General features: G+C 44.7%; 1 protein-coding gene across 4 annotated transcripts; it reads right to left on the bottom strand.

The window, feature by feature from the left end:
- Window positions 1-17082: 17082 nt before the first annotated feature.
- TTC13 (tetratricopeptide repeat domain 13) lies at window positions 17083-69020 on the bottom strand. 4 transcript variants are annotated; one of them, XM_032491835.1, is made up of 18 exons: window positions 68965-69020; window positions 50382-50498; window positions 49058-49168; window positions 43473-43555; window positions 41518-41659; window positions 41027-41201; window positions 39142-39298; window positions 35772-35902; window positions 34932-35064; window positions 34159-34251; window positions 31553-31636; window positions 30642-30726; window positions 25211-25320; window positions 22758-22893; window positions 21719-21798; window positions 19573-19651; window positions 19348-19427; window positions 17083-17841 (listed from the first exon to the last, which is right to left on the bottom strand). In XM_032491835.1, the coding sequence occupies exons 3-18, from the start codon at window positions 49100-49102 to the stop codon at window positions 17727-17729; spliced, it is 1728 nt and encodes a 575-aa protein (XP_032347726.1). In that variant the 5' UTR covers window positions 49103-49168; window positions 50382-50498; window positions 68965-69020; the 3' UTR covers window positions 17083-17726. The 4 variants fall into 4 exon arrangements, with proteins under 4 accessions (XP_032347726.1, XP_032347725.1, XP_032347728.1 ...); XM_032491834.1 differs by lacking the exon at window positions 68965-69020 and adding an exon at window positions 57325-58597; XM_032491837.1 differs by lacking the exon at window positions 68965-69020 and adding an exon at window positions 50603-50634.
- Between the last annotated feature and the right edge of the window lie 3069 nt (window positions 69021-72089).

Raw genomic sequence — 72089 nt, 5'->3', positions numbered from 1 at the left:
TTTGTCAAACGAATTATGAATGAATAAATGAAGAACGAATGAACATTATTACAGAGCTCACATTATTATCCCCTCTTTACGGGTGAGAATACTGAGTCATAAGGAAAAAACTCATCACCCCTCATAGTTGGGGATGGAGCTGAGATTCACAGGGGTTCCTTTGCTCTTTGTTAAATCTCTAACCTTAGATAAATGTGTCTATGGTTAATTACTGGATTGTTAATAATAAACTGGGTTTATGGCTGCAGTTTATTAAAGCTTCTAAATTACTCATTAGTGAAACAGCACTAATTTTTTCAGCATAATAACTGAATACCCAAGATGATGACCAGTGTTTCCATTACACGTCTGACATCTTGGCTAACAGTTGCAGCCCTGAAACTCATCTCCCTAGGTCAGCCCCTCTTTTTAAAAACCTATTGACAGACACACAAAGAGCAAGGCCATCCCCTAGGGCTGAAGGTCGCCCTGGGGTCAATTCTGGGAGACCAGAGGCTGACAAGATTTAACGGCTTTGGGGAAAAGCCGAGCAGCAATGAAGTAGGGTGCCCCTGGCCACCACGGAGGTGCTAACAACCTGGCGAAGCCTCTTCATTTTTGAGCTGGGGACAACTGTACCAAGCTTCTTGGGTAGCATGTCAAATGAGAGAGGATGACACATGAAAGGTCCTCTGTCCCCCATGCTAGTGAAGCCAGCCCTCTGACCTGGAGTCCACCTGGCTGGCGTGTGCTGTACCTGTCGTGGTTCCCGGGAGGTAGGTCCCCCTGGTGGTCATGTGTGGTATTTCAGGACTTGGGTCTTAGCTGAAGACAAGGGCATGCTCCCTCCTCTTCCTGTCAGGGCTCCCCCTCCAGTGCCTACATCACAGCGGACTGTCAAGTAGGCTCTTAGTACAAAGGTCTAGTGAATGAGTTCATTGTCCCAAACAAATCATTTTTGAGCCCACCCTCCCCAGGACGACCCCGCCAGGTCATGAGAGACCACAGGGCAAGCATTCTAGTCCTGCTCCTAAGAGCCAAGTCTAACATTTTGCAAGCTGGTTATTGAAGGTGGCGGTGAAAATCCAGGCACGGTGGCAAACGTGACAGTTTGGAGAAGGGGAGTCTTTCGGGTGACATGGCAGGCAGTTTCCTGGTAGATGAAGCCGGCCGTCCTTACAGACGCTTTCGGCATGGATGCAGGCAGGCTCCCTGAGGACGATGATTCATTCCTGCATCTGTTACTGGTTATTCCAGATGCTGCCCTGAGAGAGGACTGTTCTCTGCTTTCCTCCCACACCCAGAAAGAACAGGCATGGAAGAGAGCCCGCCTGGTGATTTTAGGAGACCGGCTCCCTGTTTCATTGGAGGGCACTGTCCATGACCAAGACAAAAAAGGGAGGAGGCAAGAAAGAAGAGACCAGGAGGTGTTTTATGAACCTACTGTTGGAAGGAAATGTGCTGAGAATGTTTTGAGGAGTTGGGTCATTTTTCCAGTTGGAGGGAGACTTTTCACTGAGACAACCATGGTCTGTTACCAGGTCCAGGCAGGTGCGAAGCACTCCTGGTGCTCACAGGGACAGAACCATCTTCCCTGGGAAAATCCCACGTGATCCACGAGAGGCTCAAAACTGGGTCCTTTCCTCTGTCAACGTCAGACTTTGCATAGCAAAGACAATCGGCTTAGCTGCTCTGTGAAAAATGCTGAAAGGCTTCTTGAAAACAGCAAGAAGAATCTACCTGTCTGAAGTTTTACACTTAGAAAAGCCTCTGAGATTTTTAGTCCTCTGTAAGACTACAAAGAAGTCTAGAAGCAATTGTTCACTTCTTTTCTCTTCACCTGAAATTCCCACCTCACTATCTCCAAATGTAGAAAACCCATCCTTAAGACCTAGCACCAGTGAAGTTCTCATGATCATCCACACCCAAAAGAAGGTAGGTAGGCACAAAAGAGACAATTTGCTCCTTTATAATTAATCTCAGATAGATTTTGGTATCCTGGGAAGAGCAATGCTGACATTTTTGGCATTATACCTGTGTGTTGTAGACCGTGTGTCAGAGTCACATGGTGAAGCTCTCGTCCCCAGTGCAATGATATCTGGGGGTTGCCTGGGTCCTGATAAGAAGCTATAAGAGAGCTTGGCTCTCTCACTGCTCCCATGAGGAGGTGGCCAGCTGCAAAGCAGGAAAGAGGCAGACACCGGATCTTCTGGCATCTCAATCGGGCTTCCCAGAACTGTCAGAGATAAATGTTTGTTGTCTAGGCTGCCCAGTGTACGGTGTTGTTGTGATAGCAGCCTGAACTAAGACAATGTGGAAGTGGCTTCACATTCATCTAAGATCTTTGATTTAATGAGAGTGTATAAATATAGCTAGAGAAAGGACAATGGAGATAAAATATGGCTGTTGGAGAGGAGAGAGAAAATATGTGGCAATGATTTATTGATTGAGATGTAAAGGAAATTCCACTCTCTTTCTCTCTCTTCTAAACTATCTGTTCTTGACTTCTAAACACTCTCAGATGTGGAATGCATTTTTCTTCCTTCTGTTCTTCTCTTCATGCTGCCCTGACATTTGTTAAATGGGCTATTGGCTCTTGGCTCTTGGCTTGTAGATGTCACCACCTTGAGACCTGTAGCTGGTCATCCCAGCTCTCTGTAGGAGTTTAGTGGAATCCACTGGAGCTCTCTTCTTGACAGGAGACAAGAGTTGCTTTCCCCCTTTCATCATTAGCCAGAGCTCGAGGACTTGGTGAAAACTTCATGCAATTTAAAAAAAACTGACTTTCAGGGATCATTTCACTCTACTGCCCCTGCTTGGATTTGATCTATGTCCTTGAATCTTTTTAACCTGAAATATTATCAAAATACCAAGATGCTATGAAGAACGGTGAGAAATGTGGACAAATGAAAACAGTTGTCTGTTAAGTTCCTGGGATTGTATTTTATTTTTTAATCTCTGTGAAAATAGTGTTTGAGTAATAGATACATTACAATTGTCAAGCACTGTGAGTCATTGGCATTTCCAGAGAGGGAGAGGCTGCTGAACACTGGAAATAGGAAATATGTGTGGTGGTGTCACTGAACCTGACCCCTGTCTAACCTGCAAGACAGGACATCTCTTCTGATGTCTCCTGCCCTTGAGTAAATGAGTCACTGGCCGGTGCCCAAGGGGAGCCCTTAATAAATGCCTTTCAGATGGATGAGAGAGGTGGGTGGAAGAGGGAAGCTCACCAGGAATATGGTCTCCATCATGTTGTGTCCAGCTCACAACTTCATCCTGAAGGTCTAACCAAGAAACAAGTTGTATTGAATTTTTAATGATCTTTGCAATGTCTCTTTGTTCTTTCCCACTGTCCCCACCACACTCCAGTCCCATCACCCATGCTGGCATGCCTGGTCTTCCCAACTCCAAGCCACTCCCTTCAAATTGCCTTGTATGTTGCCAGCCTCCTCCTCCTTCACAAACCCTCTGGTTGGATGTCTCCCTTTTTGTTACTGCTTAAGCCTAAACTCTCTCTGGCCTTCCCTGGCCTCCCTCCCTCCTAGCACATCACCAGAGCCACCAGGCCCATCCTCGCTTGTAGCTCTGTGCCCAGCAGTCTGTTTGGCTAGAAAGCCTTTCTTCCTCATGCCCACCCATCCAAATTCTACCTATTCTCGAAAGTTTGATTTAAATGCCATCTCGCTGACCTTCGCTGCAGCCCCTCTTGCTGTACTGGGGTGGCTGTCGCATCCATGCCCACCACACAGTAGACAGCAGATGGTAGGCACCGAGATAGTCAAAGGTCTCCAGCAACAGCTAAGTGACTGTGTGGAGGCCATAGTGGTTACACCTGCAGGCAAACTGTCCCCTAGGAGCCTCCCTGCCCACCGCCCCTCCTGTCCCTTCTCCCTGCTGGTCCAGCACTCACATGCTGTTACCCTCCACAAAGCCAGTGTGAACTCCCGTGGTGGCTAGAAGAATCACTGGGTTAAAACCCCCAGAGTTCTGATTGAGCTGTTTTGAAACATCACAAAACATAGATCAGAGAAGTCAAGAAAGCTACATCTCAGAAATATTAGTTATGTTCATATATTGTTACCAAACCAAACTTGGTTCCACTTGCCCATGGGCAATAAAGCCTATCTACTGCCCCCGTGTGGTGGTGAAGGAAAGTGCAGCGTTTATTGCAGGTGCCTGGCAAGGAGTCCAGGCAGCTGGTGCTTTGAAAGACCTGAACTCCCTGAAGGCTTTCAGGGAAAGGTTTTTAAAGACAGAGTGAGGGAGGGGGGTTGTGGGGTGTGTGATCAGCTAGGGGACGTTCTGATTGGTTGGTGGTGAGGTCATCAGAGTCAACATCATCAACCTTCTGGTTCCAACCGGTCTGGAGTCTCTGTGCTTGTGGGCAGCACACGGTTAACTTCTTCCACCTGGCGGGGGTTTCAGTGTCTGCAACGCAGCTCAAAGGACATGACTCAGAATATTGTCTACAGCCCTTGAGGAGGAACTAAAGGTCCTTGAATTTGTTTAAGCGCTAAACTATTATTACTTTGTCTTGTTTGACTATTTTCCTTTCTTTCTGCATTTTCTCACTTCTCTGATTAAATGCACTCTTTGGAACTCGGGGAAGCCTATGAGGCTAAAGTACTTGTACAGACAAGAGACAAGCAGAGGACCTGGGGGGCTGGGGGGTGGGTCTGTTCCAGGAAGACCCCATAAGGTCCTGCTCAGTTACATTATCAATAACCGACAGCACAAGCCCTGCCCTGTGCTCTAAACCAGAGTCAAAAACGCAAAAGCCAAGCTTTCCGTGTATTGTCTATTTGGGGACAACGTCCAGGAATCTTCTGAAGCTGTTTAATAGAAACTTTCATCTAAGAAGCTCTGAGTGTTGGAGGCACATTAGCCCCTAGGTCCTGACAGCTCCCCTGTTAAGAAACACACAGACAAAGCACATCAAGCTCATAGATGTACAGAACAGGTTGGTGGTGGTTAGAGGTGGGATGGGAGAGGGGAGGAAGGAGTGAACAAAATGGTTGAAGACAGTCAAAAGCTACAAACGTCCAGTTTGAAGATAAAGAAGTCCTGAGGATGTAATGTACAGCCTGGTGACTGTAAAATACTGTATTGCTCATGGCCAACGGGCACATGAAAAAAAAGCTCAATACCACAAATTATCAGAGAAATGCAAATCAAAACTACAAGGAGGTATCTGCTCACACCAGTCAGAATGGCCATCACTCAAAATTCTACAAACAATAAATGCTGGAGAGGGTGTGGAGAAAAGGGAGCCCTCCTACACTGTTGGAGGGAATACAGTTTGGTGCAGCCACTATGGAGAACAGTGTGGAGATTCCTCAAAACACTAAAAATAGACTTACCATATGATCCAGTAATCCCACTCCTGGGCACATATCCAGAGGGAAGTCTAATTCAAAATGACACATGCACCCCAATGTTCATAGCAGCACTATTTACAGTAGCCAAGACATGGAAACAACCTAAATGTCCATTGACAGATGACTGGATAAAGACAATGTAGTAATATTTATACAATGGAATACTATTCAGCCATAAAAAAGAATGAAATAATGCCATTTGCAGCAACATGGATGTCCCTGGAGAATGTCATTCTAAGTGAAGGTAGCCAGAAAGAGAAAGAAAAATACCATAAGATACCATTTATATCTGGAATCTTTAAGAAAAGATACAAATGAACTTGTTTACAAAATGGAAAACAAACTTATGGTTACCACCAGGTAAGGGGGCAGGGGAGGGATAAATTAGGAGTTTGGGAGTAATAGGTACACATTACTATGTATAAAATAGATAAACAACAAGGTCCTACTGTATAGCTCAGGGAACTATATTCAATATCTTGTAGTAACTTATAATAAAAAAATATGAAAAGGAATGTATGTATGTATATGTTTGGCTGAAACATGCTGTCCACAAGAAACTGACACAATGTTACAAACTGATTATACTTCAATTTTAAAAAACTTAAAAAATACTGTGAATATTTGAAAATGCTTAAAGGTCCTCATCACAAGCAAAAAAAAAAAAGAAAAGTTTTTGTGGCTCTAAATGATGGCAGATGGAACGAGACTAATTGTGATGATCATTTTGCAATGTTTATAGAGCGTCAGTCATTACATTGCACACCTGGAACTAACAGGTCAATTATACGTTAATTTAAAATACTGTAATAAAAATGTTTGAAGAGGGAAAGTACATTTCCTTCAGCTGGCGGTTGGGGAAACTAGTGTCTTCAGAGGGAAATGATTTGCTCAAGCTCAGGGAACGTGGCGTCAGAGATGGGGTCTCACGCTGGTGGGAGAGATGCGCGTTCATCCGTCATCCAGCATGTGCCAGCCTCGGTGCTCGTCCCCGGGAAGCAGTGATGAGTACGAACCTGCCCTCAGCCAGCTTGTCATCTGACGGGCGAGGCGGAGAATGACAGCCAGCCCACAAGGTAACCAAGAGGGATCTCAGGGTTGGCTGAGTCCTCTCCGTGCCTGGGAGTCCTGCTCACAGCACCCTGTCAAGGACGGAGTTTAGCCACGAGGACAGGGAAGCCCAAAGTGTCCCCACTGGTGGGTGCAGAGCAGGGGTCTGAACCCACTGCCGTTTCCCCCGACGCCCTCCCGTTCACCCTGCCCCCAGCGCCCCCTCCCTTGCAGGGCCCGCCCCACAGGCAGCCCAGGCCCGGGTCTGGGCGAGGGCGCCCGCTTTTTCTCGAGGGTTCTGCTGGATGCCTCTGGAGTCTCTCCTTGCCCGTTCATGCAGGAGAGCGGCTGGCGGGTGGCACAGCCGAGGGCGGGGAATGGTAATGGGGACATGAAGACAGACTTTACGGCCTCGGAGGACTGCAGGACCAAACCTTCACTCCAGAGAATAAGCCAGCTTAGCAGGGTTATGAAGCACCAGCAGGCCCTCCGGCGTTCCCTGCGGGCCCCCTGGTGGAGGAGGTCACAGGCTGGGAAGGGACCGTGTGTCTTCACGGAGGCAGAGTGTGGGCGCTGGAGCCGGGCTGCCCGCAGCCCGGTCCTGGCACCGCTGTTCACGCGACGTGATGAGGACAAATCCCTGTGTATGTGAAGTACGTTAAAGAGAGCCCCGCACAAGCCAGAATCACTTTGCTGCCCAGCCGTGTCCCAGAACTGAGGCTTCTAAAAGGACATTTAGAAAACAGAGTGGTTATAATGGAAAAGAATCTGAAAAAAATATATATGTGTGTATATAAATATATATATATGTATGTATAACTGGGTCACTATGCTGTACACCTGAAACTAACATGACATTGTAAATCAACTATACTTCAATTTTTAAAAAATTAAATCAATCGATCAATTAATTATTTTAAAAAAGAGTGTCTGACACAGAGTAAGCTCTCAAAGCTATTAGGATCTCAAAATTAAATTCCGCCACAAGAACGGAGTGGGATATGACTGGTTAGCAGGTGTCCACAAGGGACGCGGTGTGGAGAGATCCCCACTCTCGGGGACCAGAGAGAACGCTCTGGGAGTGTGATAGTGGGAGGGGGGAGACCAGGCCTAGGAGGAGGGCTGCCCATCGCCATGGGGAGGCAGTGGGGAACAGACCATGAGTGCCTGGAGGAACGACGTTTGGGAAGGAGACGTGGAGCGCGGAGGCTCCAGTGTTCCAAGGCGGGACCCTGGCTTGCCCAGAAGAGATGCTACTGTCCGGGCTCCTGTGGTCTCAGAACCGTGGGGCAGGGAAACAGCACGCAGAGGGGCCCTCAGACAGCCTGTCCTGTCCTCACCCTGACTGCGAATGTCCTTACTTAGCTCAGGAGGCTGAGAAGGGAGGAAGCCCTCTGTGGCTTAGCTGGGAGCCCCTCTGATGACCAGGGGGCTGGGCCCAGAGACAGATGCAAGCGATGGACCTGGCAGCCTGATGTGGGGAGGGGTGTGGGGCGTGCAGGGTCATTCTAGGAGGACTGGGTGTTCGCACGTGGTGAGGGACCAGAGCTACCCCTCTGTCCCCACGAATAAAGATTCTTGGTTGACCCAACTTTAGTCAGACTCCTGCACCTCTCCCAGGGCCATCTGTGCACTTCCTTGTAAAATCCACTTTCAGCAAGAACCCTGCTAAGTCAGTTTCACCTGCACCCCACCCTTGATACCTGCTCACCCTCATCATATGATCAAGTTTGTCACCTGCCCCCACCCCCCGCCACCCAAGGCCCTTTGACTACCCTGGCCTGTCTTCAGCAAGAACCCTGTTAAGTCTGTTTGCCCAGATCCCCTGTTTCACTGATGTCTCCTCTTAATAACTTTCCGTCCACTGGCCCCCACTCTGCTCCTTGGCTCTCCACTCCCATTTGCCCATGTTGTACTTGCAATTGAGCCCTGGTCTATGCTGAGGTCTCTTTTCCTCTGTTGCAACAGTCCTGAATAAAATCTGTCTTTACCACTTTAGCTGCTGTCCAGCTCTGGTTTTTCCTGGACACGGGCTGGGTTCTCACCCTCTGCCCAGGATCCTTCTCTGCCTCTGGTAAAGCCCTGGGGCGGCTAAGCTAACACCACGCTCCCTTTAGCATTCAAATGTCTGTGGACTATTTCCCAGCCCTTTCATCTCTTAAACGGGGACTGGATTCCTCTTCATTCCATGAATTACTTCACTCCTTTTTCTCACCCCTTGTCATCTTCACCTGCCCTCTGTCCCTATAAGCCAAAGGCCTCCCCTCCACACCCCTGGCTGTTGTATCCTGTCCCCTAATTGCCAAGCCTCAGGGTTTCCTCTCACTTCCCTACGCCCCCTGCTGATTGAGACACTGCAAAGCTTTCGTCCACAAAAGTCACATCTATGTCGTAAGTTTCTTGAACTTGGGTACAGAGAATCTTTACTGGATATAGTTCTTGCTAGAAAACAGGTCCACTGTTTAATATTAAGTGCTATCAAAAGGAAAGAAGCAAGTTTATCCATTTGCTGGGTGTCAACAGAGACTTAACTTGCATTTACAGGGATGCACGCTGTAATCAGAGTTGACGAGCGTAGGCGCGGGACCCAGAGTACAAGTGGAATTTTCCCTTTCAGAGCCTGCGGCTGGGGTAATTTTCCCGACTAATTTGAAACAGAGAACTGTTCCTGTAAATTGCAGTAATCCGAGCCCATATGCAGAGAGGCAGAAGACTTCAGGGCTTGTTGTTGTCGTTTAAGCTCATTTTAGCAACAAATGTTAAATCTTCATTTCCTGGCAAGGGGTCTCTGCAGAGGAGGACTGGAGCCCGGGAAGGGCAAGGCAGCGTTTGGTGGCCACGCCAGTGGTATGGCCAGCAGATGTCCTTACCCCGTGGTTCACGAGTCCTCACATTCAAACCTTCCGTGGTTTGCTCTTTTGTTAACTCAGCATCTCCTGCTTCTCCATGATTTTCAACCAGCTGTTTGCTTCCTAGCCGGGGACTCTGATGTCTCACCAAGGCTCAGTAAAGAAGGTGAGGGAAAGATCTTCACGTGTCTCATGAGGGCCTGGCTGGACCACACAGCTCAGCCTGCTTTCCTGGGTTCCTTTTAAAAGGAGAAATTCCCCTGCAGCTCTTAGGACCTCATCAAATATCTGCCAGCTGACCCCTGGCAAGAACTATGCCCCGTTCTACAAATATGGAATCTCTCTATTACCCAAAGTGAGCAAATCAGGGGATGCCTTTCCCCCAACCCTCAAAACTAGCTTATTTATGATGCCCCAGTACCAAATTGATGAGCATCCAGTGAGACCAGAAGTGTCTGTCAGGCGTGGATGGAACCCCTTATCTGGAGAGAAACAGATGCCCTTTGCTCCGCTGCAGTCTCACTGGGCTTCACCCCAAGCATTTTCAAAGCAGCATTTCCGACGTCGGTGTCCCAGGGCCCCTCTCACCCCTCAGTCACAGCTCTTCTCTCTCTTGGTCGTGATGACTGATTTCCTCCAGAGACAACTGTTAAAGTTGGTAGAGACACATGTTCTGGATCGAACGGCCAAGGTTCAAATCCCAGCTCCACAGCTGCTGGCTATGTGATCTTAGGTGACTTTCGTGAGTTTTTCCCTCTTCCATTTTTCCCCATAGGTACTATTTTATTTCCCCCTCTGCATGTCTCACACAAGAACCAAATGAGCTAATACAAGTAAGTGTAAATGCTCAACAACTCTGAGCTATTATTATAATGATTTCTTAATTTTTTTTATTGAAGTATAGTTGATTTACAATGTTAGTTTCAGGTGTACAGCAAAGCGATTCAGTTATTCCTACACATACATATATATTTTCTTTTCAGGTTCTTTTCCATTATAGGCTATTACAAGAAATTGAATACCGTTCCCCGTGCTGTGCAGTAGGTCCTTGTTGTTTGTCTCTTTTACGCACAGTAGTGTGTGTCTGTTGATTTCTTATCTGTTTCCTTCCCTCAGCTGTCAGTGGGCAGAGACTGTGTCTTTTTCGCTTCTGTTCCCCAGCATTTAGCTCAGTGCTGAGCACTTACGGTGGGCTCTCAGCAAACATCTGTTGGTTGGTTGGATGGGATGAAAGAAGGAATGAGGGTACCACGAGCTTTTGTAAGCAGAGTCCTGTGTCCTTCCTTGCTCCTTTTTCTTGAGTTGGAGCAAGACTATGAATGGAAGCCCACCTATCATATGTCTAAATATTTGGAAGTCGTAAATCCACTGTCAGATAGACTGTGTCCTCCTATCTGAGTGCATTTCACAACAACAACAAAAGGATAAATACGTGTAAGGCTACAGCTTTCATATATTCCAAAATGGGCGAAAACCAAAGATAGCCAAACTGATTCATTACATGTGTCTGGGTGTTTTCCAGACGCCGTGAGGTCTGCCTGAGTAATAAACATGATCCGCAAATCATATTAATTCTATGAAATTATCCTTCTTGCCTTCATTTCAGCAAAATCACTAATGTTGTCATATCCAGGATTTTCAATTAATTTGTTCTCAATGAGTTAAAGGATTAAAAAAATAAGATGCAATTGTGTAAGTCAACAGATACAAAATTTGAATGTATTTTCATAAAATATAAATTGAATGTCAAAATGTTTTAAACTTTGCTTCCTAAGCTTTTCCTTCTAAAATGTTCGATGTGGTCTAATAACATTAAAAGCAATATACAAATTGTAATCGAGAAATATCAAACTTAAAGTCAAACTTCTTTAAATAGAGCTGACTTTTTCACTGAGTTTTAAAATGTCATTTCAAATTTAAATATAAGAATTATTTGCGATTGTAGCCTTCCATGTCCATCCAGTTGCCAATGTAAAGAACTGGTACCCTCCTCCTTGTGTTTGGTGCCGAGCTGACAGGCCAGAGCAGTCAGCATGCGTGACGGTCACGGCGAACATGCCACACTAGTCATGAGAACGTCTGGAACCAGGACACGTGGCAGGCAAAAGGAGGCTCGGCGCCACTGGCAGAAGACACCTCATCTAAGAACCCATTGCATCCACACTGCGTGAGGACAGGAATTTGACAAGACCATTTTTCTCTTTTATCTAAGGTCCTTTGATTGCCCCTGCAAACTGTAGAAGAAATGCAGCAGGGTGCAATCTCACTACTTTCTGGTCTCATCATGTGCCACCAGAGTGTTGGGAAGCCGGGGGCTGCCCAGGCTGAACCGGCCCGGGTCTCACCAGGCAAGCTGGCGCTAGGCTCCTGTGCGCCGGCACACCAATATCAGGGCATTGGGTAGTTGACCCAAAGATGGGGAGGAAGGAGATACAGCAAGGGAAATTAGAGGGCCCAAGCAACATGGGGAATAGATGCATGAGGAGTATTTTATTAAAGATGTTCTTGATCCTGAATTAATTGCAGAAGTCAAGATTTTACAAGTCAATAAAGGCACTCAAGACGCAAGTGATCGTAGACAATACATTTGTAAAATCACAGACATATACAATACCAACTGTGTTCTAATGACAGAATTTTCTTCAAGTGGGGGCATAAAGGCTGGAATAAGCTTGAGACATACATTTTTTCTCCTTGGATTAATCCTAATAAGAAATCACTTCTTGCTGACACAAAACTGAAAGGTGGGTAATACCTTGCATGATAAGCAGCTTTTGTATGTAATGAAAAAAAGGACAGGTGTGAGGAAGAATGGAACAGCATTAACAAGCTTGTGCTTGATGGAGATTAAAAGGTCAAAGGGTAAAGCTTTATTAAATACACATAGTCACGCTAGGGAAGGGAGAATTACTGCAGTCTTTGTCATATTAATATAAAATGTATGACACACATTTAGCATGCATAGATCCATATATTTATGTAGATTCCTGGGGTGCTGGTCATGTTCTATTTCTTTGTCTGGATGCTGATCATAAAGGTGTGTTGGGCTTGTGACAATTCATCGATGTGAACATGTATGTATTTCAATAAAATGACTTTTTAAACAGATAGCTTCCTTATACTCTGCACTGGCGAGACCACATCTGGACTAGTATTTTTATAAATGTTTCACTTTAAGAAGAGAAGGTAGAAGTTTAAAAAGAGGGTAAGCTATTGAGCCCAAAAAGGAGCTAATGAAGCTTGTGAACAGAGTTGTATTCGATGATAGAGAAATATTAGTTACATACATATTTGCATACCCAACTTTTTGTGGGCTGTAATAACTGGTAAAGTTCAGACTTACAAATTGTGGAACTGGAGTGATTTTATATTCGTGGGAACATCACTTGAAGGAAAAAAGGCTTACCATAATTCTAACTGCAATGATAATATTGTTCAAGAGCATATTTGTTTCTTGGGGTTTCATACTTGGTTCTCCGGGGTTTCATAAAGAGGAGGAAAAAAATCCCAAAGCAGCAAGGTCGATTTTCATATCCTAGTTAGATGTTCCTTGGGTGCGGTCCCTGGACCACCTGTGTGGGACTCCCCTGGGCACCGGGGAAGACGCAGACCCCAGGTCTGCCCCCAGGCCCCTGACTCAGTCATCAGTGGAGACTTTTCAAGCTGGTGGTGATTTCCTTTCTCTTTCTTCTCTTCCATTCACTTCCCTGTGCTACAACTAAACTCTGATTTTTAGCCTAAACTCCTTGGAATCTCGACTCCTGCTTAAAACCGCAGGGACTCCCACTCTAATTGTTGTCTGTTGTAGAAGCGTGGAGGGGGCAGTCTCTGTTTCCAGGGTAGCGGCACTATCCGGCACAACTTCCAGCGATGGCAGAAGAGTTCTACATCCGCCCTGTCCACTATGGTAGCCACGAGCCGGCAGCAGCTCCTGCTTGACACGTGGCTCGTGTGACTGAGGAACAAGTGTGTGCTTTCATTTTATTTAACTTTAACTTAAACAGCTTGGGCTTGGTCGTGACAGAGCTGATGGCCAGACAAGAGCAGATCTGGGGCACTTCTGGAGGTAAACTTGACCTGATGCAGAACTGGGTGGCGATGGTTGGGAAACAGGGAAGGGCCAGTGCAGACTCAGGGAGGCCCCTGGGTTTCTGGCCAGAGCTGCGGGGTGGGAAGGTGTCAGTTATGAGACAAGGAAGAGCGGGGGGAGGAACTGACTTTGGAGCAAGGAATCACTGGCTCTGTCACAGACATCCTGAGCTATGTTCATGAACACGGCCAAGTCCTGCCGGCCTGAGACACGCTGGGCTTCTTTAGGTGATTCTGCTGATCTCTGCTCTGATGCCTACAAATCTTGTCTCCTTATTTCTGAATTATAGGAAGGCAAGCATTGGAGAGTTGGAAGTTAGTTTCCTGAACTTCACACACTACTCATCAGAAACGTTCCACATATAATCCTTCATTTGCTAACAAGTTTTATCTAGAGGATCTTTTAGAGTTAGTCTGCTGAAAGTTTGAGCATGTTGTTCATAGGAGCAACTTTACAAATAGAGCTCAGGTACTCAGCGAAGTCTACAACAAATTCATAATACAATTAGTTACCACCAGGGAACAGCATTTGAGGTTATTTCTGTGAAAAAGCTTATTCTAAAGTCTAATTAAGGACTCTCTAAGCGGTGCTATCTCATATAAAAGCTACTAGCTACCTGTGGCTATCTAAATTTATTTATTTTTAAATTTTCTTAGTTTTTAAATTGAAGTACAGTCAGTTACAGTGAGTCAATGTCTGGTGCACAGCACAATGTCCCAGTCATGCATGTACATACATATATTCATTGTCATTTTTTTCATTATAGATTATTACAAGATATTGAACATAGTTCTCTGTGCTCTACAGAAGAAACTGTTTTTTAATCTATTTTTATATATAGTGGCAAACATTTGTAAATCTCGAACTCCTGAATTTATCCCTTCCCCCTCCTTTCCCTGGTAACTATAAGATTGTTTACTATGTCTGCAAGTCTGTTTCTATTTTGTAGATGAGTTCATAGCGTCTTTTTTTTTTTTTTTTTTTAAAGATTCCACATATGAATGCTATCTTATGGTATTTTTGTTTCTCTTTCTGGCTTCCTTCACTTAGAATTACGATCTCTAGGTCCATCCATGTTGCTACATATCTGAATTTAAACTCACTAAAACTAAATTAAAAACTCAGTTCCTCGGTCACACTAGCCCCATATGAAGTGCTCAGGAGTCACACGTGGCTGTCAGCTACCATATCGGATGAGGGAAAGACAGCATCGCCATCATGACAGGTCATCCAGCTGGAGTGAACTGGGAGGTCCCTGTGGAGGAAAAGCCTCCATGAGTGGATGGCACTAGAGGAGAGTGTGGTGAGAGTGTGTGGATGAGCGGAGAGAAGTAAAGAAGTGAGGCTGGAGCAGAGAGAGGCCATGTCCAGGGGCTACAGTAGAAAATGAGGTTTTATTTCATGGCAGGGAGATGCTGGGTGGGATTTAAGCGGAGCAGCAGGAAAACAAGTCGGGGGGCTACAAAAGGGTCAAGAGACAACACAGCAGACGGGGGAGGTAGCGATGGAGCCGAGGCAAAGCCGAGAGATGGGGGTCGAGGTTTTGTAGGAGGGAGGGAAGAGCTGGCTTGTTCACGGACTGGGCTGGGTCCTGGGTGACGCTTCTGGACTAAACCACGATCCCTTCTCACACACATTTCAACTTCTCTAGCGGGTAGAGGGGTCCTGAGACCGACAGCTAGTGGGCAAGTGAGTTATCTGAAGAATTTCTAATGGTAACAGCTGTAGTGTAAGAAACCCAAAATGCACATACACGATTAGACCAACCCGCAAAACACTAAGAACGCAGCCTCCACACTCGAATCTGACTTGGGTTTGAAAAACACCTCAAACCTGCTGTTTCCGATTCTCATCACAGAGCGAGAGGGAGAGCAGGCTCAGGGCATCACAGACCTAGCAGGAGAATCCTGATTTCCATGCCCTGAAATCAAAAGGGTAAGTGTAGCTAAGAAGGTAAAAAACCTAACACAGACAAAAGGCACAGAGCAGTCATGTTTCCTCAGGATGTCAAAAGGTTTTGATACAAAAATGTAAGGAGAAAAGCAAACCTAATTCTAATTTTATGGGGTTTTGGGGGGGGATTTTTTTTTTATGGGAGGAGGTAATTAGATTTATCTTTTTTTTTTTAATGGCGGTACAAGGAATTGAACCCAGGACTTCGTGCATGCTAAGCATGCAATCTACCACTTAGCTATACCCTCTGCCCTCCCATTCTAATTTTAAAGACTTATGTTAAAAAATAAATAGATAAAAAAGCTTTAAACAGAGGACAACTTGTATGAGGGAACTCTGGTTTTTAGGTGAAAATTTTCAATTTAATAGAAGATGTGAATGAGAGAACTTTTAAACACCATGATATGAAAATGCATTCCTAAACTTCATGGTCTTCTTGAGACAAGAGCCCTCAAAGAAGGGAAGAAGATCTCAGGAGGGACTACCTTGCTGGCCACCAAATAAAACTGCTCATAATATTTTGTTTAGACCACAGTCAGCTTGGCCCAAGTATTTTGGGACTTGGAGCACAAGATGGAATGTTTTCCCAGAATATCTTGCAATCACAGAATTTAGCATTTCAGTTTTTCTAATGATGTGATAGTTATATTACTCATATGAGGAGAAACTGGGCTATTTCAATAAAAACTGAAATGCAGTCATTTGGGGTCAGTAAACTAAGCTTCAAGAAAAAAAAAACATTCCAATTCTGGGGTTTAAACATATTGTCATATTTTAGAAAAGTCAGCTAATTTACTTGGATCATTTCCCTAATTGAAAACTGGGTGTCTCACCATGATAAATCTTGATGAGTTGGTGATAAAGTGAAGAAAAGTCCCTGATGAAGTTGAAAGATTTTGACTTTGAGATAATAAGCAAGAAGAGGGAAAAGTTTAAAAATCTACTCATTTCTCCTTTGTTTAATCTCTGCAATTCCCGCCCACTTTGCAGCCCTGCACAGTGTATCTGAACACAGCCCCTTTGTGGTTTCCAAAGTCCTTCGGTAGACCAGTCTGGTCAAAACAACATGAAGCTGAGAGTGCAAAGAAACGTAACCAATAGATGGAACAGGATTAAGTATTCTCGGAGTCTTGAGAAGTACCTGGGAGTTGAATCCTCGGTGCCCTGGGAGTGGCAGGGCAGGGCAGGCCCTGGGGTCAGAGAGGCCTGGCTGGAACCCTGGCACCTGGGCTTCAACAGCGGGGGGTGCTGGGGAAATCATTAACTCTCCCAGAACCTCAACCCCCTCACCTGTGAAATGAAAATAAAGATGCTTGTCTTTCGTGAGCACAGCTTTAGTTTCAGGGGAAAACTGACCTGTGTTGTGAAACCAGTTTATAAAATGACATGTGTCTGATGGTTTATCTCACCATCCAGAGGAGATGAGACCATGAACCACATCTCAGTGGCCGTTTTGAAGCAGATGCCAGTATCCAGAAGAGCATCGTTCCAAACGGCGGGTCTCACTGGACCAAATGGCCGCGTCCCGCCAACACCAGCTGAAGACACTGGAGACAGTGCTCATGCAAAACTCTGAGACAAGAATGAAGTAACAGGAAGCAGTGAACACTTTAACTCTTTAACAAAAAATCAGAGAAAAATGAAAAGGATTTGGAAATGGCAACAGTTCAGTGAACCCACTTGACTCACTGGCATTTACTCTGAAAAAAGAAATCAGTAATTTGCTGACTGTTCTGCGACCTGCAAGGGAAACTCACTCACAAAATGAAAACATACATAATCCAGTGTCGAAAACCGGTGATTTAGAGAAATCACCCCTGTTTATTTTTTTTTTTCCAACAAAGAGGAAAAAAACCAAACGAAAACAAACATGGTTCAATAATTCAGTGTTTGAGTCACTGGCAAATACTGTCTGCATCACTCAACGGGGGTGTTCCCGGCCATGAGGTCCGGGCGCAGGCTGATGGCCACGAGTCTTCCACGGTTCCAACACGGGAGGTGGAAACAAGATGCCTTGTCACAATACGCATAAAAAGAAGGTCTTTGAAAAATCTCCAGATCTTTGAAGGAATGAAAACACTCTCCTTTTGTTGTCTGTCTTGTTCCTTTTAATGATCAGTTTTTGGTTTCTGAAGTAGCCTTTTTCCGCTGCGAGGATGGAGTTGTATGAAACCAACAGGCCGCCGGCTACCACACACGCCTCCCCTCCCGGACACAGAGCTTTTCTGTCCCCGCAAAACTCTCTGCCATGATTTTTGTTATGGTTCCGAAGAGTAAAGAAAACGATTTCAAGTATTCAATTCCTATCAAAAATTGGTATCAAAAGTAATAAAGGACCTAATTTTCTTGATAATTCCATGTTTTAAAAAATAACTTAAGAAGCAAGAGGTCCGGCCCTTTACTTGTATAAATACCACAGCGTAGCTAGAGTTTCTTAAGACAACGTGGAGAGGAGTCCGTGTTTAGCACCTCGATCATGGATCTTAACGTTGGGAACGCCTCTGACACGGACGGCAAGGTCTTATAAGAAGGTGAGATACTAAAAAAGAAAAACACAAAGAAGGGGTGTGAAGGTGAACACTGCTTGACAAAAAAAGGCAAAGCTTATGTTATATTAATTCCTAGTTCAGTGTTCACTTTCTGACACCCCGTAGGTGTGACATCAGACAATATTACCAAGCAGGGGGATTTGGAACAGAGTGGATTCTGCTGCGACACATGAACTGGGGTAGCAGTAGGCTCCCCCCGTGAGCCACTGGGAAGTGCAACCAGAGTCTTTGGGAAAGAAGATGAAACTGACTTATACAGTGAGTGTTATGCACATATGTCCCGTCGGGGCGCATGCTGGACTTGGACTCGGAAGACAAGGTTTCGGGTCCAGCCTTGCTCCTTATCGGCTTTAGCGATTTCTCTAAGCCCGCTTCTGTCATCTGCAGCACCAGGGACCATACTCCTAACCCCCAGAGGTACCAGGAGCACGGAGGGGGATGCTGGTGTCTAAGTACATCGTGGAACGGCAGCTGCGCAGCGTAAGGCGGTATTGTTACTCTTCCCTTAAAGGACTGTTGAAAGAGCAAGTCTGCGACGTCATGTAGGAAACAGAAGCGAGGTCTTTGACCTCACGGTCGTGGTTTTAAAACGCTGTGTAAACGAGTGAACGTGAAACAAGAATATCCCAGAACGACGCACACCTGTTAGGAGGCTGCGTTACAAAGTTAACGCAACACTTACAAGTTGAACAAGAGTGTCCTGCCGACATGAATTTCTCTGTTTTAAACAGAGCAGAAATTATCCTGCAATTTTTAGAGCACTTGCTAGGTCAAATAGCCGTGAAAGGCAAAACTGGAGGTGGTTGTAAAAACCATGGAGAAGGAGCAAGAATAAACAAGGTCAAGCAGTGAGATTTGCTTATTCTTAAATAACTGTGACAGCGTCTGTGAGTTTAATTTCCTCCCCTGGTTTACACACTTTCCTGCAGCGCTTCTGGGAACTGGAGCCAGGAGAAGTCAGCATGGGCTGGCTGTCCCACCGTAATCGGCAGGGGTGATTCCTGGCTGGCATTTCCTGACTCACACGTGTTCCTCACCTCAGTTACAATCAAGCACCCCCTTCCCTAAACCTGGAGTGCAGGAAAAATGCAGATGAAAGGCCGGGTGTTGCCACCCAGAGTCAGTTTGAATCGGGTCCGGCTCAGTTTGCAAACTCAGTCCTGAATCCTGACCCGAGAGTCTGGGATAAAGGGTGAATCAGCCAAGAGATGCGAACGTCTGATTATACATATAAGACATCTGTCAACTTTCCTTCACAAACTGGTTCCCTTACTTTGTTCATTATTCATTCGAATCCATACACTTATCCATTAAGGGGTCCTATGTGATAGCAAAAACATTTTAACCTTGAAAAGTGGATTAAATTCACTGCATAATAATAACTCATGGAAATGAGTACAACTCTGTTTTCACGAAGCTCCAAAAGTAATGGAAAGCCCCTACTTTTCCCCTTCTCAGTTGTAATATTCTTGTGCTGACCCCTGTTGGGCAGTTACCTTTTCAAGTTCATCCAGCTTTTAGCTATTTTGCTGAAGGCCTCTGAACCAGGGGCGGTCATAGCTTCAAAGTCAACCAACTGAAAAAAGCAAGTTAAGGATGTGATTAAACATGGAGGAGAGGGGCTCCCTTCGGGATCTGCTTCACTCACGTATCTTGACACAAAAATCCATAGATTTGGGGATTTAAACACATGCCCCTTTCCCCTTCCCATTCCAACGTACCTTTCCTTTCGGAATTTTTCCTGCTACTTCTTTTCCACTTGCCATCAACGCTCCCACGATCACTGAGTAAGCTATTACGCTATTTAAATAAAGAACAATTACCAGTCAGTCCCAGTCCACAAAGAGCTACCATGTTAAAGCTCACCGAGGGTTTTCCATTGTAAAGGATGCCACTTTTTTTAAGAGTTCTTTGGAGGAGGAGGGTACAGCTCAGTGGTAGAGCACATGCTTAACATGCATGAGGTCCTGGGTTTAATCCCCAGTCTCTCCTCTAAAATACACAAGTAAATAAATAAACCTAATTACTTCCCCCTAAAACAAAAACAAAAACAAAACAAAACAAAACAAAACAAAACAAAAAAGAATTCTTCGGCTATTAAACAGGACAACACTTTCATTTGTTTTAAAAATGCTTACTAACTTACTAATACAAATATTTACTGATTTACTGATTTAAGGGTAAAAGTGACTAAGAATAGTATTCTTCTGAGAATAGTTTCTCCTAATCAGTTTTCTTCCCGCTTGGTTTCTCTATTCTTATGAAATAGTGAATTAGAAAATGCAGCTGCTTATATATTATATTTAATTAAAAAAAATTTGGGGGGTGGCAGGTCATTAGGTCTATTTATTTATTTACTATTAGTTTTTTGGTTTTTTTAAATAGAGGTACCAGGGACCGGCACAGAGAACTCCCAAGGGCCGTGGGCCGACGCCAAAGCAAGTGAGTCAGTCCCAGGGTCTCGGAGGCCACGGCGCAGCATCCTCGCGGGCCAGGGGCGGGGCCACGGAGGCCGGGAGGGCGGGGAAACGCGGACACGGAGGGACAGGAGGTGTGGGCAGAGGCAGGCGTGGGGTGGAGGGGGCCAGCGCGAGGGCCCTCGGGAAGCTCCACGAAAGGGCAGGGGACGGGAGAGGTGATGAGGCCGAGGTAAACCAGAGCAGGGCGGCGGGGCCGGTACTGCGCCTGGTACCCCCGCGTCTGCACCTGGGCTGACAGCTATAAAGAAGCGTGGGGCACAGACAGGAGCAGGAGAAAAGCCTGGAAACGGGGAGACTCGTTGGAAAGGTCAGGGCAAGAGATGACCAGGGTCTGGGCTACAGCAGAAGCAGGAGCACAGGAAGAGAAAAAGACGTTCAGGAGGCAGAACCGACAGGGCCGAGGGACGGAGGGAAGAGCGGGGTGACCCGCCCCACAGAGCTGCCCTGAGGACGCGTGGGGCAAGGCGGGCGTGCGGGCAGCGCCTGCAGGGGTGGGGGGCACGTGGGGGCCTGATGCGCATCGCACACCCACGAACGAGAGCTGGGCTGCAAGTGCAGTATTTATGTCCCCATTTTGTTTCTGTGTGCAAGTCTCAGGCGCACAGCATTGTGGTTCCATATTTGTATGCACTAGAGTGACCCCCCACGAGCCTAGCACACAGTCCACCCCCTTCACCCCCTTCGCCCACGCCCCCAACGCCTTTTCAACATTATAACAAAATTTACTACCACGTTTAGGGCAGTTTCGCTGTGTAGAGTGTTCATTAAAGATCAAGACATTCAAGTATATTGTTTTAGCCAATTAAGTTCAAACACGTGCTAACAATAGCCTAGGCCGTTCACGTGATTTCCTGGACACAGTACCTGACAAAAGAGAATAAAAAGAAAGCTCCACAGACACCTCCTTGTTTTAATGACATCTAAAAGACTTCCGGTGGATTCGCCCTTAGCAAGAATTCGTTCACAATAATAAAAATAGAATGGAATGGTTGGTGACTCGCAAGTATGAAAGGTTAGGGCTAGAGGTTGATGACTGGCCAAAAACTGGGGGCGAGGGGAGGAAAGGGCAGGCCAACAGTCAAGGTTAATATCAGAAATTAAAACACAGTGACCACAGGACGCACACAGTGAGACTTCCATACGTTTTTGTTCAATGAATGAATCCCTGGCCTGTAAATCCCAAGCAAGTTATATGAGAACTGTCTTCCATAATTCTTTCGATGTCGTGGTAGATCAAGGAGATAATTTTGGGGTGGACTTTGGAAAAAAAACAAAAGGTGGCCTCTCATCATTGCTAGGGTACCTGTCCCCACACCCAAACAGGACGTGTAAGCAAAAGGAAAGCGTTCTTCACTGCAAAAACTGTCAGATTCAGGATATCACTCACCTGGATCCGCGAGAGAGCGGCATTAAATTATAAAAGTAGTAAACTAAGGATAAGATTAAGTTGCAAACAGCATCAGCCTCCTAGGAGAAAAAGACACGTGCTCAGGAAGTTAAATACTAGATTACATGCGTGGTTCCTGTTAGATGACAAGACACATCAGAATCACTGACATTAGGAAAAGGACTATTTCATTCTACAAGAACCTACTTTGCGCACCCTTGGATATTTTATACTATTTGTCATCCTTTTTTCTAAGGAAAGGGTATGCGTTCAGCTCACTTTAGAGCAGTATTTTCCCACCTGTCTTTAAAACTGCAGCCTCTTCTGATAAACATAAACATTTGAGTCTCCTATAATGTTATTTGAAATGTCAAGATATATATTGAGATTAAAATAAAACAAAGCACTTATTAATAGTGAATGTACTTTCTCCAGCTACAGGCCTCTCTATGCCAAGATTCTGTTCAGCAGCTCCCCCCGCTCCCCACTGCCCCATGCACTGAGATTTACGTGATAAATATGCTTAATTACATGGATAAACTGATTAAAATCCAGAGAAATAAAATCACTTCCCAAGGGCTGCAGGTGTCCATTCCAGTATGTGGATGGAGTGCCCTCCATGATCTCAGCACAGTGGCAGCTGTAGCCACGAAGGTGATTTTGCAGATTCTGCCCCAAAGGAACCCCTACTTGAGTCGGGGAAGCAATGGAAGGAGGTCGCAGTCCAGGAAAGGGTCACTAATTTGGCACTGGTCATCATCATGGACCAACTTGCTCATTTAAATCTCGACAAAGCCCAAATTCATGGCAATATAACATAGTAACTACAGACGTTTATCATCCCCCTTCCTGAATTCCTGTAGTTACTAAGTATGGGAATTATTTCTATAAGGGTATTAAAAAATTAAATATTTACTGGTCAATTAAAGCTGACTTCAAGCATAAAAGGTAGAAACCCAATGAAAAGGCAGAGGCTTTAAAAAGTTTACAAAAGAATCATACAAAAGCATGGGTAAGACGGAAACAAACAGAAACCTACCCCAAATTCTGATGAGAGAATCAGTACCTTCCCTTTTGCTGTTAGATCTTTATAAAGTGCATCTATTTCGGCGTGATATAATTGTGTTCGCTCTTCTGTGGTTTGCGTTTCCACAGAAAATAGTATATTGCCAACCCTAGAAATACAAGAATGTATGTCAGAGGTATGTGTCAGACAATTCAAAGAGCCAATCACGGGGGTGGGCTGGAGAGGGACCAGCAACAGGGTGGGTGGTGAGGTGGCCCGGGACACACGGCAGGGTGTCTCCTGCCCTTCTGAGCACAGACAGTGCTTTTTCACAAAATATGATTTTGCTCAGTCTAACCATACCTACTTATTACATGAGCTGAAGCTACTACAAAAGGAAACATCTACACATGGTAGAATGCATTTAAACACCCAGGAAGTATTTTATCAGACAGCCACCCTGTTCTGATTGAAGACTGAGGAGCTGTGTGAAGAAAGCAAGTTCAGGGCCTCCGCTGTTTCCTTTATTTATTTATTTTTTTTATTTCCCCAAAGCTTCTGCTCCATGCAGGTCGATGGAGGATACACACCTGATACACAGGGACTTACTGTACAACGCCAGTCCCGAAACACTGAAGCTGGGCCTTCGATTCTAGAAGGAATACAGCACAGCTGCTGCCTTCATTGAGGGGGGCAGGGGAGACCAGGCCGCGGATTATTATGAGACCGTGCGTAGGGGGCGTAACAGTTCATCAGAGGGTCAAAGGAGGAAGGTTAGATCTAATTTGGAAGACGTGGAGGAAAACAGGAAATGCTTTGTGGAAGAAGTGGTCTGGACCTGGGTCTTGAAGATCAGGATGGGGCTGGCAGAGGCCCAGAGCCAGGAGGTGGGAGGTGACCTCGCGGACAAGCAGTCCAGCTGAATCAGCAGCCCTGGCGGCGAAGTGGTTCAGGGAAAGCAGGAAGTACTGTTGGAGGCCACATTACAAAAGGCCTTGAATGCCCGGCAGGGGAGCTGATTTTGGTCTCAACAGACAGTGGCAGGGTATGGACTGGGAAGAGATTTTTGCAGCCAGGGGAAATGTCAGGAGTCAGGCGACAGGAGACGGAGACACCAGTCTACCAGCAAGACTGACAACAGACGGGGTGAGAAAGTGGAGGAAAACACTATGTTTCGGGAAGGGAGTTCTGTACTTTTGTTCAGCGTTTCCATTTCTGCCTGGGAATGTAATCATGGATGGGTCAAGAGGTGGGGGAAAAACTGTTACATCAATAGAAAACCCTGGGATTTCTTTTGAGGGGGGAGAATGATCTTCATTGGGAAAGTACTTTGGTAAGTGGCTCAGGGTAAAGATCATGACTTCAGGGATGTGGAAAAGCCACAGAATCTGAAAGTTGCTAAGCGGGGGTTTACTCCTGAAGTTCCTGTGTAAGTTCTGATACGGAAGCCAGAGCCCAAGAGGCAGAGAGGCCGAGAGGACACGGTCCCACTGCTGGAGGGGCAGAAACGGTGGGAGAAGCCCCCTGGGTATCGTGGAGCCTCGCAGGGAAGAAGCGAGGAGAGCGTGCTGGGGGAGGACCGTGAACACGGAGGGTCAGGGTCATTCCACACGTGATCCAAGGTAGAGGGAGGGTCCTACAGGGAGTCTGGATTTCAGATATAAGTAAAATTATCGTTAAAGAAAACCATTCATCGCAGGGCTACCATTTATAAGGTAAAAAAATGGTAAACACCCTAAATGATCAGTAACAAAAAATTTAGGAGAAACTCTATAACATCCCTAAAATGAGATAGTAGGCAGTTTTTAAAAGTGCTTTCAGTGGGGAGGGTGTAGCTCAGTGGTAGAGTGCATGCTGAGCATGCATGATGTCCTGGGTTCAACACCTGGTACCTCCAAAAAAATTTTTTTAAAATTTTTTTAAGTGCTCTTAAGAATAGAATATGGGGAAATGTTTGTGGTAAGGGTAGAAAAGAAACAGGTTATAAAACAATATGTACAGTATAATCTCAGGTTTTAAAATAACTTAGTGATCTTAATTTTTTAACCTCTGTGTATCTGTGTATTCTAAATGTTCAGTAGGACTGCACTCATACTCTTATAACACATTAAAACCTATATTTAAAAAATCTAATAGCCTTCAATCTGCCAATCTCTCATCTTTTTTTTTTTTCATTTAATTAGTAAAAGCCTTCGCCACAACAAACTTCAAGAACCCAGAAGAATGCCTTCCACAAACCACATTAGACATTATACTTAATATCTGGAAAGTTGTTAGATTTAGCAGAGTCAGAAAATCTATTTACTGGTGTAACATGCTAAATGCCATGTCAAAAAAAAATAGCTGGTCTGAGCTACACATTGGACCGCCATCATTTCCATTCCAGAAGACGCAAAGGCCCCGCATGTCCCGTGGCAATGCCAGGAGCTGGCCCGCTTTCTGACACCAGCCCCTGTCTGTACGCCCACACTTAGAAGCACACGTACTTGTCTCCAGTGATAGTAATTGTGAAGCCATCATACTCCTTCCCTTGGTCTTTGAGGCTGGGAACTTTTGTGTTCACAGTGAACCCATCCTTCGTTTTAGTATTAAACTGCTTTCGGGAAAAAAAGAAAAAGTCACGTTACTAGTGGAGAATTCACTGCAAACCCCCAACTGCTACTCTGCGGCGCCAGCGCTGACTTTCACGTTTATGAGAAGGGTCACTGGAGTCCCCGATGCAGGAGACCCGTGTATTCTCTGTCCTGGCAATCAGTGCCCAGGACGCCTCTGCCTGTCCCCACGTCCCCGCCCAAAATCTCAGCCTAGGTCACATTTCCCGTGGCCCCGACCAGAGGCCAGCAGAGAACCTCAGAGCAAAAGGCGAACAGCCCCCTCCACTGGCAAGGGGTCCTGCTCACTGCTGAACACTTCCTTGTTTTTTTTTTTTTCCTCTTGTTCATCTTAATCGGCAGCAACTTTGCTATGTGGTAGAATAGTTGTACTCAATATCCTGTAATTCAAAAAAGCACCCTGTGTTTATGCTAAGTGCTTCTTTAAAGCAGGCTCTTACCCTTCTGAAAAGTACTCAGAATCTTACTCGTCGATGGGACAACTTCCTACACACCCCAACTCTGCAGACCACAGAGTGACAAAGCCGAGTCTGCTAAAGGAATTCCCCAGAGCTAGGAGTGGCCCTCCAGGGTGACAACCATGAACGCAGTCTCAGATGTCAGCTTTCTGATTAAAACGCTTTGGACAAACTGAAAAGCCAGGAAAGAGGTGTTGGCATTGCTCCAGAAATATCCTCCCCAAGTTCAGCTATGTAGTGTGGCCAGTGTTTGTTTAGGATTGACGGACTTGAAGGAGACGATAGATGATAAAATCAGACGAGGCTGTGCTTTACGTGAGACACAGCTCGGGGGGGGGGGGGTTGTCCCAAAACAGTGACACCCAGCAGGTGGTGACCAAGGTCCAGAGAGAGACAGGGATGAGCGGTCCTGAGCAGGACAGCCAGCAGCGATGGCCGAGACACGAGGTGTCTTGCGTGAAGACAGGACTTTTTGTGTCAGAACGTGTTTGCCCTTAGTACCTGCCAGTTCCCTTCAATGCTCAAGACGTGCCCAGAAGACAGGGCACGATCTCGATCTTACAGGCGACATGAGGCCCGGCCTGAGGTGGCACACGGGAGTGGCAGAGTGGGAACAGGCACCCAGGCATCACACTCACCAAGTGCTTTACCCACAAAGGTCTATTTTTAAATACTTCTACGTGTGCCTCCAGAAATACCAGAGCAGCCACAACCTGGGTGGAGGCGTGGAGGACGGGGTGGCGGTGGGACGGTCACTCCCAGGCAGCAGACAGACAGGCAGGGACTCTGCACTGGGAGCTGGCACTGGGCGGGCCACCCCTGGCCTCTCAGCTGCTCGCCGAGTGCCTGCAGCCTTTCTGGCCACTACGCTTTTCTTTTTAGACAAAGACATGCACATTAAAATCTCCCTAAGCTGACTTTGTAATTTAGCCTACTATAGTAAATTTAAATTAAACACCTATGGAAAGCAAGCTAAAGGCCAAGAACCGAGTTAGGCACCCGTTTTCTTCCCATGGGGTGCATCTTGCGGCCCTCGGTGCCGTCCTGCCCCTGGGGGGCATTTGGGGGATTTACAGGAGAGTGTGGTGGCTGCAGTGACCGGGAGGGTTGGGGGTGACCCATGGAACTTGGCAGATGGGGGCCAACACCACTAGAGGTCCCACAGTGCCGGGGACAGTCACACAGTCACGACTTCCACGTGGACAAAGAACCTGTGTATGATCTAATAATCACCCAGGTCTGGAAGCAGACTCCGCTCTACACTAAACATTTGTGACAGTTTTAATACACCCTGACTTTTCCAGGAATGCAAACAGCCTATGAAGTGAGGAAAGGGTAGATCATACATCTGTACGGAACGTTGTTAAATGTGGTCTACTATTCCGGAAAACCGTGTCACCGATGACATCGTAGCTCATGATACTAGAGTCGCCAAATGACACGTGGATACAGGGCTGTGTTTGCAGCTGCCACATTCACCAAGATTTCACACCTGTGTGCAAGCAACTGGCACATATATTTCATTTTCCTTTTTAAACGGAGGGACTGGGGAGCGAACCCAGGACCTCGTGCATGCTAAGCACGCGCTCTACCCCTGAGCTCTACCCTCCCACCCCTCAGCTTGGCTGCATCTTTGTGGCTTCTCATGAAGGCCTGAATGTTGAAATACATGGTTTTCTACCATAAATGACTTACTGTTAGAACTCCTTTATGGCACTACGGTGACTTTTTAAAGAGTTTTTTGAGTAGGTGGGCTATGTTCCTTGTGAATGTCATGTTAGTGCGGTAAAGGGGGCATCTGAGCAGGTTTACCACGACAGCGGAATCGCGAAGAACCACTGCCCCGGTTCATCAGACCCTCGCAATAGTCAGGCCTGGGGGAGGCACGGCTCTCCAGCACCCGGGGGCCTGGCATGGGGTGTGGGAGCCCCCCAAGCCCAGCGAGCAGAGGGGACCCCAGGTGCAGGGTCAGCTCTCGGCCTTGTTCACGACAGGATGCTTCCTGATCATTCCTTAGAAATGGGCAAGCACTGGTCATTCATATAAATGTCTCAACTTTTATTTGATGTAAATCAATCTCATCTATTAGAACTACAAGGAGAACATTGACTTGTTTTATGTTACAGCTCAAACCACTAACTGAACAAATCAAATCTACCTGCTGACGGCACATTCTGGGGCAGTTAGATTCCTCGGTGGAGGAAAGGTCCACGGACTTGTAACTTCTTAGTGACTGATACTTTCAAACAATAAAATTTCTGTCCCCCGAGGTGCCCTTTATCTTGAATTCAAGTGTTTCTGACACTGATAATACCACACCCTGCTTTTCTTCAGAGCGCCTGCCTGGCCTACCTTTTCCCCCTTCCGCTTTTTCAGTGTCATCTCGTGGCAGGTGTCACCTGGGCTTGAAGACCCTGATCTGAGACACTCCTTCTTTCAAAGAGGGACAGGGAATGGATGCCCCGCGGGAGGGGCTGATGCTGTCACACACGTCTCCTCCTCACCTCCTCCGCCCGCACCTGCTCTTTCTGCAAACTTTTAGTTGCACTGACTTTGTTTTCTTTCCTACACTTACCTGCCTCCTAGGGGTTTAGAAGATCACGCATCCCCGTCTCTGTTCCTTCAGTGTTTACCTTTACTTTTTTGATATGGCTATTTAAGCTTGTATCTTTCTTGATTATGTTCTTTCACTGGAAAAAACGAGTGCAGTGGCACATTTTTACGTCCTTTCTCTGCCTTCCTCAACCTCTCAAGGTGACATCAGCTGATACTTGAATGTCAGACTTCTTTTTTTACCCACAAGCATTGACAATTCATTTCACTGATGTGTTTGTTCACCAGTATTTCTTACACTTCACGTTTTCTTCTCACTCGGGTTCATTTTTTTTGAGGGGGGAGTGCAATTAGGTTTATTTATTTATTTCACTGGAGGGACTGGGGACCGAGCCCAGGACCGCGTGCATGCTAAGCCCGCGCTCTCCCACTGAGCTCTACCCTTCCCGCTGCTTGGGTTCACTGTGTAAGAGCACACAGGTCCTTGAACGATTTTGACAAAGAGGATCTAGGCTTGACCAAACTTCTGAATAACCTCATGTTTGAAACAGGAGTTTCACCCTCACAGCTGAACACTGGGATAGCTGGTCAAACAATTTCCCTTCCTTGGATTCCAGAATCCACCTTTGCTGCAGGGAAGGCAGGCATCAGTGGGGTATCTTTCCTTAGTATTTAAATTTTTTTTTTTTCCTTTTCTGGAAGCTCTAAGATGTTCTCTTTATTTGTGTTTATGTGTTAAAATATACGTAACATAAAACCTGCCGTTTTAACCATGTGTAAATGTAGTTTAGGGGCATGAAGTACATTCACATTGTTGTGCAACCATCACCCCCATCCATCCACAGAACCTTGTTCATCGTCCCTAGAAGAAACTCTGTCGCCATGAAACACTTAGCTCCCCAGTCTCCCCTCCCCCTCCAGCCTCTGGCAACCACCATCCTAGTTTCTGTCTCTGACTCTCAGGGGAGGGTATAGCTCAAGTGGCAGAGCAAATGTTTAGTGTGCACAAGGTCCTGGGTTCGATCCCTAGTACCTCCTCTAATGTAAATAAATCAATCTAATTACTGCCCTCTGCCAAAAGAATTTTTTAAATTTTCTTCTCAAAAAAAAAATTTGACTCCTCGAGGAACTTTATGTAAGTGGAATCCTACAGTACTTGTCCTTTAGTGACTGGCTTATTTCACTCAGCATAACATCCTCAAGGTTCACCCCTGTTGTAGCGTGTGCCAGAATTTCCTTTCTTTCTAAAGGCCGAATAATACTGCATTGTATTATTTCAGACCATATTTCGTCTATCCGTTCATCCAACCACAGACACTGGATTGTTTCCACCTCTTGGCTATTGTGAGTCATGCTGCTATGAACATGGGGGTACAAAGATCTGTCTGAGTCCTTGCTTTTGGTCTTCTTGGATATATATACCTAGCAAGAGGATTGCTGGATCATACGGCAATTCTATGTTTAACTTCTTTAGGGAATTCACTTTAATCTTGAAGTCCCCAAATTTGATCAAGACGTGTCTGGGCGCACGGTGATGAGGCCAAGAACTCCAGCATCCCTCGGTCCTGTGAAGTCTGCGATGCCCCTGCTCAGCTCTCATCCCCACAGCAGCCACTCCCTGAGAGCCTCCCAGAGTCTCACTGCAGGGGCACCACCCAGCCCTCAGCCGAGGATGAGAGGAACTCCCCCCGAGCTTGGGGCCCGCCCCAGGCGCACAGCTCCCTGCCCTCTGCGCTGTCCGGCAAACTCCAGCCACCTCGGCAGAACCCAGTGCCCACTGCTTGTCTCCTGAGCGGCTTGGGCTCCACATACCTGCACAGCCGTCTGCTAACTACTCCTGGGCAGAAAGCTGGGGTGAAGGGGGGGCTCACCTCACGTTTCCCCTCTGCCAGAAATCAGTCCTGTAATTGTCCAATACCCAAAAACAGTTGCCTTGTATTTCGTCCAGTTTTAGTATTCCTCTGGTGTAAAAGGGCAGTGGAATACTAGTTACTCCACTGGGGCCAGGAGCAGAATTCAGTTCTATGCATCTTCAAGTTTTCTTCGGTTTCCTGTATCGACTGCTTCCTCGCAGACTGGCTTTTAGGTCTGAGTCTGATGCCAATGTTTTATTTCATTTTCGTTATTATTTGAAGTGTTTTTATTAGTGCTTTCAAGTAGCACCATTCATAAAACTTTAGATACTCATGACATTGACAAACATGCATTTAATAATGATGAGTTCTTTTTTAAAAAGTGCTATCAATTCCCCCCACCCCCAAAAACACCTACCGCGATGCTGATGACAAATTTACCTTCATAATTGGAAGGAGGTCTTCTACTTTGTGCACCTTTTCCAGAGCTTCTCTGACTTCCAACAATCCTTTAGGATTATTAGCTCTTAAAAAGAGAGAGAGAGAGAGACAGCAACTAAAATCAATACAGAAATGTAGCAATTAATTACACTACTACCGCTAATTGAAATAAGTCAGCCTTAACTATGAATGGCCCAATATGCAACATGGTGGACCACAACCGAAGTCTCTGAGTAATGGGACGGTTTAATCCAGTGAGTTGTGGGCTACAGATGAGAATTAAGGAGAGAGGTAGCAGCCTGTCCAGAAGGTGAAAGAGGGAAAAGCAGGATGGACTGACAGCCAGTGTCCGTGTGTACGTATGTGGGTCTGGGCTTGGCTAGAAGACCCGGATTCTCCTATCCCAACTGTGAAATTAGAAGTAAGTGTTTTTCTTACTAAAGTTGCTCAAATAGAACATCGTACTAGGTTTTTATTCCAATTATGTTTACTTAGGGGTGGCGACCATCCAGGATTCTTTCTTCCCCAGCGTTCCATTCACTGTTCCATCTATAGACAGTATTGCCTCTCAGGTGATGGAGAATGAGTATTAAGGTTGAAATCCCTCACTGAATCTTTAATTAAGAAATTCAAAGAAACATCCTGCTTTTCAGAAGAAAGAGGTTAGAAAAGCCACAGTACTGTGTTTCAGATAAAAACTATTTGGTTTAGGTCCAGGGATTTTGTGAATCTATTAAAAAGAAGGTTGACAAATGCTTATGAAAGCCTTTCAGATTCCAAACACTATGTGAAAATTTGATACACTTTGTTCAGTCCCTCACTAGGCTCGGCTTTTAAGTTTCATACATATAACGGATGTAAAAATACATCAAATCTATCCATTACTATGAAAAAGAAAAGTGAAAGATTACCCATGATACACCAGGATTCTGTCTTTAATAAAATGAAGAATTTTCTCAAAATATTCCAGGTATCTCATGTTAATCACCTGACCCCTGCGAGAAGAAAAGTTAAGAATGTTTTTACAAAGGCATATGTCCCTTGCAACCTCTTAATTTCAAAATTAATTCCAAAGGATGATAAGGGAGCTGGGAGAATAATGTGGCAAAGAAATTTTGGGAATCAGCTTGTTTGCAGTCGAAGCACGGGGGAGGCAAAGGCCTGCCGTAGCCAGACAAATCACCAGTGCTTGGAGCTTATTCTGGTGGGAAAGGCACCCAACTCAGTCCTGGGGAGGCCAAGACAGGAAGAAAAGCCTTCAGGTACTCAAATGGGGGTCAGACTTGTATGTCCATTTCCTGCATGGATTCCCGCCCGGCTTCGGCAACATGCCCCGCCCACCTCCGTGCCCCCAGCAGTCACCTGCTAATACTCCTTGCTGTCTAGCTGACTAGCTGCCTACATCTCCTCCACCTCTCTAAATAGTATCTCCCTCGCATTTCTATCCCCAGCCCCACTTTTATAACTCTCCCAGAACCTCACACACAGCCCACACGCTGATGCACACAGACAGCTGATGGACCTGCGTCCCACAGGACACACTGTCCAACTGCTCCCAGACATCCTTCCCTGGGCTCCCCGGCAGGCACGTTCGGTGACTCACACCCCCACCCCGCACACCTGCAGCTCCAGCTCCCAGATGTGTTCACCTGCTTTCTGTCCTGTGCCCACTGGGGCAACCACGTGGCCGCGTGGCAATGGGATGCTCTCCAGCAGCGATACGCTCACCCCACTTCCAGCCCACATCCAGTGCTCCAATCCTGCCTTCTCTGCATCCCCTCATCCCCTCCAACTCATTCCCGAAAAGCTTTCCAGACCTTTGTCCGGGCACAGCTGATCCTGACCACTTCCTACACCTCCAAGGGAAGCCGCTGCCCCCTCCCATCTACTCTGCCACCTGCGGCCAAAGTGATCATCCAGATGTGCAGATCTGCTCAGGTCGCTTCTCTGCTGATGGTCTCTGAATGGCTCTCCATCATTTCAGGACCAAAAATGCCTTAGCATGGATATAAGTTAGTTACATTTTTTTTGGGGGGGGGGAGTTATTTATGTTTTGGCCTCTGCCTGTCTTTCTAGTCTTGATTCCTAATAGTCCCTGAATCACACAGTAATCACCAGTCACACTTCCCTGACCATGCCTGACTCACGGGTGGGTCCACGCCTCACCCATCTCTGTTTTCCATCTTTCCAGACAGCTCCGGCATCACCTGAAGGCTGGACTGGGCACCCCAGCATTGTGTACACATGATCACCAGTACTCTTAACACACGACGTGGTGGTTCACTGGTCCCCCTTCCTCACTAGGCTCTGAGTTTCTGAAGTCAGGGGCCGTACATCCCCACTGTGTGGCCCAGCACACAGACAGTGGCCTTTGATTAAAGCTGGCTGAGTCTATCTGTACATGTCACACATGATTCCGTAAAAAAACAGAAATGTACAAGTCACAAGGGGGAGAGAAATGTATTTTCTAGAAATTAAAAAAATAAATGTCTTGAGGCAGCGGGGGTATAACTCAGTGGCAGAGCGTGTGCTTAGCATGCATGAGGTCTTGGGCTCAATCCCCAGCACCTCCACTAACAAAAATAAATAAAATATTAAAAAATAAAAAGTAAATGCCTTAATAACATTTCCATTAAACTTAAATGTCAGAGTTGTATAGTTTAGTATTTTCTTGATGCCCGTTTCTGGAATTGGAAGCATTTTCAATGTGACACAACTACCATATTTGTAAACTTTATCTAAAATTAAATTCAGTGGGTCCCGTTGGAGCTGATACTTGTTAATATCCACTCATCATTTATTCAGAAGGGAGGGGGAATGAGCTGAGCACCTCACCCACGTCCCTAACTTGCCAGAACCTCTGGGTAAAACGAAAGCTCTCCAGCAAACCTGGCTCAACCTCCCGGGACGGCAGCTTAGCACCCAGATAGTGTTATTGATTCAAACCCTTTGCGTGTTGCAGGGAGGGACGGGGGAGCTGTTTCCCACCACAAGAATTCTTGGAGCCACGCAGTGTTATCAGGATGAATGCAATGTTCTCCATCTAATTGCTTTCTAGGATGTTTTAGGGCCCTTTATAGACTGACAGCTAGGCAAAAATCTGTCACTCTACCCTTCAGCTGAGCTCGCATCAAAGGGAAGAGCCTGGGGAAGGGGCACAGCATATACTGAATTTCTTTCTGCAACCAGATGAGCTCAAAGGAACGCAGGCAGGTCCCTGCAAGTGCAGAGCTCATCTGTGTCACAAAGGTTCCAGCAGGGGTGGAGGTAAGTATAGGTCAGTGGTAGAGCACATGCTTAGCATACACAAGGTCCTGGGTTCAATCCCCAGCACCTCCATTTAAAAATAAATAAATAAACCTAATTACCACCCCCCAAATTTCTAAAAATAAAATAATTTTTTTTTAAAGTCACTGGGAAGGGAGCAATCGGTTGCTCATGGTCTCCGTGAACTGTCTGTTCAAAATAAGTGCCTCTGAGAACAAAATAAGTGCCAAGATGAACAGAAGGCTTGTACCTGATTAAGTTGATGTGATTGTTGAAACCTCTGCTGAGGCTTCGTGCTGGCATCTGGTCTAACCAGAGCACCGGCTGGTCTGGGTCAGCAATCCTGTAAAACAGAGCTTGTTAGAGACGAAGACCTTCTAAAACCGAATGTTCCAAAGCATTAAAGATAAAGCATGTGGAAAGCTTTGCACAAGTGGGGAGAGAACAACTGCTCAACCCAGAGCACCTAAAACTATGAACCACAAGCCTGCACATTCCACAAAGATGTTCCAACTGGACCAAGTAAGAAGTCAGTACAGGTTTACTAGCAGAGCAGTGTTTTTCTCATGAAAAGGAGGACCAGTGGTTCCCCCTCTAAACTGCAGCCGGTTGGCCAGGCCCACGCTCCAACCATAGAAAGACTGGTCCCCTGACGTCACTCACAGGTGCCACAGGTAATGTTAGGCTCTTCCAGAGAGACTGCTTTTTCTACAACACCTCACTTAGAAATGTGCTTGGGGGTCGGGGTAGATCTCAGCGGTAGAGTGTGTGCTTAGCATGCTTGAGGTCCTGGGTTCAATCCCCAGTACCTCCATTTAAAACAAACAAACAAACAAAAAAAAAGGTGCTTGGAAACACAGTAACAATCAATTCCTATTTCATAAACATTAGTTGAATGTATTTCGAGAAATAATGATGCCAGAAATTTTTGACAAGCTTTAGAGAGGAAAACAACTTGCAAGGCCTATTACTTGCAAGAAATAAAATGGGATTCAGAACCTGAGTCATTTAAAAGTCAGTTACCGTCTCCACTTTACTGCGATGTCAAACATGTCTCTCCACTGCATCAGCCGTGTCTTCCCGTTCATCCGAACCTTTGAGTTGGTCCACGTGCGCTGTACAGCCTGCATGACTTCCAAAGCCGCCAGGCCCATGGCTGAAAGAAGAAATACGGGGAGAACGGAGTTTATAAGTAAGCTTTAAAAGAAATGACTTTCACTGACAACTCGGTGAACAACTCCAGAGTCATACAAAAGAGAAGAATCTCCGGTACAGGTCATTTAACAAGACCAGAGATACATCACTGTCCTGATGTCCTGGCTAAAACTCAACTCTATCAGCAGAAACTGGAGACAACCTGAGACTTGTCTCCTCCCAACTCTGCCTCCTCCCAAAGGAACTGAGGTTCAAATTCCTCCTCACCCCACAGTAAGGAGACAGCTCTGGTGGGCGAGCTGTCTGGTGTACAGCAATGACTCAAGACTGGGTGGGAGGGTGCAGCTCAGGGGTAGAGCGTGTGCTTAGCACGCACGAGGTCCTGGGTTCAGTCCCCTGTACTTCCATTAAGTGAATAAATAAATAAACCTAATTACCTTCTGCCTCGAAAAAAAATTTTTTTTAATGTTTTTAATTTAAAAAAAAAAACGACTTAAGACCTACATTCTACATTTACAGCATGGAAGTCAAAGCTGGAAGCAGTCCTCTTTCAGAATTCAGTATGAATGAGTCTATGCATTTCTGTTCTGCTCACACGGAGACTTTCAGTAAGCCCAACCAGTGACTTTATTTGAAAGTCCAACGTGTTTTTAACAATCCTTGCCCTTTGGTCAGAAATTCTTCCATTTGCAGACAGTTTTGAAATACCTCTGTGTATTCTCTTGTTTGGCAGGAAACCGGGTGTTTCGTATTGCATCAGGGATCCCAGACGATCAGCTATACAAATCAGCTCCTGGACCTCCGGCTTGTAACTCTCAAAGTTCTGATGTAACACGTCTCTGGAAGACACATTACAGACGTGATAGAGACCTCCACAGCAGACGTCTGCTTATCCAGTTTCACCTGAAAAGCAGTCACTTCCTCCACCGGAAAAACCATCGAGAAACTTAAATAATCTTTCCTTCGGTGCTTTGCACCCAGTCATACACAATTCAAAAGAAAGACTCTTTACAGGAGTGTGAGCACAGTCGCTGTCACATGCTTGTTAGTATTGCTGACAACTAGTTTGCAATTCAGAAGGCACCTCGGGGCGTTATCTGTTTTGTGAACTTCTCCAGAACACAGAACCCGCATGGACTGCCTTCTTCAACAAGCGAGCAAACCCTGCCCTGTGTCCATCCCTGACTCCGGCTCCAGGTCATGTTATGCCAAGCATACCAGGAGTTGTATATGCGACTACTGTTGTTCAGCTGCCAACCTGCGAAAAGTTTTCATAGCAAAGAATGCAATTCTAAGTTATGGGTTTGTGTTGAGGTCCCCAAGACACCCCTGGGCTTGGTAACTCCCTAGCAGGCCTCACGGGCTCTGTGTACAACTGTACACGTCACCTTGAGGACACAGCACAATCATCAGAGGGAAAAGGCACTTGGGGCGAGGTCCAGAGGAAACCAGGGGCACTTCCAGGACCCCCCAGGGGCACACGCAGCACTCATTCCCTGTGTGAGATGGGCATCAGACACTCAGTGCCCAGGGATGTCCCTGGGGGCTGATCACGTGAGCATCCCTGCCTGGCAAGTCCCCAAACCCCAGACCCCAGCGGGGAGCACGTGTTCAGCATGAACCACACTGTCTGGACACACAGCGCAGGTGCAGGGAGCCACTCTTCTTGGCTCTGGGCACCAGGGCAGCTCCCAACATCCACATTCCCAGAGGCCAGCCCAGGGCCAGCCTGGTGAGCAGCCCTCTCTGAGGCCCAGCCTTCAGGTCCCCCATGCTAACTCTTTTCTGCACATGTGTATTTCTCTAAAAAGGGCGTGGAAGAGAACACACATGACCTCAAGGAGACATTTTCCCCTGTTATTCTGATTATCAGTACCTACTAAAGCATACAACCTCACTGAAGAACTCAAACATTCTGTAGCTCTGCCTACTTGCACACGGCTTCCCTATCCTCCCAGCAGGAGGTAACACATCTTGATTTCCCCCACCTGCTTCTTTTCAAAACCAGGTTACGTACGTATATCCCTCAACCACTTATTCTACAGTTTTGCTGATGAGCTCCGTGGGGGAAACGATCGCGACGCTGAAGGCTCCTGACTTGCTGTTTTTACTCAACACTCTATCTCAAGACTGATCCACGCAGTTCTTGGGTCATTTGTGATCCTGCCGTGTGGCACTCGCTGTGGGGCAGCATCGCATCTATCCATGCTTCTATTCATGGACATTTGGGATGATTTCCGGTTTTGGGTTGTGAACAAACGCTGCTGCTGTCAACAGGTCCCCCAGCAGATACGTGTCAAGCACAAGGTCCCCTCTTGAATATGGGAGCAGAACTGCAAGACTGTGGGATACGCAAACGTTCAACTTTATAAAATAATGACAAACTGCTGGCCAGAGCAATACGTACTCTCACAGGAAACACATATAAAATTCCCCCTTGACCCCTCTTCTGGTCAATATTACTGCTAATCAGACTCTGTCATGTTTGCTTCCCTCGTGGGTGAAACATCTCATGTGACCTTAGATATTTATGAACTGAAGTATCTTTTCATACATTTATTTGCCATTCTTGCTTTCTGCGGGCTGAAACTACCTGTTCATGTCTTTTATCCCCTTTTATAATCGGCTATTTGACTTTTACTTTTTAATTTGTAGAAACTGTTGATGTTGAAAGGTTCACAGTTAGTCTAATAATTGACCCTCAGTAGGAGGCATGACTTTTCTATTTTTAAGATTTTTCTCTTGACCTGAGGTGTTCTCCACAGTTACTTATGATGTGTCTGGATGGATTTTTTTTTTTTTTCCTTTACCCCACTTTTGAGAAAAATCTCTGGATTTATGTGTTTTTTGAGTTCTGGAAAATTCTAAGCCTTTATTTCTTCAAACATTGCCCCTCCTCCATTCTCTCCTTCTGGGGTTTCAGTTTGACACGTGCTAGCTCTTTGCATCGTCTCCCTTTCATGGTTTCTAACTCTGTGACTCTGTGCTACACTCTGGATAATTTCTAATGCTCTATTTTCCAATTTTGCAGTTTTCTCTCAGCTACACCTTGTCTGCTTTTTAGCCTGTAGACTGGGTTCTTCATTTCAAAGACTATATTTCAGTTTTGCAAGCTTCCAATTCTTTTTTTAATCTGTCTGGTCATTTTTTTAAAAAATAATCTCATGGTTCTTATTACTCATGCTTATGATGTCTCCAAACATTTCCCCTGCAGTTGTCTGAGCGTCGTGTTCAACAGGGCCAGCACCACAAGCCCTGGAGGGTCAGCATCTCCTGTTTGCTGTCTCTGTTCTGGTGGTCTTGGTTCTGGTGCTCACATTAATGATCTTAATCTGTGAGAACACTTGGGATGCAAACTGGCACTAAATTTCTTCCCAGGAAGGATCTGCATTTGCTTCTGTTGAGATCCTGGGGGTGCCTCCAGCATGGCTCGCTTTAGCCTTTTGAAGGCCAGCGAACCCATCCTGCCCACACCTCAAGGCATTCCACAGCAGTAGCTGTGACGTGCCCTCCCCTAGGACACCGTCTTCCTTTAAAATGTGCTCACCATCCATCACTCTAGTTTGAACACCTCCCCTTTTCTTTATTTTTAGGGAGTGAGGGGGCAGACCAGTACAGATTTTTCCTAATTCTTAGGCACTGCAAGGCTCCTAGGAATTAATTTCTATTCTAAATCTAACTGTCCTGGAACGGGATAGCCTCTTAGCATAGCCGTTTTGCCCTGCTGCAGTAGGAGAGGGGCAGCACTGTAATTTCAAACGTTTAATATGTTAAGAAATTCATTTCAAAGTAACAGGGTAAAAGAATGATGCCCGTCAAAGGCTACCAAGAAGCATCGGCACATCTGCAGTGCAAAGGTGCCCCACATGAGCCGGGAATGTCGGGCTAGAGAGAAAGATGACATCCAATGGCAAGTTTTGAGGTACTGGGTAAACTAAAAGAAATATGTGCAGGCAAATCAAATCGGAAAACAAATTCATCAGAAACACGGCTAGAGAGCCATTTATCGATCTCGAGGTACTACGACGAACCTACGGTCTGGGAAAAGGACAACAACATCTCCTCCGAGAGCACTCACCTGATGTGGGGCTGCAGCCCGGGCTGCTCCTCGTAGTCGTCTATGAGGAAGGGCAGGTTCTTCGCCCAGTGGTCTTTAAAGCTTCCAGGCAGGTCCACGTCGATGTTGTACTCCGTAAGGGGCGTGTCCAGGTGTGCGTGAAGGTAGCGAGAATACTCTGCAGACGGGAAAGGACGTCTGACCCACCCCAACGCGCTAAAGAGACGGCGTCTACAGTGGACTGTAGCTTTCACAGCCCATGGGTACACAGTCCAAACACTTCAGGACAAACTGCTGGCTAATGACAAGAATTCTACATGGAGACCCCAGGTGTCACTAAGTCACTATTATTATGGCATCATGGAGGTGGTCACCAGGGTCAAAGACAAGCCGGTCAATCTGGGTCCTCTTTGGCTAAATTGTAACCACCTTTCCACGAGCAACACCAAGGGTCTCACTTTTCAACCCCAGAGTCTGGAAACACAAGTTCAGTGTCAGACAGAGTCTGGTTCCTTGTGAACCGACTGATCAACTGACTATGTATGTGACTTCATCAATGGGCTGACCAACTGCTGCTCACCCCTAGGGAGGTGGTGTAGAAAGAACAAAACCGGGACCTGGGTGCCCCCATCTTCAGGCTACAGTTCACAAGTCCAAGTTCTCCCAAACCAGGGAAACAGAGGGAATTGCAGAGGGCCGCCCCTGGCCAGCTGCCTACTGAGAACTTAAGCCGTGGCTAGTGTGGCTGAGAAACTGAACGTTACGTTTTACTTGCCTGGAATTCATTTCAACTTAAAGCTGATGTTTTCCTCAGTTACTAGAAAACTGCATTCTGTTTGGGAGCAGCTTGCATATATCTACCTACTTTTTCAACTTCAAAGTTTATGAAGTCCAAATTCAGATCAAGTATTTCCAATGAAAATTTTGCATCCAAATCGAGATGAAATTTAAGTGTAAAACACACCATATTCAAAGACTAGTGCAAAGAATGTAAAACAGCCAATAAGTAGTGTTTTCATATTAACTATATGTTGAACTAATATTATGGAGATATTGAGTTAAATAAAATTAAATATGTTGTTAAAATGAATTCCACCCATTTGTTTTTACTTCTTTAATGTGGTGACAAGAAATTTAAAATTATACTTGGCTTGCGATTTTTTTCACTTGGGACAGTACTGATATAGCGGGCTAAAGATAACAAAGGAAAGAGAAGAAATGAAAGTAAAGATTTGGGCTTTAGATGAAAAACAAAAATATCTTTCTGTATGGCAGAGAAAAGGTAAGTAAGACAGACTGATAAAAGGATAACTCAAGGGTATGCTTTCTTCTTCATCCCAATTTAAATTCTCCAAAATAGGTGGGGATTGTGATATGAAGGAATGACAGATCAAAGATAACAACTTTATATTTAACAGTAAAAACCTCATTAAAAGTTACTTTCCTGTATCTCTGGATGCTACATGACAAGACATTCAATCCTTAGATGATTGTCACATTTAGTTCAAAATATGTTTTTTTCACTTAAGTAAAAAATTTTAACTTCAGAAAGAAAAAAATTGTGAGGAAGAGGCAAGAGAAAAAAAGATAGAAAGAAAGAAAAAGGAAGGAAGGAAGGGAGGGAGAAAGGGAGAAAGGAGGAGAGAGAGAGAGAAAGAGAGAAAGAAAGGAAGGAAGGAAGGAAGGAAGGCAGGCAAAGAAAAAAGCACTGGACTGGTCTTCAGCAGACACGGGCTCTCTCTAGTCCAGATCCCAGCGCTAACCAAGGGGCGGCCCTGGACAAGGTACCCAGCTTCGCGGACACTCAGCTGCCTCCTATAGGAGACAAGACACCAGAGAGACAAGCAGCGTGACCGCTGCAGCTTCGCGCATTCAAACCCCGCCTTTCTGCAAGTGTCTGCCTTACCTCGGAGATACTTCACTTTCAGGTACTCGGGGCTGGCCTTCTGGCCTGGGAGAGGATCGTTGAGCATAACTTTCGTCTGTGCTTTTATCCCTTCGTAAAACTGCCCCATGGCCACGTGGCTGAGTCCTTTCATGTACTGGCACACCTCATTGTACGGCTCCAGCTGCAGACAGCGCTGAGGCGTTGGAGGAGAAAATGCCGTATCAGTACTGCTTAAGGAAACTTCAAAGTGCTTTACTCTTTAATCTGGACTCAACGAATGCTTTCCCTCTGGGTTAGATCAGACCAAATACATCCCCTGTAAATTAGCCTATTGGGCAAGGCAGTGGTTTTCCCTCTTTCCTTTTGTGGAAGTATAAGCCCTGTTCCTGCCCGCACCACCCCCAGCCCCTCGCCACACGCGCACACACACACACACACGCATTTCACTGAGCCTTGTTGAAGAATGACACACCATCCCAGGTGAGTGCTGCTCACTTCCGGATGCTCACCTTGAAGTTCTTCAGGGCCTCCTGCAAGCTGCCATGGTGATAAAGCATCATTCCCCGGAGCTGGAGGGTCTGCACGTGATTCTGGTTGAGCAGCAGAGCCTTTTGAAAGCTCTCGGTGGCTGCTTCAAAGTTGCCCAGTTCTCTAGGTATGTAACAACAGCGATGAGCAGAGTAGAGACATTTCAGTAAACACACAGAGTAAGTTAGCCTCAGAGTTACGGTCCCATCTGCAAATAAGATCCTTTGAGGTGGGTGTTTGCTTTTTGAATTTCCCACTTTATAGCTACCCAGCCTTCGACTCATCATATTCTACTCAATTCTTCTAAATCTTAGCAGGTTATAGGCTAAGCATTAATCAATCAAAATTAATTGATTGATTGCCAAAGACAAATGCTTACTCAAATTCCTTTCCCCAGTTCATGATGAGCTCCAATCCCTAAAAAAACTTTGTGTGAGTTTTAGATATTTAGATAGACACGTATGTTTCTCCTTTGCAAAAAATACTATGTAGGTTAGAATCACACAGAGGTATATCATTGTGAATCAAATTTATAGGTTTAATTTTTTTTTCTGCCACTGAAGTTACTTAAAATCTGGTAAATTATTATCTAATTTACAATTCCGAAAAAAAGAAATAACGTTTTAGAACTGTGATTCTTTCAGAGTGGAAATGGTTATTACTGACCAGCCTTTTTTCATATATTAAAATTCTTATAAATGATACAAGAACCTTCAAAATATCCCATATGGCAATTTTCTATGAATAATGAATATTTAAAAAATATATTTAACAGTAACATTTATACAGCACTTTACTATTTGCTAGGTGCTTTCAAATCTGTTTTCAATTTATATTCCCAACAATTCTGCAGGACAGGAAGGATCAATAGCAACCCTTCAACCCAAAACGAACCCAAGCGCACTTTCTCCAAGTTAGTACAGGACAGCTTCTCTGGGGGGCAGGGTGTAGCTCAAGTGGTAGAGCGCATGCTCAGCACACAAGAGGTCAGGGGTTCAATTCCCAGTACCTCCTCCCAGAGGAAATCAGTGAAGAAACCTAATAACCTCCCCCTCATAAAACGAACAACACAAGACAAGGAGAGCTTCTCCAACTTGGCATAAATGAGCTCTTGAATTTAAGTGTCCCCAAATCAGGCACCTAACAGAGTTTTAAAGGGGATTTCTGTTCCTGTCTTTCCTTTCTAACTTTTATAGCACCTTTATATAAGTCAGAATGTTAAAAAAGTAAAAAATTTAAGCCAAAAGTCAGAATAGCTTTGCTGGCCAGGGCAGTGCATGTAGCTGGGAGGCCAGGGTCTCGGCACAGCTGCTCACCCCCTACAGAGATGCACCATCACTGTAACGTCTTCCATCCCGCTGCTCTAGGAATCTCCAAACAGAGCACAGTGATGTGGGCATCAACCTTAGTTACTGCCTAAAACAGCAGCAGCATCTAGAACTCAGCAGCTTATAATGCAACTACTCAGAGCAACAACCCTTGACGGACTAACGTAGACCAACATCTACGAGCCCTAGTTGTTTGAAGATAAGACGTCATAATACACATCACGCTACCTCCTACCCAGGCTCTTTCTGTACTCCAGGGAAGATCTTAACAAGTCTGGAAATGCCTACGTGATTGAGAATGACCATCTCTTTTGGTTCAGAAATGCATTTAAAAATCTTTTTGTAACTTTTTTTTGGGGGGGGGGGAGATAATTAGGTTTATCTGTTTATTTATTTTTAGAGGAGGTACTGGGGATTGAACCCAGGACCTGGTGCCTGTTAAGCATAAACTCTACCACTGAGCTATACACCCTGTCCCCTTACACCAGAAATTGACAGTGTAACTGACTATACTTCAATTTTTAAAAATGTGTGTTTTAAAAAAAATCACTACTTGTCTCCCCACTCCACACCCTCCTTCCTACCCCAACAATTATTACTTTACTTACCTATAGGCCTGCCCCAGACTTTTATATGCATCAATAAAATCAACTTTCTGCTTCAAAGCTTCTTTGAAGGATTCAATAGCTTCCTGTAAAAAGTAGATAGAAAAATAATTCATTTGCTTTGCTGTTAAAATTGAGTTTCACTTAAATCACTAAAGGACTTAAATATATCTTATACATGGTCTCTGAGTGATTTTTTTTTTTTAATAGGGGGACTTAAAAGAGATAGAGCTAGAAAGTATAATAAACTGAGTCAGGAGAATTTAATTCTGAGAGTAAACAAATGCATTACTATGAACAACAACAGAGCCTTAAGTGTGTGAAAATAGCTTCTCACTATCTTTTCCATTAGGACTCTGAATATTAATATCACCTTCATATTAATACCATTTCGTTAAGTCATAAAAGCCCTCGGGAACACAAGTAAGCCTAACAGCTGTGTGAAATAATCCAAAATTATCACAACCAGTAGTATTTAAAATTGAACCAACAAGAGAGACAGAAAAACAAGCCCAAGGTGAAACTGTTTATAAAACAAACAAAAAGGCTCTTAGGATAGCTATCTGAAGGATTCCCATGATCTACGCGGAAACAGAAACAGTAACACAAAATAAAAGAGAAACCTGAGCTGGGGGTAGAGGGCAGAGCCCCAGGTGTGAGCTACGGGCCAGGCAACATACTTCAGGGGAACCTCCGGGACCACAGTGCACTTGGCTGCAGGGGGACTGTCTCTGTGAAAACTGATGATAAAATGTACCACTCGTTTTGGAATAAACATCCTAGGCTTAAACTGGTATTGAATGTACTTTTCATTATGACTTTATTTACTGTAACAAAAACACCAGGAAGACATTTCACACATTTCCCAAGGAGAAGATGTTATCTCTACTTAACAGCTACAAAGTATCATGATCTCTAAGAGCTTTAATGAGAAACACTTCACATGAAAACTGCTGGGGTAGATCATTTCACACTTGATTAGATCATTCAGAGCAGAAAACCACTACGGATATCATATGCCTTGCAACATGGTAGGCACTCAATAAATATTTAATGACCTGGTAGGCACACAGAATTCTTTTGCAAAAGGAGAACAATCTTGCTTCTTTTCAGAAAGTCATTCATTCCCTGCTTCTTGATTTTCTTGGGGTTGGGGGGCAGTGGGTGGGCATCAGGACAAGAGGGGCCAGCTTTGAAACTATTCAAAGGCAATACTGGGGACAGAACCTCCTCATTAAGGAATCCCACTGAATGGTTACAGTTTGGGGAGAGAGATGAGAACGGATACACTTTAACACTGCAGAAATGTTAAAGACCACCCTTAATTAGGCTCCCTGCAGCGACAGAGGCTTGATCCTTTTGGATTTTTCCAACTATATTTTTCATTCAACAAACATGTATTGAGAGCCTACCATGTGCCAGGGGCAATGGGAAGGAAGGGGACACAAAGATGAGATCATTATCTCTGTCCTCTGAGAACTCACAGTGTCACTAGACAGCCAGTTATGTGACCAGCTTATTAGAATACAAACTAAGAGCTACAACAGAGGTATGAGTTAAAGTCTCCAGGAATAAAGAGCAAGAAACAGCTAACTGGCCCTGGGATGCCGGGAGAGGCTTCAATGAGGAGGTGACAAGTGAGCTGGGTCTCAGAGAGCGAGAGGTCGGGGAAAGAGAGAGGGCATCTGGGACAGGGGAAGGGGTACCGCAGGGCGGCACAGAGAGCTCACAGACGGTGGGAAAGCTGGGGGGGAGGGGCAGGAGCGCAGGGGACACGGGTGGGAGTCGGGGAGGGGGCAGAGATGGGGGCCAGAGGGAAGGGCCTCTGCCCTGCTCTGTGGTCTGGGTGCTACCCTGCAGCAGTGGGGATGGGGCTTCAAGGAGGGCGAGCCTCCTCAAATTTACTCTTTCAAGATGACAACTGCTGGCAAAAACAGAGAAGACACACTGGAGTGGGGAGAGGATGGAGCCCAGTTAGAAGGCAGCTGCTGTGGTCCAGGGACGAGATAATGAAGGTTCCAACTAAGACAGTATCTCCGAGGAGAGAAAAGAAGGGTCAGATGCAGGAGGGACTTCCAAAGGCAAACAGAGACAGAATTTGGTGGCTGTCTGGGTCTGGGGGAAAAGCGAGGGTAGGAAGATTTTCAGCTGAGAGCCTAGGTGGGAGGTGGGGGCCAACCAACACGAGGAAGGACGGGAGGGAGGACTGCTGTGGGGCATGGCGGGGAGAAGACAGGAGGGAGGACCACTGGAGTGGGGAGGGGGAGGACAGGAGGAAGGACCGCTGTGGGGCGGGGCAGTGGGGAGGTAGCGCGTCTGGCTGGGGCATGTTAAGTCTGGAGTGTTTGTGGACGTCTAGTAGAGACGCCCAGGAGACACCTGCCGCTCACTGCACTTACAGCATGCTTGGACGCCACGTTCTTCAAAGTCTGATTTCTCTTCAGCTTTTAAGAGTCTTTGGTTTCGGGGTTCCTGTCTAATCACTGCACAGCTCTCTACCTCATTCTGCCAAAGAGGGGACACAGCAGAATCAAGATTTTAAGCCAACGGGAACAAAGAAACTACGTTCAAATGAATTAATCTCTAAGCACATGAACTGGCCCTGAATCCGTCTGCGTGGCGGATGTAACCGTCTCCACTGTAACTCACCATCCTCCTTCCTAGCGGGCGGGCCGTCATCACTCTGGGGCTGTTCAGTGTAACCGAACAGGACAGTCGCAGGTAGCTCTCAAAGTAAAGGCTTGTAAAAATCTGTGTTCATAATACATACTTTTTGAAATATCCTTATGACATGGATAGAGTTCAACAGGAAAGTTTTTGCTGTTTGTTTTTTTTTCCCTGGGAAAATCCAAAATGTCTGATATATCTACTGAATCGGACAGCTGTGAACTTTGTCACGTAATGTGATCCTAACACATCTGTAATGACCATCAAGTAAATAAGCCATCACCCCTTAATTTCTAAATTGCTGTTGACCTGGAGAGACCACCTTTAGGATACAGCGGTAGCTCGAACTCGTTGGTCCACTTAACGCTCTGTCTCTACAAGTTAACAAGAGAAACAGAGATATCTAAGCTGAGTTCGTTAACATCATGAAGGCATTTCACCACTGACTCAGTTTTCCAATCTGGGTAACTGGGACACCCTCTGCTCCTCCTATACTTCTTGGGGATGCCGTTGGGATGAATGAGACAATACGTACACACTCTGACCTCCTCGGACAGTGGATCTACAAAATGCAAAGGAAAAGTTCCCATCTATTACACACGTTGATGCTGTGTTTCTAAGCATGGCAAAAAGGAGGAAAGACCAAATTGCTTGGTAAGACTGGTTCACGGAGGGGCTTCTGACATTCAGAGGATGGAAGCACCATTTCTAGGATCTCACTGTGTAGATTTGGAATAAACCAGACTGAATTTTAGTCCTTGTCCAGTTTCTACTTAGTTTCTACTCTCACGGCTCTTTTCTGAAAAAAGTCCTCATTTTGAAATAACACAAAGAGCCCTGCCCACATTGCTAAGCGTGGCTTTATGGTTAAAAGTAAAGTCATTCGTTTGCATTTTTTTCCTTTAACTAACATTTTTACCCTGTTAGTACAGATAACTGGCACTGTTTTCTATTTCAAATCTTTCTCCTCCATGTGATACTCAAGTGACAGATTCTGAACACAGTACAGTGATTTTGAATTTTTTAACTGAAGGCGAAGAGGGAGGGGACTAGAGAGCAGATACAAAATAAATTGGAAGGGTCCATCTGGCAGCTGCTCAAAGCACATTTGAAATAACTGCTCTCAAAGCCTGCACTGCTGGTCTGAATCCCAAGGGGAGATGCGACAGGTCTGTGTTAGGACCACCTCTGCATACTTGCAAAAGGGAGATGAGGTGTATGTAACAAGATTTGCAAAATCCCTTCTGGTTTAAAACCAAACCAGCAGGTGGGAGTTATTTTTTTAGAGTCTACAAAACTTAGGTTAAAATTTCACATGTCAAATGATCCACAATAATGAAGACCTGATTTGTGTTTGCAATCTAGAGAGGGCTTTTCACACACATTATTTTCTGTAATCCCCACTGCCACTCCACGAGGCAGAGAGTCAAACCCTCTCTGTTTGATACATGCTTCCCCGAGGAGGGGCTGAGGAGAAGCCCTGTGTCCAGAGGGGCAGTTACTAAGATTCAGAGCAAGGGCTCCAGCCAAGGCCTCCCAACTCCAACTCACTGCTCCGTCCTTGAGATGCACTCATTCCCCTGATGCTCACTGAGCTCCCACTCTAGGACAGACACTTGTCCAGAACACGGAGGATTTACAACTTGTGGCCTTTGAAACCCTCTCCTCATCCTTCGTGTGTGTGTGTGTCGGGCCCTCAGAACTGTCTTCAATAACAACATGCATGTCCTCTCTGCCAGGGCTCCCCTCTCAGCCACATGCTCCTGGCACTCTTGACAGCTTTCAACTTTCAGGTTAAGTGCGACCCTCCCTGGGAAGACTCGTCACCTCCTGGTCAGAATGCAGTGTTTCCACCAACTGGGCCGACTGATCCTGGCTCTCGGGCCAGCCTGTCTGTCATCAGGCAGCTTGGATGGGTCCTGGACCAGAGCGCCTACTATGCGTCAGATGCTGAGGAGGCCAAGGTGAGCGGCCAGAGCTCTGCTCTCAGCCGGGTTCCCGCCCCCTTCGCTCTGGGCGGGAGACAGGCTGGGGGACAGGGTCCCCGCAGAGTCACAGGCAGGAGGATGGGCAGGCTGGAGATGGCGCTCTGCCCCATGCCCGGGGTCATCGGGGACTGAGCCTCTCTCTCCTGTCCCTCGATGACTCCTCCCCGCAGCGGTCTTCAAGGGACAGTGCCAGGGCGGCTCCACAGGACCTGAGTCAGCCTGGCCCCCTCTGACCTGAACTCGGCCAGCGTCTCGTCATTCGTCTCCCATCCCTACCCTCCTCGGCCACTGGTGCGTCAGCACCCACGTCCTAAGTACAGATTTGGTCTTGGCTATTTCCCCCAAATCTGGATTTCACAGCTCCTCTGGGCCCACCGGCTCAGGTCAAAACACTGAGCAGAGTACTCCAGACCTTTCAGGACCCCTGCCCGGCCGTCCGGCCCCGTCTCCTCGCGCTCAGCTCGCGGGACTGACCGTGGCCGTGTTTCCAAGCCATCCCTTTCCTCTCCACGGGCCCTGCTCCGCCTGCCAGGTCAGGACACAGTGTCCCTGCTCTCTGAACTTTCCCTAACGCCCGCAATCAAATGAACCTTCCTGATCTCTGCTTTCAAGCACTTCGATTATGTTACTACCTTCAGTGCATTCACCATATGATAAGTTACATGTGGAGAAAGCCTTTGTAAACTGTATCTGTCATAAGTAGAGCATTATTTCTCCCTGATAACCTTGCATCCTCCCCCCACCGCATCTTCCTACAAGTACCTATCAAACAGTAGGCGCTTAATAAATAATGTTGACTCAAACTGATTTCTAAGATAAGCCAGTGAGACACTTGAGGTGTCATTTCCAAACATTCCAGATTCAACCCCGCTAAACCCTTCCCACATGCAGAGGAAAAGCAGAGATGTCGTATGGAGCACACAGCGCGTTCACCTTCAAAAGTCCTCTGTGGAAGAAAGTTAACCCTTTGTACAGCATAGCTGTGGGCTGGTTTCTGTTGAGCTCTAGGGACTGCTGAAAGTCTGCGTGGGCTGTTGCATAATCCTACAAAAAGGGGAATGGAAAAACAAAGCCGCGTTCGTTAGATATTTGGACATGTCCTACTTTTGACTGGTAGAAGGAAAAAAAAAAAGTCCCCATTTATTCTGTGCCCTTTCTGGCTTTTTTGGGGAGATGGGTAATTAGGTTTATTTATTTCCTTATTTTTGGAGGAGGGACTGGGGATTGAACCCAGGACCTTGTGCCATACCCTCCCGCCCTTGCCCTTTCTGGTTTTAAAGGAAATGTTTCATGACCATAAACATTAGTTGATTTGTTGATTATACTATATGTTTGTTACACTGTATATAAGTAAACTATAATTACACTACACATACACTGTTTGTTGAAATAATTTAAATTGATAGGATAAGTAAACCTCATTACCTCCCCCTTAAAAAAAGTAAATAGCTAAATTGATGGGAGAAACTCACAAAGGTTTAATTTAAGCATACTGTCTCAACCACCTTAGAAGAATATTATTTTAAATACTATTAAAGTCATAATCTGTCAGAGAAATTTTACACATCATTTTCTGGCCCCAGCGTTTTATTATACCGAATAGTTCTAAAATGACTGACACAGCTCAACCTTAAACTGTGTTATGCTGAGGCTTTTAAAAATCTGTTTTCTTTTGCAATAGAAAATTGTTATTAAAATGACTGTAAACCCACAAAAATAACATGGCAATCATAAATAACCACTCAGATAATAGGAGAGAATCTTGCTGGGCTGGGAAGCTCCAGTCTGGGAAGCCACATTAGTTCAGGGTACGGTTCTCGGGTTGTGATAACCAAAGAAATTCAAACCTGTACCTCTGAGTTTAATAATCACATTATTAATTATCACACAGCATTATTGCACGGCCTTATTATCATCACAGCATACCTGCTTCCCTATGCTGACATTTGCAAGAAAGGTTAAGGAATAATCTGTGAACCAAGTTTTCCTTCTGTTTCTCACTGTCTTCCTTTTCCCCCTAGCCCAGCATTAGTTACCACTGACATCTCAAGCAAGAAAATGTGTTCCTGCTACTTAACATTTCTCTGCTGGGTTCAATTTCAGCTAAAGGAAATCCTTCTGCAACTGTTTTACATCACAAACGCTTTATCATGCAGCCCCAAGCCCAAATCTATCAACCAGCGGTTTTCTGACATAGAAGCAAAGGCGAACCCTTCATCCTCATGGAAGGAAACGTTTCCAGGCGAAGAAAACTCACCTCTGATATGAAGTACAGCGTCCCCCGGTGTCTGTACAGCCGTGCTGAGGGCTGCAGCTGAATAGCTTTAGTGAGGTCATTCACGGCTTCATTAATTCGTCCCAGAGGAGACAGAATCTATAAATCCAAAAATGTAATTAGGGGAGCGAAACCCGAACGATGAGCCCTACAACTGCCACTGTTTTTGACTTCTTGGTTCCGACTCACCACCCCGCACTCACAGCGTGACTCTCGGCAGCCGGAGGCCCTTGGCCCCGCCTACTAGGACGCAGTGAGGTTCAAAGTCAGCAGCTCAGGGGCGGCTGCGCCACCGAGACGAGGCTGATCAACTACGACCATGGCAATCGCTTTGCCACTGTTTCACGCCCTGGGTCATCACAGACGTTGCTTCTCTTCAGGTCTGACCATTCCCCCCACCCCGAAATCTATTGTTTACCTTTCAAAACAAAACCTGGCATGTCAAGTTCATCTGAAAGATAACTTTGAACCATGAAAACAGAGGAACTGTTAAACACGGATTAGAGTCCTCCACGCGCTCTGGCTATGCCCTCTGCGGTAAGTGCCGAATGGCAGTTTCTCAGATTCCAGGCATTTTGCAAGCCCTCTCGTGTGAACAACTCTCAGCGCGTCAGTCAAGGTCTCCAAAGCAGGACACAAAACATCTGCAGGCCTGTTCTGAGAGCTCTTTTGATCCAGCAATCAGTTGTGCTCAGCCAACAATGACAATGCAGAAGACAGCCCAGAGTGCAGAAGCACACCCAGGAGACGGCAGAAAACCCAAAATGGGCATCAGTGTTCATGCAATCAAGCACAAGCGCTTTATCTGGAACAAATGGCCTTAAGTTAGGGTCGATTTTGTTCTTATGGCAGCTCATTGCCATCGAGTTTCACTAACAGCTTTCTTCCTCTGCAGGAACTTAAAACCAGTGGAAGAGAGAAGATTCAGGCAGGCACTTCGCCAGGGGCAAGAAAGACAGCTCAAAAAGAGGAACGAAAGGGAGTATTCGCCCTGAGAATTCAAGAGGCATGGTGGTCTGGGGTTATATGCAGAAGGAAAAACATCCTGACCTCGTATGTTAACCCCCAGGGACATAACTGAATTATCACACCCCAGCACAAGAAGCAACATGCACATAATGACCAGAGTCACTGAAAGTGTCACTAAATTACGTTCACTAGATACAGACTATTTCAGAAAGTATAAAAGTGAAAGATTTCTCATAAGGTCACGTCTGCCATGTATGAATGGTATGCTATCATTTAGCTGGAAAACTCACTATGTCATGACATCACTGCCCAGTGATGCCAGAAAAGGGGAACATTATTGGACATTTTTAAGATAACCGAAAACTACTTCTCTGATTATTAGTATCATTTAGGGGTACACAATTAGCTTTCATTAGACATATAAAATTGTTTAAAGCTGCTAAATCATTCTTCTAAGTCCACTGAATTAAACATACGCTTTGTTATAACGTTTCAGCAGAACATCAGCGTAAGGGCGGGGAAACCTTCAGCACCCCCTTCCAGGAGCACGTAGTCACCAAGTGGTCCCCCTAAACGCCACAGGGCTTTTGTGCAGCAACGAACAAATTACAGTCACTTCACCTTCAGGGTTAGGGTTACGATCCAAAATAGACAGGAGATAATGAATTATTCTACTAATTGAGAAAGAATTCATTCAGAAAGCCAAATTCTCAATCAAACATAAAATTCAGTTTAAAGAAACTGAACAATAACTTAAGACACTATCATTTTGGGAACAAAAACATCACAAATGCAGCTTTTAAAATACTAAAACACTTAGTGTTCCTCTTACTTGCTAAGTTTTCTCCCCCAAAAGAGGGAGGGGAAGTCCTTTTTTTTCTTTTAGTCCAACTATGACATCTCACCAGATCAGATTAAAAGTTTTATTCAGATTGAATACATTAACATAAATTCTAAGGCATTTAACATGGTTAAACGTGCAGTAAAATAAATACAACATGAAACCTGGATAGTTGACTATTATTTTATGAAAATGGCAAAATGGACACATTTCATGTAAAAACATTAAAAGGGGTGGCTTTGCATACCCTCCGTTCTCTGGCCTGACCACTATTTTCTACCTTGTCCCCTGAGACATGGGATCTGACCGGCTCCAGAATGACCCCTTCGGTGGGGCCTCTGCAAACACTGCCAACGCCTGTCCCCTGGCCAACCTGTCCCCGAGCTCTGGCAGGTCATGCCTTCCCGCTGCTGCAGACGCACCTCCTCTCAGTGCCCACTGTCACATGCATTACCTGATATTTTCACCAAATGCTGCCTCTCTGTCTCCAGCTTGAGTCCTAAGTTCCAGTTATGGTCACCTTACCTGATCTATGTCTCTATGTAGACAGGTATATCTCGTAAGAATTATACACAAGTGCACACACACACACACATGCTTCTAAAGGCTATAAATCTCATTTGACCATCCTGTCACACTGTTTGGCTAAAGTATGTCATATGTACAGTAAACAACATGTGTGACCCATTTTTCAGTTCACACGGACAGCGTCGGACACATCATAGCTGTATATTTTAATACTAAATATTACTCTTATGGGTTAAATCAGGAGTCTCGCTCGGCCCATAATTTCTATTCATTCCAACTGTGTTTAAAGGCATTTATGTACCTATGGAGGGAAAACACAATAGATATAAGGGAGGTTTAAAATGTATAAGTCATCAAGTAATAGGAAAAAAAAAAAGTCTGAGATTCAACTAGTCCAATAAAGACAGAGGGAGAAAGAAAACCACACTCACTTCCGCTCGCTGCTCAAATACCTCTGGACGATCTGGTTCCAAGGTAATTACTCGGCTCAGTTCGAACAGAGCAAGTTCAGCATTCTTAATGTCCTTGAAAAGGCATTAGCTTAGTATGAGATACGCTGTGACTCAAAACCAGGTTGAATTGATTTTCTGAAAAAACTCATCATTTGGTAACAACACAACTACTTATTTAGAGATTAATATGAATGTAGCTTCTATGCAAGAGATCTGCCAAGTTAAATGAGTTCCATTACAGTTGTTTAACTGGCTCCGGTCTCCCTGCCCACCGATAGCACCCTGGACCTGAGCAGCTATCACAAGTTCCACAGACAGCAGGGGATTTTCGCAATGTAAGCTATTTAAACACCCCATCAACAAATGTCAAGGGCTGAGCATGTGGACACCAGCGTGCAGAAGGCTGCCTACCAGGGGCTGTTGCCACTGCTCCAGAAAGGAGCCAAGTCACTGTCAATCAAACCCCCAGGCCTACACATCTACCCCTTAGGAAGTCCAGGTTAAGTTCTCTTTAAAATTTGCACATTACCTTTTTATCAAAAATATATGAGCATGTTACTTTTACATTTTAAATGCATTAAAGATACAAGCAAATTTCATATCAAGATACGAAATTAAAAGGGATGAGGCTTAGGAAAACGCAGTTTACCTCTGACCTTTACTAGGGCAACTCTGGTCATCTACTGAAGCCCTGAACCTAACTAGGGTTATCGAGTGGATGCTCTGAACGTAACACTGTTTCCATCCTAAACAACCTTGTTTTCCCAAATCTGAGTTCCTTCTCAGTCCTCCACATCTCAGAAGTATACGAATATTAGACAAGATTTTTCCAATAGGCCAGCAGGTGACTAGGACAATTTTTTTTAATTGGTAAAGATACAAAAGTGACATTTCTCCCTCAAAGCATGATTTCACTTGAGTATTTTTAATATAAAATAATAGAAAAAGTTCATATATAATGTTCTAGACTAAAAATTTGGACATTCAAGCTTATATTTTTTTTTTAATTTACTATATAATCTCAGGAATGTCTTCATTTTTATACCACAGTGCCTTTGAGTAGAATATACTTATTACAGCCTTCTTCCTGCAGTCCTCAGAGAAACAGGGAATAAGGCTACAAAGACATACTTATCTTTGAAAAGTATAATAGATCTTGGGAAAGTATAATAGATGATAAATTAAAAATAAATTCTACCCCAAAAAAAGTTTCTTTTGTACAGCACAGGGAACTATGTTCAATATCCTGTGATAACCTTTAATGGAAAAAAATATGAAAACGAAAAACAAAATTTTTACATTTACACTTTCTCATATAGAATATATGAAAATGTTTTCTCAAATCTTTACCTACAAAGGGTGAAATCAATGTGTTACAATGCTATATCAATATATTATGACTACATTATTGTTTTAAAAAATTTTTTTAATAAAAACAGTAAAAATAAATAAATAATTTACCAAAAAAAAAAAAAGTGTTCTTTTACTCAACCTTTAAAAGTCGTGAAAGGAACTTAGATTCTAAGTCTGACTGCACTGCTGATACCCAGTCTCTCCTTCTGCCAGTGAGTATTTCTTAGGAACTCAGGCAAGGGGCTCAGACTTCTCCTGGTTGATGTTCAGCTCATCATGAAATCAAATTTAGTCTGGCAAAGGCTGTCCCTGGAGGAGCAAGTAGGGGGAAGCTGACCTCGGCAAATCTGGGTAGGAATTCCCAGCCCCAGCCCCCCACTTCCCAGCCACTGGAGGGGGAGTCAGTCCTCTACGGCCAGTGTCTCCTTTGGGAACTGGAGCGACACCCCTGCGTGTCCCTGGTCCGAGTCCGGCCCCGGAGGTGCTACGGTGAACGTAACTATTCCATACTCACATGTAGTCCCTTCTTTCCATAGGCTATCCCTCGGCCATAAATTGCACTAACCAGATCAGGCTCCTCCTAGTCAGACCAAAACAGAAACACGTCAAAAACTATAAACGAAATGAAACAAAACAAAACAAACCAAAAATCAGTTTCTGCTTAAAGCATGTTCATGCCACAGAGGACAAGCTCTACATTATGCTACTGCCATTCGTGCCAATCAGTACGCAGTCCCCAGCCAAAAAGGTCTATGTTCTGACAGCTCATTTGAATGACACGCAAGTGAGAGTTTTGTATTTTAAAAAAATAATAAAAAATGGAGAGACCAGCATTCTTGAGCTCTGTGCTGGCTTCGCTCACGCGGTCATCTGACTTAAAATGTCATCCTCTCAACAAGTCTGTGACTGGCAGCACCAGCAATCACGGCTTACAGGGAAAATGGAGGCTCGGAGAAGGGGACAGAGGAGTCAGGGGCTGGGCCACGCCTCTCCCTAGTTTGGCTCCTTTCATACAGTTGTGAGATTATTTTTGAAAAGAAAAGAACCCCTCGGGGCCAGCACAAGGACCAAGCGACGTGTCGGCTCCACAGACCTGTCGGGGGATTAATACGGTCCCTTACTCTAATGGCTCATGGTAAGAACCAGAGCCTGCTCCCACGTGGACTGGGTGAAACCCCTCTCCAGCCCAAGGACAGAGCGTCTGCTGCCCCACCATCGAGTCCCTGCACACGGCCAGGCCAGTGGGATGAAGTGTCCCCCCAACCCCAACTTGCTAAGTGAAATGCCTCTGGTCCCCATTTAGCTCAGCCTCTGCAACCCTATGCTCTTCTCTGAATCCTTCCCTCTATATTTAAGAAAGCAGAGTAATGGCTCTGGCGTGAGACCCCAGTGAAACTCTTGGCACTGCTGCTGGGATTTAATCTGTTTCAATCCGTTGTCAGTTTCAAATCTGACATAGCGGGTCCCGCAGTATTGTGGAAAGAGACACATCAACTTCAATGAGAAGTAAATGGGAAAAAAAAATAAAGGAGAAGATGCTAGACACTGAAAAACAGAAACAAAAAAGGCTACTTTAAACAGAAGGAGGTACTTGATAGCAAGTGGCAAACCGGTGCAGCCCTGGCCGCAGCCCCACCAGCAGACAGACCTCACCGAGTATGGAAAGTTGGAAAAATTCAAGTAAACAATTACAGATTTCTAACTTCTCTTGGAAAAATAATACTGAAAAAAATCCAACAATGACAGACCCATATCTTGGCAGGAGAATGGGAGGACATAACCAAAAAGAAAAAAAACCCAAAAATCTAGAGCTAAGTACTGGCTGCCTGTTTAGATGAGGGGTGTGTATGTGTCAGCTTACAAGCCCGCCCACGGCCCCAACATGACATTAATTCATTTCCCTCATTTGCACTGTTTCCCTGGCTCCCCTATAGTTTTGGATTTCTGATTTCTATCTTAGATGTAACTGGCATGAAAGGTGTCCGTGCTCTTTGCTAAATGAGAAAAAGGACAAGTTACAGAGGGACAGAGGGATGGCAGTCACTTCTCTAAACTAATACTGAGATATGACTATGTGGTCAGGATGTACACAGGAAAAAGCTCTCCGAAACATTGAGTCATCTTCCCCGGGGAGTGGGGTTACTGGGTATGAGCTTATTGTGCTTAATACACGGATGCGTTCTTTCTAATTGTTTAAAACCAACACGCACACATTCATAATAAGAAAAAAAAAGTACTTCAAGTAAAATGTATTACAGAAAATGACAGAAAACTTCACTATAAATGTAAAATACTGTATTTAATAAATAAATAGAAAATTGATTCTAAATTACAGAAAGTTTAGTAAACGAAGGAAAGCACACACAAAAAAGATAAATTAAAGATCCTGCCATCCAGAGGTAACGCTTTAAACATTCCAATATCCTTCCTGGCTTTAAAAGGGCAGAAGGAAGTAGTTTGGAAGGAGAGGGAGACAGGTACAGAGAGAGAGGGGGAGCAGGGAAAGGGTTCCCCGCTGAGGAACTGAAGTGAGAATGTCTTCACAGCTTTTCCCTGGTGACAGCACCTGCCAGGAGACAATGCTGTCAACAGAGCAGCGTCTAGGCCAGGCTGGAGGGGGACAGGGGAGCCCGCGGCGCTCATGCTGGCTGAGGACAGTCTCCGGGGTACGGAAACCCCACTTTCAGATTTGTAGGATCTCAAAATACACTACCCACGTGACACGGCCACACCAGCCACCCTGGGAGTCACCCTCATCTCCGCCACCAACACGTCTACTCACAAAGTCCTGGCGGCTTCACCTCCTGATCCAGCAGCCACTGTCGGATGTGAAGCCTTCCTCCCTCACATGCCTGCTGCAGTGGCCTTGACCGCGTTCCTGTCTCTTCCCACCCAGTCTCCCGGGCCACACTACGAGTTACGTAACAGTACGTCTGATCATGACACCCACCCTGGCTGAAACCAGTCTCCTTAACGCCTCCAACAGCAACATTCAGACCTTCTATACGCGAATCCATAGTAAGAAATCCATTTTACACTGTAACCCAGCATACTCACACATACGTACACAACACACACACACACACACACACACACACACACCCCAGAAACAAAAGCTTCACCACGGCACACCTAGCCTTACCACGCACAATCTCATCAGATATTTTCTAGTCTGATATATTTCACTTTTTAAAAAAATGCTAGTCTTGACTCCCCAATGAATTTCAGGCCCTCCTGAAACTCCATTTCAATTTCAACTCATTTGAAAACCAGTGAGGTCACATCTAAACGCCTCTGCAGAAAAGACTGGTCATTTGCCTGCCTCACCCTTCAGCCTCACCTCCTTCCACTCCCCTGCTCACGAATCATACTCTAGAAATCGGCATTACTTAGTAGTTTTCTAGACACAGCATGCTCTCCGAGCTTGGTGCCTTCGCAGACGCTACCTCGTCTACGTGAAACACCCCACCCGCCACCTATGTGCCCACGGAGGCCCTTCTGTCCTCAGGGTCTCAGCTCAAACACTGCCTCTTCTCTAGTTCTTTCCAGATGCCCCTGGAAAATAAATACTCTCCTTCTCCTCTGTTCCACTGTATGTCATGTGGATGTTAGTCATTCATCCAACAAATATTTGCTCAGGACCAGGTCTGGTCCCGTGTGCCAGGAATACCACAGTAAGCAAAAACCCACACAGGAGGCAGAACAGTCTTGCCTTCTTGGAGCACAGCCAGTGAACCACAAATATAAATGTAAGGTCACATCTTCAGTAAGTACTAGAGTGGTCAGTGGTGTTTTAGAAAATGCATAAAGACTTAGGCAAGGTTAGGAAGGATTCCCCGAGGAAGAGACACCTGGGCTAAGACCTGCAGGGGGCGGCGGAATCCCAGAACGGCTGGTCCAGGCAGAGGGAGCAGACTGCCTCTGTGGGAAGCAGGGAACATAGCATCTCTGAGATGAGGCCGGCGAGGCAGGTCGGGACCTTATTAAGGATTTTTATCTTTAACCTAAAAGCAACAGCAAAGGATGTGTGTGTTTCAAGCGCACGTTTGTGAAGTGTGCACACGCACACGGGTGTGGAGGGTGTGAGGAGGGAGGCCAGGGAATGACGGCCCCCCCTGTCATCTGGCAGATGGAAGTGGCTCAGCTGGGGTTTGAATGGAGCTGGGAGAAGCAGATGGACACAGGAGACACTTAAGAGGCAACCAGACAGAGCTGGTGATGCAGCTAAGTGGCTCACAGATGTGCAGAGCATGCAGACTCCTGTAGACAATGCGGGGGGGTGGGGGTGCCATTCACTGAACTGCGCAAGACGGGGGTGACTGGGGATTCCTCTTCAGTCATGGCAGGGGGATGCGGCGGGAGCAGGGGGCAGTACGCAGGTGACCTGGAACCTCTGCGTTGAAGACACTGTTCAGACGTCCATTAAAGTCATTCTCTTCTTATTACATCATTAGTTTGCATTTGCATATCTGTCACCCCACTGGAACCCTGGAGGACAACAGGCCCTCCCGTGTTCGTGGCCCCGAGCGCAGCGCCTGGCACACGGTAAGTCTTCATACCTGCAGTTACTGTTTACCAACAAACACTGGCCGTTTATGAGGCGGCTAAGAAAGTCTTCACGAACGTTCAAGGCTGTCAGGTCAAAGCAGCCCTGCCTGGCCTGCCCTTCTCAAAGGGGCCGCAAGCAGGGGGATGTGTTAGGGACAAGGGGACGCAGCCGATGAGAGAAAAAGGCCAGAGGCAGGGTTCAGGACGGTATTGCTGTGCAGGTGTGCTGCAGGGGCTGGATTCTGGTGGGCCACCATGATGGCAGCTGTGACGTTCTGTGGCAATAAAACATTTTAAACCATTAAAAAAAAAAAACAGCCATTCAAAAGTCTGTAACAGTTGAAATACCTGAACACGGACAACTTCCTGCAGTCAGTTCACTGTTTTGGCTCTAAGGATGTTACCCGCAGCCCCCTCTGGCAGGGAGTGGTAGGGGCCCTCACGCGGCCCTCCCCTAGCCCTCCCCTCGCGGCTCCCCATGGTCTGATCATGACTGTCGCAGTGACTTATTTTCAGTTCTGGCAAAGACAGATCAAATGATGCAGTTAGAGAGAGGGGACAGCTCAGTGGTAGAGCATGTGCTTAGCATGTACAAGGTCCTGGGTTCAGTCCCCAGGTCCTTCATTAAATAAATAAACAAAAATAAATAAGTAAACCTAATTACACCTTTTCCCCTCAAAAACGGAAAAAGTTATTTAAAAAAGAAAATGGTGGGGAGCGGACAGGTCAAGTGGTAGAGTGCATGGTTAGCACGCGGGAGGGCCTGGGCTCAGTCCCCAGGACTGCCTTTAAAAATATAATAAATAAAGAAACCTAATTACCGCCCCCCACAAAAAATTAAATAAATAAATAAACCTATTAAAAACATTTAAAAATGGGAAAGTTGTAGTAATTGAAAGAAGTAATAAAGTCTATTATTTAATTCAGGAGCCCGTAATATTAACTACACTATGATAATCACCACAACAATTAAACATCCCTCTCTGCTGTGGGAAAAAAATTCTGGAAAGTAAAATTAGATGGAGAAAAACTAAAGACTTTACAGATGCACATGGGACTTAGGTTTTCTCTGTTGTTCAATCTACATTTTCTTTTTCAGAATTTTTTGTCTCAGGATAGAAGGATACGTAATCATTGTGGTTGTTATCAGGGCTATAGTGTAGTGTTACAGGTTCCTAAATTTAAACAGATTTTATCACTTTTTTTGATTGCTACAACTTTATTATTTTATCATTGGCTTTAGATGTTAACAATAAGTCAAAACTTTATGAGATACCACAATGAATTATTTTTCCAAATAAAAACCAATGTTTATTTCTAAAAACATACTGGGCTCAGCATACCGTTTTAAAGTGTTTTTGAGTATACATGTCTCATAATATTTACATTTTATAAACTTTTCAGAACTTTAAATGAATTAAACTAATTTATTTCAATCTTCCAGTATTACTTTATGCAAATGCAAAATCATGATATAATAATGTAGTCATCTTACGGGAGTCATGTCCACTTAGATGTCTCAATTCTCAAAAAAAAACAATTTTTTAAAATCTATAAAGACCTGATTTACCATCCTCATAATATTATCTATAAGGTGACTTTAACATTTACAAATATCTATTTTTCCACCACAGGATTGGCTTTTTGTTAAAACTCAAAAGTCACTGAATCAAAGACAAACAAATAAGTCAAAAGGTCACTGCACAGCAGCGTAATGAGGACTAAGTTCTCTGTAAGTAGGGGGTGCACATACCTATCTACACAAAGAAAATCACGTGAAGAGGAATGTTTGGCATTTTGTCTGCTAATGTGAAAAAGAAAAAATATTCTTTCACAAATTCAGTTCCACCAGAATCAGATCAGAATCAGATTGAGCTCAGGGTCACACAACTAATAAACAGCCTAAGGCAACTGTCTCATACTGGTGGTCCAGCACATACGTCACCCAGCCCTGCGTGGGGATCAAAGCACCACAGAAACCAGGAAGGGGTCCCACTTCCCAGAACACTATGATTGAGGCGCTGGCTCGTGTGGAAGTGACACAAGGATGCTGACTTACAGACAACACTAACCAATTAGCTTTTAAACTCAAGAGTTTTCAGTGAAGACAGACAGATCTATTAAGCCTTGAACTTGTGCTCAGCTGGAAGCCTTGATGCTCAAGGGATACAGTCTTCCTTTATAAATGTGCCAAACAAACCATATTTGGATAAATATTCAAATGAACACTTTGAAACAACAAGGATTGTGGAAATATCTCCTAAGTTAGTTTTCTGATGGTGCAGTTAAGACAAGAAGGTATAAAAGCTTTACATCAAAAGGTCATTTTGGAATGTCAGCAGCCCTCAGGCAAAGATCCAAGTTTCACATTAAATGATCTTATAAAAAATGGTGAATATAATAAAAGCCCAGCTCCCATGGTCCCACTTGTCTTCAGCTTTCTATGAATGGAATCATATTCCATGTGTTGCTGCCATCATGCTGAAATTCACAGGCTGTCCAAAAGAAACATTTTGTCAGGAGTTAATGAACTCAAAAAAACAGTGATGCTGAATTCAGTCTTAACTCGGCACCCGTGTGTAGTGGAAGAAACGCTTTACCACTGTTCTGAATACTGGACATGAAAAAGTATTGCTGGGGTAAAAACCAATTTCATTAGCTGCAAGACACAGTATCGCTGCATTTGCCAATAAAAGAAAAGGAAGAGCAGTTATATTGAAAATGATGGTCATACTCAAAAACACAATATAAAGAGACGGATGGATGCAAATTCCGAGTCATGGTAAGAGGAGCTTTGCTCCATCGGAGAAGTAGCAATAACTATTCTTTGGACACTTGCTACCACCGAGCTGGAGTTTCTTGATGACACTGGCTCTCAAGAATATGAAGAAATCAGCAAAAAGCTCTTAAATGGGAATTGCGTACTTTGGCTTCAAACAGAAAGCCTCATATGGAAAAGTTTTGTCCAGGGGAGCAGGACCAGGTCTCTGATTAAACTTTTTAAAAAGAATTTTAGCATGTAATAGCAAATCATTGCATTTTGTATTTATAATAGTCACGTGACATGAAGAAACCATGACAAGTCTTCACCAAGCTCTATCTGGATGCCCCTCAGTTTGCTCCTGCTTCGTCCAGTGTGCCATGCAAACACAACTTTCCACACGTGTCATGATGTGGGAAAGGCTGGGAAGCATGTAATGGAACGGTGGGAAGGGAGACCTCGCACCAGCCAGAAGCCCAGGGCATCGCGTCCCCAGGGAAGGGTGTGTTATGAATGACCGTCCAGCCCTGTCTTCCGGGGCCCATAGATATGACCTTCCCGCTGCTCCCCCAGCCTCCACGCCTGCCCCATCAGCAGCCTGAATCACCAGAAAAGCAGTCCGATCTGATAAACCACACATTTTCCCAGACAGTTTTCCAGCTGAAAGCACCCCACAGCAGACTGACGAAAAGGCTCTATTGAACTTCAATATGTTAGTATCTTTTCTCAGCACAAAGGGGAAAATTCTGATCTACTTTCTGAATGCAGTTGCAAGGGAAATACATTTTTACAGCAATAAATGGACAACCGAGATATTATAGTCATTAAAATTATGATTGTGAATAAATACTGAAAAACACTTACAGTATAGAGTTCAGTGAAAAGCTAATACAAAATAGCACATCTATTCAGATTATAAAACAGATGTATACTTTAAAAAGGTCATAAACAGAAAACTTATTTAAATAATGATAGAGTGGCAGAATTAGGAAATTTTTATTACTTAAGGTTTCTCTCTTTAACATTATTCATTGTATTGCCTTCAACTAGAATGGTAATCATATTTTCCCAAAAGTTGAATGAACTGATAACATGTCTGCAAGCTCATACTGTTTTCTTCGATTGGTTCCCATAAATTAATTGACACTTGCTCCTATAGATGCATCAAAGCCTCTCTTTCAAACCAGGATCAAGGGTTAACTGTGTACAAGTGCTCGCTTACCTTTTCAAATATTGCAATGCTAAACAGAAAGGCGACTTTTAAAACTATTTATAAGCTGCCCATGGTACTTTAAACTCCACTGAAGATCACTACCGCATACGACCACTCAAACACACAGCCACTGGGATCCAAGGACCTTAAAGTAATAACTAAAAATATCTTACGGACTTTTTCAGAGTGAAGACAGGAATTATCAACATAATTAATCCCACGTTTAAAAAAAGCCAACAAAAGTAGAGCAAAAATGTCAAAATTAATACTTTAAAACTGTCTGCTCACCAGGCTGTCAACTATCTGTTGGCTCTTACTGGGTTATTAGCACAGGTGAAAATGCCAGGATGGTGTTCTGAGGAGCTGGAATTAACTGAGCGCTTACTACGTGCCAGGCACTTAGCACAGTACTTTTTGAGATATTTCATTTAAACTGAATGAGACTACTTTGGGGGGTAGTTGTTGTTATCCCCATAATCCAGGAGGTTAAATAACTTGCCAGGAAGCCAGAGAGTGGGTTAGAATTCGGGTGTCTCTAACCCTCAAGCCCACGTCTCCTTCACTGGGCTCTCCTGGACAGACCCGCCAGCAACAGATAACAGTCAAGCGCCTTCAAGAACACAGGTAAACATCTTTTTGAATTAAGGTTCCCTCTGGATATATGCCCAGGAGTGGGACTGCTGGACCATATGGTAAGTCTATTTTTAGTCTTTTGAGGAATCTCCATACTGTTTTCCACAGTGGCTGCACCAAACTGCATTCCCACCAGCAGTGTAGGAGGGTTCCCTTTTCTCCACAGCCTCTCCAGCATTTGTCATTTGTGGACTTTTGAGTGATGGCCATTCTGACTGGTGTGAGGTGATACCTCACTGTAGTTTTGATTTGCATTTCTCTGATAGTTAGTGATATTGAGCATTTTTTTCATGTGCCTATTGCACCCCAATGTTCATAGCAGCTCTATTTACAACAGCCAAGACGTGGAAACAACCTAAATGTGCATCAACAGATGACTGGATAAAGAAGTTGTGGTATATTTATACAATGGAATACTACTCAGCCATAAAAAATAATAAATTAATGCCATTTGCAATAATATGGATGCCCTGGAGAATGTTATTCTAAGTGAAGGAAGCCAGAAAGAAAAAGAAAAATACCATATGAGATTGCTCATATGTGGAATCTAAAAAAAAAAGACAAGCTAACTTATTTACACAACAGAAACAGACTCACAGACACAGAAAACAAACTTATGGTTACCAGGGAGGGAAGGGGGAGGGGAGGGATAAACTGGGAGTTCGAGATTTGCAGATACTAACTACTACATATAAAATAGATAAACAAGTTCATACTGTACAGCACAGGGAACTATATTCAATATCTTGTAGTAATGTACAGTTAAAAAGAATATGAAAACAAATATATGTATGTTCCTATATGACTGAAGCATTGTGCTGTACAACAGAAACTGACACAACATTGTAAACTGACTGTAGTTCAATAAAAATATATTTTTAAAAAAACTAGGAAAGTGGAGCCCTTAAAAAAAAAAAGAATACAGGTAAATGACATGAGATACAAGGCTAACAACGTTAGGCCGCATCACCGGTCTCCTTTGTAACTCTTAGACACGTATATTTAAGCACTTTGTCTTAACCAGATTTTAACGCAGCCGGCAATCTACAGAGGCCCAAGTATAATCATCGAGCGTCTCACAACTACACTTTTTAAGGTGAGAAACAAATCCCCGAGTGGACTTAACCATGCAGATCAACTCCTGCATAGAGTGAACACCCAGAATTCCACGGATTTCCAGGGTCCACGTCTCTCGGGAGACACCATGGCGGGGAGGAAAATAAACTGAGGCTAATGTCTGCCTTTTTGAAACTTGTGTTTGAATCCCATCTCTGCCACCTGATGGTCAGGAGACGACAAGCAAGCTGCTTGACCTCCTTAAGTCTCATCTACCTCCTTCATGATAAAGTAATGCGGTCAAAATTAACTGAGAGCAGGTCACAAGGCCTGTACTGGGAGAGTGCTCAGTCAGGGCTGATCTCCTTGGCTTTCTTGTAAAATCTCCAAATCCATGTCTTATGGCAGCAACTTAGCTATAGAAGTCCATGCTTTTTATGTCATGACCATCAACTTGAAATTATATAATTAAGAAGAAAAATTACCTGAAGCATCGTCGAAAAATGTCTTATGGCTTCATCATAGAGGCCGCTGCCAACCAACACATATGCTATAGCTACAAAACAAAATACAAAAATATTGAAGGAACGAACAAAGGAACCCAGACTGGAAATGGTAACTAAATTCTTTTCCGAACTTTAAAAGGTAGCTCCAAGGACTAGAAGCAGTTAAAGAAAACCTAGAAGTTAATAAGATGTAATTGAATTCTTCTGCTGCTCAGCACTTGCTAATCAGTCTTCTATAGTTCTGGCTAGATTTAAATTATTAAAGCCATCTATAAAACATCTGCCTGCAAGAAGGAATTCTCTTTTTCTAAGCTCATCCCTCACTTTCAAAGACCGAATAATCTTTGTGATGCTTCCCAGCTAGGAGAGCTGGTAATAAGCCTGAATAATCTCCACATAATATAGCAATGTGATTTTACTGTGAAAGTTACAAGAAATTCTCAAATAGCATCACATCTCGATTTTTGCAGAGTGCTGAATTTACTGCCCGTTAACTAGTAAGAACAAAAACAGAGGCTCAGACTAATATATACTAATATAATGCTTAACCATACATAACTCACACCACGGCAACGCGGTGGCAGTCTTTTCCTTACCTCTTCTATTCAAAATATAACCAAAGCACTAATCCAGTATTCTAAAGATGAATAAACAGGTTTTAATCAAATTGTTTATTCAAGTGGTATTTTGAAATTAGAGCCATGATAGTCTCTTGAAACATGGCAATATTTGGACTAAGGTTTTCACCTGTCCAAAAAACAATAAATTTTAATATTCTAGATTATATTTCCATCTATGGTATTTGCCCTAACTCCCTAAATCCCCAAATATGCCTGAAAAAAATTGTATTCCTAACTCAATGTAATACTATTTTGACCATATTTCTTTGCAAAAAAAAGCTTTACTGCAATCCTCCAATTCTAGGGCTTAATAAGTGTTCAAGAAGATAGGAAACAAGAGGAAGGGTGTAGCTCAGTGGTAGAGTGTGTGCTTAGCAAGCATGATGTCCTGGGTTCAATCCCCAGTACCTCCATTAAAAAAGAAAAAAAAAAGACCTTTAAAAAAAAAAAAAAGAAGAAGACAGACAACAAAAACTCTTACTATCATTCAGAGTTTAAATTTCCGGACAGTTAAAAGTAGCGAAAACATTACATTCAGTAGAAACATTAAATGCAAAGAGATTCAGAGTATCTTTCTAACTAACCTGAGAAAAGCACAGTTCAAAAATATTGAGCGTCCTAACAACTCAAGAGTTTTCGGGGTCATTCTTTACCGTGAAAAGAGAACTGCTTTTATCCTGATTTCTTTGACAAGATAATTAAGGCCAACCTCATATTCTGGATGATAGGAATGGATGCTGTTTAGATAGTTGCAGCAGATAATGAGGTAGCCAGAGACCTCTCTGTGGGGGTGGGGTGGGGTCGGGAGCTTTAGTAGTGAAACCAGCCACCACAACAACAGTAATGACAGGCACTGTGCCCTGAGTACGTGCCAGGCACAGCCCTAAGCACTTACGCGTACTGTGTGTAACTCACGTACCCCCTCGCTGCACTGCACGTAGGTACAGTTGCTATTCCCATTTGACGACAAGGAAAGGAAGCAGCTAAACCAACTGCACAAAGACAATGTGCAGCGAGACACAGGAGCCAGGCTGCCTGGCCCGGGGACCCACCCTTCTAACCAACACGCTCCCCTGAGAAAAGTCAAGGCAGCGCCGAGACTGTTGGGCCCTGGGTCGGACAGCAAAATGATCTGAAGTCCTCGGTGATTTGATGAAGGGAGTGAAACAGGAACTTGAACATTTTTGAATCCGGGAAGATGACGAGATGATGAGACTTTGGGGAGCCAAGATCTGGGCTGGGATGCTGGCCTGCCATTCGCCGGCTGTGTTGTCGTGAGGACCTCAGTCACTCTCGTTACTCTCTGGGTCTTGCTTCACAAGCCTGTAGAAATTTTTCTTAGCTTCCTTTCAGATCTAAATTTCTAGAATTTCCTATCTCTCTCCCCATAATCAGTAAATGGAATGAACAGATGAATAAGGGACCCATAAAAACAAAAACCACTTTAAGGGATAAAAATTGTACTTAGGAACGTGTTTCCATTGTTGCTCATGGCGAGGCTGCTGGACTCCACTCAAATGAGATCAAATGCAGGTCTTAAATCTTTCTATCTAATAGTAACTATTTTTTGGAGAAAAACCCAAAAGTGCCCATTTAAAAATAAAGCCGGGGGGAAGGTATAGCTCAGTGGTAGAGGGCATGCCTAGCATGCGTGAGGTCCTGGGTTCGATCCCCAGTCCCTCCATTAAAAAATAAATAAATAAACCCAATTATCCACCCCCCCCAAAAAAAATTAAAATTAAAAAAAAAAAAGCCAAATCTTGCACAAATATAATTACTAGGATCTAAATTTGGTTGTGGGAGTTCAAAGTCATAAAGAAAAAAAACCAGGATAGCTGCAATCTGCCAGAAATCCTTACTATCTCCTGACGACATGTTTGTTGACAGAAGTCATTTTTCCAGGAAAAGAAATACTGAGATTCAAAAGGTCTTAAGCCAGCTCAGGGCCCATCCTATCCCCAGGGTACTAGGACTATTCTTAGAGCTAGACCAGGCCCTTAATGCATTAGTTAATAAATGAATACAAGACTGAACGGAATCCAAGGGCTGCAGAAGAGACCAAATCTGATGCCTGAAAGGATAATTAATTCTCAAAGCCTAATCAAAGAATATACACAAAAAAGAGATTAATATTTTCAAAACAGTCAACTCTCAGTTATCTGCACTACCAGATGAAGAAGCCAGTCCAGAAAGCACTCAATCTTAATATAAACTGCATCTGGCCACAGAGAGGAGAAAGTGATTATATGTCAAGTAGATAGAAAACAATTTTGCAGGCACTCTGGGCCACTGGGCCCCCGCACAGGAGCGCACACCCATGTGGAATCTGTCCAACTGCACTGCTCCGTCCTGTGTTCAGTTTTGTTTCCACTCCTCCCAGCGTGAGCTGAGCAGGCAGTGAGGGAGACATGCCCCAGGCATATCAGACACCAGAGAAACCAGCCTGTTTTAAGACACGCCTTGAACAAGCCAAACTGCATGACCCATTTGCAAGCTTGAATGAACTCACCTTTCTACACTCACATGCATTTCAGGTCTGACCCAGTGATAACTGACTGGCTCCATGAGTAAAATTAGCTGAAACCTAGCTATTTTATTACACAGAAGACTAAAGCAGGCGTGATTCTCTTCTGCTTTCACTTCTAGATTGTTCCTAGCTGATGCCAGCACATAAATCAACTTTTAATGAATGCTAACAGCTCATAAGAACTCATTACCAGAGTTATTAATTTCCATAGAAACACAGAGTTGGAACAGACCTTACTGATTCCATCCAAACCTTTTTATTTTGTGACATATAATAGAGACCCTCACGAGGGCTGAATGCCATATCCAAGCTCAAACCACTCATGTCAAAGGGGGAGGGTGTAGCTCACTGGTAGAGTGTGTGCCTAGCATGCATGAGGCCCTGAGTCCAACCCCCAGTACCACCATTAAAATAAACAAATATACCTAAAATCAAACCCCCCATGCCGGCAGAGCCTGTCCCTGAGTTCTGCCCGCTTCACCATCCTGCCACCTGCTCTGCAGCTAATCATGAACTCTAGGCAAACACCCCAGGAAGAGCCCCCAATCCAAGTCTTACCTAGCTCTTCATTTGTGCTGTCGTTGTCAGTGGCAAATGGGAATCTCTTTTGTTCGGCTATAGATTTGGCCTGGCTCTGAAATAAAAAACAAACGAATGCACATTTTAGCTTATCACAGATGAAGAGAAAAGTTATCGTGAAACCTGTATTTTTAAAAAAAATCAAAGCTACGTTTGATGTATAGGGAACCAGGAAAATATTTGCATTAAGTCCTAGCCATCACATTCTTCAAGGTCACAGGATGTGCTGTAATGATTTGCATCCTCCCCTTATCATTGGTGGTTTGGTTTCCAAGAACACCTATCATTTTACTTTCATGGGGACTAAGCTTCCTGGCTGCTTCAAGGCTCCCTCCACAGACTATTTAATGCCGTCAATCATGTTGCAAAGATCACATGCTGGTGACTGGTCCTCCAATGTGGCTTGACAACAGAATGTTGCTTCTTGCATTCTTAAAAATATTTTTAGAAATAAGAGCTACAGGTTGGACAGAGATGACGCCATAATAGGACCAACAAAACCTGACCAAGAAACAAGACATCCTACCAAGTAACGCACAGCAAGCGATGAACAGAAATATCCTACTTAATGCAGTAGCTTCGCCCAAGACAAGATGATGCAGACACACGCGTGCATGTTTGGCAGAAGGGCTAAAACAGAAGTGGAAACTGGGGAAAAACAAAGCAAGTAAGTCAGCTGAGTAACTGGAACGATGTGACAGGCAGCAAGGGTCCACCGTACAAAACGACGGCTCTATTGTGTTTTGGAGCTGATAATACAAACAGCCGTCACTTTGCCAGAAGATTTGACTGTCAACATGATGCTATGATCTGCCTAGCCTACAGGGTACGTATTAAAACGATAACTTCACACCAGATTCACCTGAGATGTGATTAAAACGTGTACACACACATAGACAGGAAAAGCTAAGATAGTAAAACTGAAGATGTCACTTTTGGCAAAACTATAGGCTTAGAAACCAGCGACATCCCAATTATCTGAATTCCTCTTTTTTTATTTTTTAAATCCATAGTACAAATGCCTACAGGCACATATGATGGCCAAATTACTATTACACAGAGACTCTTCTGACTGATGCGTGTGCTGTTTCGCTGGTGACTGGTACTCGTTGGCCATGGTCTCCTGGGCTTCCCTGATGTAAGTAACACGGTAACAAGGTATTTCCGCTTAGATTCCCAGCACTGTTAAAATCTGGATTGATGTTCAGATACAGAGTGGTATTTGGTTTGCCTTTAAAACAGGTCAAGAATAATCTACCTCTGGTTAAAACACAAGTTAAAAGATACAAGTCAGAAGGGCACCTCACGTCAGCAGAGATTCACAGTACTGACTTTGTCCCATTCAGGACCCTGAACAAAGGGAAAGACCTGAAGATTCCACTGCTTTGGGAGTGTTTACACTTTATTTCTTCCAGTAAAACCTTGGTGACTAGGGAGAAATTTCGTCAGCTCTTTCTCGTTTTGCCATACAGCTGGGAGCTTCCACACGTGGGCACCTCATCCGGCTTCTTGGGGAAGCAGCGCACCGCACAGCACCAGAAGGCATCACAGTGCTGTGCGCACGCCCAGGTGGGACCAGACACAAGTCCTTCCTCTCTGTCTGCTGCTTACAGGCAGACACACAGACGCAAAGCATCCTTCTGTTTAACAAATGGCTTAGAGCCAAGGAAAGGAGTCTACGAACAATGCTTTTGATACTTTAAAAGTCTTATTACTCATCCAGTATTCAACAAGAGGCTACCATTTGCCAAGCCACCGTGCAAAAAGATGAGAACAGAAATGAAATCCCATTGAAAGAAGAAATCATTTGCCAAGCAACATCCAGAGTACACTGAAGAGCACATCTGATTTAAATGTTTTGATTATATTAGAAATAAAAATCTATAACAGAAGTGGGCAGGGAAAGCATAATGTGGAAAAATTAACTTCTTGATCAAAAAGAATCTTTCCCGTTTCTAAAACTGCATTGATAGCTGTCTTCTGTGGACAGAGCTGAGCCGCTGTGGGCCAGGAAGTTTAAGGACTCAGCCCCACGCTGCTAGCAGACTAACTCCAACCCACCTGCCAGGTCCCTGCTGACATATCAGTTCCCGAAAGCTGCCCTGCCTGATTCTCCTAATTTAAGGGCGATTATGTTGACCCTTTGTCTTTCCTTCATACAATTTGCACAATTGTGCTTGCTTCTCTGTATCATTATTTGACTAGTGGCTGTCGGAGTTGTTAAGTGCAGGGACCAAGCTATCTGGCTCACCACAGTCTGGCTGGGTACTTACCTAGCATGATGCCTGGCACAAAATAGGTGCAAAAGAAATGTCTGGACAATGAATGAATGAACAGTTTAATTCCCATATTTTCAACCTAGGGAAAATGAAGGGCCTAGATTGATAAGCTTTCTCCCACAGGTTACTAGTTAGTGCCATCTTAAGTTGGAAATGCAACTAGCAGAAAATATTTGAATTACTATCAGCAAGAAGGTCCCTAATAACTCTAAGAATCTAATCACATATCCAAGGTGGGAATTATCCAGTGTCGACCTAAATGTTTTCACTGACGGCCAACTCACTACTTCACCACCTAGGCCACTCTGGTTTGGGACAAGTCTAACTCAAAAGTGTTTCCATGTGTCAAGCTGACTGCTGTGCAATGAGTTAGGTAAAACCAGTTGATCATTCTCTAGTTTGCAATTACTACTAATATTCAGTAGTTCTTACAGGAGAAGGCAGAGCTTTGGAAAAGAAAGAGTATCCTAAAGGGAAATTTTAAATGAAAGAAGCAAACAGTATCTATGTGGATGTTGAAGGAAGATGTTAGCCACGGGCACAGAAAGACTTTAACTCAGTCTCAGAGAATTCGGTGAGAACAAGAAGCCCCTTGCGCCTCGAGGCAGCTGGGCTGGAGGGGTCCACACGCTCACACGGCCTGGCAGACACAGATGTGATACAGTGGCAGGTACCGATCCCTGCAATGGTGAGGTCTCCTGTACAGTTTAGTTGGTACAGATTGGAAACACAGATAGAAAACACAGGCAAAGGCTGGAAAAATAAGATTGTACTATACCTTCACATCCATAAGGCTCCTACAAACAAGGTTCAACCATGAGCTCC

This window comes from Camelus ferus, chromosome 11 (assembly GCF_009834535.1).
Source record: "Camelus ferus isolate YT-003-E chromosome 11, BCGSAC_Cfer_1.0, whole genome shotgun sequence".
Lineage (NCBI taxonomy): Eukaryota > Metazoa > Chordata > Mammalia > Artiodactyla > Camelidae > Camelus > Camelus ferus.
The sequence above is the reverse complement of the archived record's forward strand: the minus strand, read 5'-3'. Positions and strand labels throughout refer to the sequence as shown.

Excerpts from the sequence above, each read along its gene's own strand:
- TTC13 (XM_032491835.1), bottom strand. The coding sequence starts at position 49,102 with ATGCTGTACAAAGGGTTAACTTTCTTCCACAGAGGACTTTTGAAG. Across the intron at positions 35,065-35,771 it reads AAACAAGAGAATACACAGAG|CCATGGGCCTGGCGGCTTTG; the intron begins GTATTTCAAAAC and ends TTCTTCTTTCAG. Across the intron at positions 31,637-34,158 it reads AATCACATCAACTTAATCAG|GGGTCAGGTGATTAACATGA; the intron begins GTACAAGCCTTC and ends TTCTTCTCGCAG.